Source organism: Zingiber officinale, chromosome 2A (assembly GCF_018446385.1).
Source record: "Zingiber officinale cultivar Zhangliang chromosome 2A, Zo_v1.1, whole genome shotgun sequence".
NCBI classification, from domain to species: Eukaryota; Viridiplantae; Streptophyta; class Magnoliopsida; order Zingiberales; family Zingiberaceae; genus Zingiber; species Zingiber officinale.
In genome coordinates this window covers 150,284,546-150,356,634 of record NC_055988.1, presented here as the reverse complement: position 1 = coordinate 150,356,634, position 72,089 = coordinate 150,284,546, and the positions used below count along the sequence as shown (strand labels likewise).

The following is a 72,089-nucleotide window of genomic DNA, read 5'->3' as shown; positions in this document are numbered from 1 at the left end:
AATATCTCGAGCCAGCGCCGACGAACGGCGCCCCGAGCCGTTCGCCGAGGTATAATATCTGCGCCAAGCGCTCGACGAACGAAGGCCCCGAGCCGTTCGACCGGAGGTATAATATCCAAGCCAAGCGCTCGACGATCGAAGACCCCGTGCCGTTCGGCCGGGCGTACGATACCCAATCATCGACACAAAAATCGAAGGCCACGTGCGGGAAGCAAAGTGGTGTAATATGGCGCTAATGCTGTATATTTTAAGCCGCGCCGACCGGCTATAAATAACCGCGCCGTCGAGCACCGACGTTAAACATCGAGAGACGAGCCGGCGTCTATAAATCCCCGAGCGGAAGATCGACGAGCACCGTCGTTAAACATCGAGAGCCGCGAGCGGAAGACCGTCGAGCTCTGATGTTAAAAATTGAGAGACGAGTCGGCGTCTATAAACCCCCCGAGCGAAAGACCGTCGAGCTCCGGCGCTAAAAATCGAGAGACGAGCCGGCGTCTATAAACCATCCGAGCGGAAGACCGTCGAGCACCGACGTTAAAAATCGAGAGACGAGCCGGCGTCTATAAACCCTCCGAGCGGAAGACCGACGAGCACCGTCGTTAAACATCGAGAGCCGCGCCGACCGGCTATAAATAACCGCGCCGTCGAGCACCGACGTGGAACATCACGCGCCGGGCCGGCGTCTATAAATCCCCGAGCGGAAGATCGACGAGCACCGTCGTTAAACATCGAGAGCCGCGCCGACCGGCTATAAATAACCGCGCCGTCGAGCTCCGACGTTAAACATCGAGAGACGAGCCGGCGTCTATAAATCCCCGAGCGGAAGATCGTCGAGCACCGACGTTAAACATCGAGAGACGAGCCGGCGTCTATAAATCCCCGAGCGGAAGATCGACGAGCACCGTCGTTAAACATCGAGAGCCGCGCCGACCGGCTATAAATAACCGCGCCGTCGAGCACCGACGTTAAACATCGAGAGACGAGCCGGCGTCTATAAATCCCCGAGCGGAAGATCGACGAGCACCGTCGTTAAACATCGAGAGCCGCGCCGACCTGCTATAAATATCGAGCGGCTAAATTTGGCATGAGGGTCGAACGGCTCACGGGATGTCAGCAGCATCGATAAGGCGACGACCGCCCGCTCGGACACACAGTCCAGTCAGTCGGACTCACTGCCTCCTTCGACTAGACTTGAAGGGGAGGCAAGTGATCCGGCGGTAAGAATGGGGGACCCCATTTAGCAGAGTCAACACCACGTGGAGGTCGAAAGGTAAAAGGCCAACCAGAAGCTTGGCCGAGCTGATTGTGATGGTGATAACCGGCTGAATCTTCCGAGCGGAAGCGATACACCCCGGCGGGGAGTCGGGGTTCCGACGCTTATGATCTTGGGCTTCGTGCCGCCGGCCGAAAGAATGAGATCGAGCGCGGTTTCATAGAGACCGGCGAGCGTGCCGAGCGGCCCGGCAATGAGGTGAAGCTCGTCCTGCAGAATGAGCTGCGCCGACCGGTCGGACGCTCGGCATGAAGACAAGGACAGAAACATCCTCTGACAGCAGGTGATACGCAGGATCTTAAGGCATGGACTCACTGTCCCATCAATGACGTGCTCAGACTGTAGCAGTAAGGGGTCAGGCAAACCCATCTGACAAGCCCATACTAAGGTATGGCACATAACACGTGTGCACCTCGGTATGAGTGCACATGCCTCTTCACAGCCCTATATAAGGGTCCTCACCCTTCGCCGGAGGTACGCTCTCTCGCATGTTGGAGCCTCATATCTACTGTCTGCTTGCCTGACTTGAGCGTCGGAGGGTCGTCGCCGGAGACCCCTCCCCGGCCCGACTTCTGTGCAGGTTCGCCGGAGGTCGATGCAGCTGGCCGAAGATAGGGGAGAGCGCCACGTGCCCAGCGTCCGTCGATTCAGCGACTCGGACAGGATCAACGACCGACTGGAAGGGGGGGTGAATAGCCCCCGCACAAATAAAAACAAAACATACTTTTCTCAGTCAAATAACTTAATTAAAGACTACTTTCATTAAATAATAAATAAACAGAAAAGCAGAAGCTCAGAGATTTACTTGGTTACAACCGAGGAGATTGTTAATCAAAGGAATAAAGTAGCACTAGTTTCTCCTTTAGGCGGAGAAGCCTCTTTACAACAGTGAAAGCACAGAAAATAAAAAGTTAAACAAAAACTGAGATGTGTACAAGTGTTGTTGCAAGAATGAATGTTGTATTTAGCTTCTGGGACCAAGATTGTATTTATAGCCTTGGTTGGGCGCCTGGAAGGGTTTTAGACGCCTGGAGTGGGATAAAAACTTATCCCCGATGTAACAGTCAAAGACCACATCGAAATGGCTAAAACTTGAGTTCCAGATGCTCGGACTACTCCGGGCGCTAGGAATGGTTCAAGGCACCCTGGACTGCTCTGGGCGCTTGAAATCGTTCCAGGCGCCCCAAAGGGGAAAGTCAAGATTTTGTTGACTTTCTCTTTGGGCCTTCAGCTTCGACTCCGCTTGCTTCAGTCCGGGTATTTCCACTCGCTTGGGTGATTTCGGTCATCCAGAATAGGGCTCACCCGAACCCAACTTCCGACCTTCTCGAGCAAGCTTCCGCTCCGGCTTCTCGTCCCACGGAATAGCCGCGTGTTTTCTTCTCGTCCGCTAGTGTACTCTTCCGCAGCTCTCCGTCCCACGGATGCACCGAGCCCGTCGGCTCTCTCTCGTACCGACCTTCTCGCTAGCTGCGTCTTTTGCTCCTTGAGCAATTTTTTGCTCCGGCTTCTCGTCCCTCGGAAACACCGCACGCTCCCTTCTTGTTCGATAGTGTACTCTTCCGCAACACCTCGTCCCTCAGAAGCATCGAGCCCATCGACTCTCTCCCGTGCCGTCCTTCTCGCTAGTTGCGTCTTTTGCTCGACTTCCTGTGCTCCTAAGTTCCTGCACACTTAGACACAAGGTTAAACACAACATGACCTAACTTAACTTGTTTAATCACATCAAAACTACCTTGAGGTACCAACAATCTCCCCCTTTTTAATGTGAGTAACCCAAGTTAAGTTAGAGTAAACTAACATAAATTAAAAGTAATAAATTTTACAATAAAGTGCAAAAATTGAAAAAGTTAAGCTACCTTCCCCTAGACTTAATCTTTCCTTTTCCCCTTTTGATCACATAAAAAATGGGGTACCAAAAAAAATCTAAGGGTAATTTTTCAAAAATTTTAAGTCCTTTAACAAACAAAATTATGAAGTTATAAGTGTAAGGAATCGGTGGACGGCTAGAAGAGGGGTTGAATGGACGACGCTCCCAAATCGATAGCTTCCTACAATGTTAGCTTGCGCAGCGGAATACAAACAAAACAAACAAGCTAAAGACTAAAACTAAAAAAGGAAATGCAAATCGCTAACACATTCGTTTAACGTGGTTCGGAGATTAGGGCTCCTACGCCACGGCTGTCCGTAAGGTGGACGATCCCTATCCGTCGGTGGATTAGCCCCCGGCAAACTCCGGCTATCTCAAGTCGCTCCTTGTGGGTGGAGAAACCTCACCATAACACTCACAAGCACCTGAGAACTAGTAGACTACTAATTAGGGTTTACCACCACTAATTTTGTTAACTATAACCAAGCTCCTAAGCCTTGGTTATATAGGTCGCGGATTGGAAACCCCGTCTACCAATCGACTGCCAAAACCATCAGTCGACTGTCCTCTTGTGGAAATTCGACGGTTATATCCCAACGGCTCAATACCAGTCGACTGCTAAAACTAACAGGCGACTGCTTCACACTGTTCGAACAAACAGAAGCATTCTATTCGCTCCCAGTCGACTGCCCCAGTCGACTACACCAGTTGACTGGTGAAACTAGCAGTCGACTGGTACAGTAACTGCTACAGTAATTGTTGCAGTACTGCTGCAGTAAAACCCTAAACTTAGGATTTTACCTTGAGTACAATCTCTCATGCACTCGTACCCTCATGACTCACTTGACCTTTCATTGCAGCCTTGACCTTTAGCCTTCAAGCCTACTTCCTTTGACTCTCATCCCTCGGATGCATCCAAGCCTGCAGCTCGCCCCCAATGTCATCCTTCGCGTATGCCTCAAAGTCGCTTCCCTTAGCCCTTGTCCTTGCTGTTTTGTCCACAGTCCATCGGATGCTCCATCCTTCACTGGATCTAAAGTCATCAACCTGAGTCATATGTATATCCTGCAAACCTGCACAACTCAAATACACATATCAAATATAAGGGTGAACCTAACTTAAACTCTTTGCTCAAATACCAAAACACATGATCGCACGGACCATTGGGATTGCTCAAACAATAAGGTTAAAATGACTTAAAAAATTTTGTGAATCTTAAACACAAGTCTAAGAGAATACTCAAAAAAAAAAAAAAAAGTGAAAGATTTAAAACAATTTTGGAAATCTTGAAATATTTTCTGAAAAATGTAGTAGAGCATGCATTTTGACAGAAGAAAATACATTTTCAAGATTTATAATTTCAATTTTTTTTTTTAAAAAAAATATCATGTTTAAAAAAACTTTCAGAAAAGTTTTCTTAGTTAGCAGGGATAACTCTTGTAGAATAATTAAATATTAAAGAGATCGAATGATATGAAAAAATTGAGATTCTTGTTGGGACCTTGATGTCCGCTAGAGGGGGGTGAATAGTGTTTCGTCGCGCTTGTCGGTTGCTTCGTCTTGATAATATGCAGCGGAAATAAACACAAGACACACACAACGCTAACACTAAGGATTTACTTGGTATCCACCTCAAGAAGAGGTGACTAATCCAAAGATCCACACGACACGCTCACTCCACTAATGAAAACCTCCTTCTCGGTCGCAGCCGGAGGCGGAGAAGCCTCGTACTCACACACAAACACAAACACGAACACAACAAGAAGAAACAAAAATACAATGTAATACACCCTTCTTCTTGCTTACTTGTGCTTGTCGTCGCCTCTTAAACCTTGGAGAAACTCCCCAAGCGCCTTCAAGAATTGGCGTGAGTAGATCGGAGAAGCTCGCTGTGAATCGTTGAAGACCGGCGCAAAAGATCGCAAGAGATCTACTGAGAAAAAGCTCCGCCTGGGCTTTATACAGTAGCTCCAATCGATTGAATTCATCCTCAATTGATTGCCACGTCACGTCCGGACAATCCCAGCCGTCTACCACCTGCATCCTGCGCAACGGTCGAATCTCAATCGATCGACCGATCTATTGGAAACATCGGGTTCGATCGGTGGATCGATCCAGAAGCATTCTGTGCTTCTCGCGATCGCGCGAGAACACCCCTGCCCAATCGATCAATCGATCGATTGGCAGCTCCCAATCGATTACCCGATCAATTGGGAGAGCTTCTGTGCTCACGATTTCCTGACCCCAATCGATCGGCTGATCGATTGGGTCATTCCAACAATCGCGCACACTCCAATCGATCGGCTTATCGATTGGAGCCTGTTCAATCGATCGCCCGATCGATTGAACACCCTGGACTTGACTCAAACTCAAGTCCAACTTCCTAAACCTAACTCCCGGTCAACCGTGACCTATTAGGTTTGCACGCCTAGCATTTGGCTACTCCTGACCAACCTCGAACTAGCCTTCTAGCCTACTCCATCAACCTTGCGTCCCTCAGATATCTCCCATCCTTCACGCCTTACCTTCTGGAGCTTCTATCGGTCTTCTCCTAGTTGTCGGGTTCTCCTCGCCAAGTCACACTAGAACTTACCTTGCAAAGACCACATGTTTGAACTTACAACCTTTGTCAAGATCACACTTGGACTTTCCAATTGCCTGGCTCCTCACCAGGACTTTCCTTTTGCCAAGATCACACTTGGACTTTCCAGTTGCTTGGCTCCTCACCAGGACTTTCCCTTTGCCTAGCTATACTAGGACATTCCAATTGTCTGATCTCACTTATCAGGACTTTCACCACTAAGTCTGGTCAACACTGACCTACTTGGATTTTCACCCTTGTCAACCTTCCTGTTGGACTTACTTTTGCCTAATCTCCAATTAAGACTTTCCCAGTCAAGTCTCCTGTCAACCTTGACTTACTTGACTTCTTTCTTGCCTAACCTCCAGTTAGGACTTTCCCAGATGCCTAATCTCCAGTTAAGACTTACCCGGTCAAGTCTCTGGTCAACACCGACCCACTTGACTTATCTTTTCATCAACTTGGTCAATCCCTTGACCATCTCCACAATCGGACGATTGCTCCAGCAATCTCCATACATTGTCAAGCATCAAAACAAGCTTGACCCAACTCAAGCTTAGTCAAACTAATTAAACATGACCTAGGGAAATTGCCCCAACAATCTCTCATTTTTTGATATTTGACAATTCCTCTAAGTTAGGCTAAATCTCATAGCCTTAACCTCTTCTTTATACCAAGACTAAATCCCATAGTCTTAATCTCTTCTCTATACCAAGGCTAAATCCCATAGCATTAATCTCTTCTCTATACCAAGGTTAAATCTCATAGTCTTAATTTCTTCTCTTTCCTAGAGGGCAAACTCCCTCTGCTTGAGATGAAGGACTAACTTAACCTTCCATTCTCCTCCTTTGTCACACATCAAATCAGAAAACAAACTCTTCTCCATAAGAGTTAATTCTTCATTGTTTACAACCTCATATGTTGTTAACAACCCCACAATGAAGATCTCATATTCTTCATTGCCGCCAATGCTCCCCCTTGAGCTCTACTTCACTTCACAATGCTCATCCGAGAGCATTCGTCAATTTCCCAATGAAACTCCCATTCATTGTATTCACTGCTCCTCCTTGAGCAGTAATCGTCTTCACAATGCTCAATCGAGAGCATTTTTCACTTTACCAATGAAGGTCCGATCCCCTTCATTAACCCAATGCTCCCCCTTGAGCAATAATCTTCTTCACAATGCTCATCCGAGAGCATTTATCATCCTAGCAATGAAGATAACCAATCTTCCATTGCTCCCCAATACTCGACCCTGAGTATTAATTCATTACGAAGGTTTAACCCCCTTCTAAAGTCTTTGAAAAGATTTTTATGTTTTCAAAGAGTAACTCCCCCTAAAAACATGGTCAAATTTCTATCATTGCACCAACAACGACTTGGGGTTCCTAAATAATTAGGAAAACAAAAACTTGAAGTTTTGAGGTTCAAAATTCAATAAAGAAGCTAAACCTCAACCTAAACTTCACCTAAGTCTACCTTAACCAATCTATACTTGCTTTCAACATGAACACTCCCCCTAAATGGATACAAGTGTATGCCAAAGAGTTAGGAATGGTTAATGACCCTTGAAAACCAAAACTTGAAGTTTTAAGGTTCCAAAATTCAGAATTGAAACTAAACCTTATCCTAAACTTCACTTTGGTTTATTTTCACCAATCCATACTTGTTTTTATCATGAAAACTCCCCCTAAATGTCTACAAATATATTCCAAGGGGTTTGGAATGGTTATTAGGACTCAAAGTGACTTGAAGTGATGAAATCAGGCTTTTCAGGCCAAAATCAGACTTTCCAATCGATTGAAGTTGGGACTCAATCGATTGAAATCACTTCAGTTGATCCATTAATCGATTCCGCAAGCTACTGCTCGCAGAAATACCCTCTGAATCGATCCACTGATCGATCCAGCCTGGGTTAAACGATCGACTGATCGATTCAATGCCCTTCTGTTCACGGGAAATGGCTTCCCAATCGATCGGCTAATCGATCGAACACATCCCAATCGATCGGCTGATCGATTGAGTTTCTGATTTCCTGAAATTCAATTTCAGCGAAATTCAGAAACTCTCCAAAAATTCTATAAAATTCTAAAAATCATGAAAATTCATGTAGACATTATTTAGGGTATACTTTATCAAGGAAAAATAGTCTTCTATGAAAATACTTCTTATTTTCAAAGATTGACACAAATTTAAAAACTTGTAAAAATTTTAGTGTTTTCTTCAAGTTTGTGTCTAACTATTCAATGATGATCATTATTAAAAGATAGTCTTCACCAAGGTTTTCCAAAAGTATTTTAAAATCATTTTCAAAATCAATATCCAACCATGTTCTTTGCGCTCAATGCACATGACTTGTACTTGAGCTTTCCCAATGATTGGAAGACACATAACTATGTGTTTTTGATGAACCTAAAACTCAACAAGATGCACTAAATTGACATCTTGAGTTTTGTTCACCATCCTAACATCTCACTTGTATCTAATGTGTACTAAAACACATACCAGCCACCTTATGATTTTTTGTGAGATGTATATTTGGTTTTGCCCTAAACTAAGGGATCATGCATATCTATCTATGCATTAAGAGACTTATGATCATCCACCTAGGATGTCATTTGGTATAATCCCACTAATTGGGATATTTATCATTCATGATTAATGTCTTTTGTCCTTAATTACAAGGAAATTGACATAATGCATAATGATCAATGGCATACATCAAAATAAATAATTTTCAAAAGAAAAGCATGCTATAGCTACATAATGTATGTATGACATGACATGATATTTTTGTTTTATGTTTTTCATAATAGAAATGAATGCAAAAATAAATATGATGTCATGACATATAATAAGCAATCAATCATGGAATTTTAGCATAAATGAAATATACCTAGATAATCTATCTAAGTATTCTTAAACCTTAGCTAAAACCTTAAAATTAAGCCTAGATTGCTTATCTCTTGAAGAAACGCCAAAACCCAACTTGACATTTCTTTTACCTCCTTTTTATTTGTGCCAATTGAAATTAAGAAGTCAATCCTCAAATATTTGTTTGACACATATTACTCTCTTTAAGGATCAAACATTTAGATTGAGACTTAATTTTACTCTTAATCCCTTAAGAACATACTAATATCTCAACTAGACATTTCTTATCCTTCCTCCAAGTGTGCCAACTTACCTTTTATGTGATTCCTCAAGATTTGGCACACCTTACTCTTCCAAAGAGTAATTAGTTTGATTAAGGTTTGAATTTTTTCTTAACCCCTCACTAGAATACCAAATTCCCAACTTGGTATTTCTTTTTGCATTTGTGATAATTTAAATTTAAGTCCGATTCCTCAAGACTTGGCACATTTTACTCCTCCAAAGAGTAAATGCAATCAAACATTAGAACTTAGATTTTCCTTTAATTACCCTAAGAAAATACCAAAATTCCAATTTGGTATTTCTTATATTTTCCCAATTGTGCCAAGTTAAACTAAATCCAATTTTCTTAGGTTTTGGCACATGTTACTCTTTCCAAGGGTAACAATTTGGATTAAGGTTTACATTTCCCTTAATTCTATAAGAAAATGTCGAATTCCCAATTTGACATTTCTTTTGCTTCTCACAAGTGTGTCAATTTAAATTAAATTCAACTCCTCAAATTGTGACACATTTTACTCTTTCAAAGAGTAACACTATAATCCCTTTCATTTTCAAAGGTTAACAATAACCTTGAAAATGCTCTCAAGTGTCAACTTTTAACAAGGTTGAGTTAACTACCCTTCCAATTGAAGTTGACACTTTCTAAACCCATCTAGGGTGTAGAAAATATACTCCTAGGAACCCAAAACCTATTAGTGCTCCTTGGGTACTCTAGGTACTCACTAGGGATAACTTCCCTTGATACCTTCCTAAGGACCTTTCTAGGCTTCTTAGAAACCTTGGTCACTTCTACTAAGTCACTCCTAGGGATAACTTCCCTTGTACCCTTCTTTGCGACTTTGTTTGGCCTTTTGGAGCTTTAGTCACCTTTACTAGATCAACTTTAGGGATGACCTCCCTTGTGACCTTCTTAGAGACTTTGTTAGACTTCTTAGAAGTCTTGGTCACATTGGTCTTGCCAAAAGAACCATTAGGGCTTCCTTCCCTAGTATCTTTGACTTGACCTCTAAACCTAGGGTTGGTCCCATAGCTATATGTAACTCTATGAAAGGAAGTTACATCCTTCTTGACTTTAGGTTTGTATCCCAAACCTCTATAGCCATTGGATGACTCTTGCCTAGTTCTCCCTAGAGTTTGCTCATTTTGACCCTTAAGAATATTTTTCATTCTTGCTAGGGTCCTTTCTAAGTTATCAAGTCTTGACCTCAAGACTTGATTCTCCGTCATTAAATCCATAGATTTGGATTTTTCTTGACCCCTATGAGCATTTCTATTTTTAGGCATATATTTAAAGTCCCTAGAGTTTTTCCTAAAGTTCTTTCACACTTTGGTAGTTGCCGATTCTGTCGAGTTCCTCCACCAGTATACGCTTATTAAATGATATTCAGCCTTACCATTTGACGTAAAATCATCGCGTTGCTTTTTGGTCCAGATGTATTTTTCAATTTCTTCTCCATTTGTGTTCTTTGGTGATTTATAACCATATTTCATTATTAATAAAATATTAAAATTTGTTTTAAGAAATACCTCCATTCGTCACTTCCAAAACGCAAACTCCTCCTCGAACGTTGGTGGGTAGATGTTAGCTTCGGTCATCTCGTTGCTTCAGTCGGCAGTTAGTACTCCTTCTGAGGCGTCCTTGCTCTGATACCACTTGTTAGGATCCTTGACGGTCGGCTAGAGGGGGGGGTGAATAGCCCTTGCACAAATAAAAACAAAAGATACCTTCCTCAGTCAAATAACTTAATTAACGAACACTTGCATTAAATTATAAATAAACTGAAAAACAGAGGCTCAGAGGTTTTACTTGGTTACAACCGGGGAGGTTGTTAATCCAAGGAATAGAGTAGCACTAGTTTCTTCTTTAGGCGGAGAAGCCTCTTTACAATAGTGAAAGCACAGAAACAAGAAGCTAAACAAAAACTGAGATGTGTACAAGTGTTGTTGCAAGAATGAATATTGTATTTAGCTTCTGGGACCAAGGCTATATTTATAGTCTTGGTCGGGGTGCCTGGAAGGGTTCCAGGTGCCTGGAGTGGGATAAAAACTTATCTCCGATGTAGCGATGAAAGATCATGTCGAAATGAATAAAACTTGGGTTCCAAGCGCTCGGAAGGGTTCCGGGCGCCCCGAAGGGGAAAGTCAACATTTTGTTGACTTTCTCTCTGGACCTCCAGCTTCGGCTTCGCTTACTTCGTTCTAGGTATTTCATCTCGCTTGGGTGATTTCGGCCATTCGGAATAGGACTCACCCGAATCCAACTTTCGGCCTTCTCGAGCAAGCTTCTGCTCCGGCTTCTCGTCCCTCGGAATCGCTGTGTGCTTCCTTCTCGTCCGTCAGCGTACTCTTCTGTAGCTCTCCATCCCTCGGACGCACCGAGCCCGTCGGCTCTCTTCCCTGTCGACTTTCTCGCTAGATGTGTCTTTTGCTCCTCTAGCAATCTTTCGCTCCGGCTTCTCGTCCCTCGGAAACACCACACACTCCCTTCTAGTCTGCCGATGTACTCTTCCGCAACACCTCGTCCCTCAATCGCACCAAGCCTGTCGACTCTCTCTCGTGCCGTCCTTCTCGCTAGTTGTGTCTTTTGCTCGACTTCTTGTGCTCCTAAGTTTCTGCACACTTAGACACAAGGTTAAATACAACAGGACCCAACTTAACTTGTTTAATCACATCAAAACTATCTTGGGGTACCAACATTGATTAACCTAATCAATTGGCTTTGAGTTAATCGATTGCTTAACCCTAAACTCTGAACTTTAGTTTAGGGTTCCTTTGCCCAATTCTAAAGTCATCCACAACTCGCTGGGACTTCTTGTTGCCTAGCATTGGGTCAACCTTGACCTGCCAGGACTTCTTTATCAACTATTTGATCCTCCTTGATCCACTTAGACTTTTCCTTGCTAATTTCCCATTGGACTTCCAATCACTAAGTGTTTGGTTAACCTTTGACTCACTTGGACTTTCACACTAAGTATCCAATCATCTTTAACCTACTTGGATTTTTCTCTTGTCAACCTTCCCGTTGGACTTCCCTTGCTTAACCTCCAATTAGGACTAATCACTCGGTAGACTTCTCACCTTTATCTAACCTCTAGTTAGGACTTCTTTTGCCTAACCTGTAGTTAGGACTAGTCACTCGGTCGACTTCTTACCCTTGCCTAATCTTTAGTTAGAACTTTCCATTGGTTAGCATTTAGTTAGAGTTGTCTATTACAAACATTAGTTAGGACTTTCCATAGTCTAACTTGCAATTAGGCCTTTCTCAGTAAGTATCCAGTCTTCTCTTGATCTAATTGACTTATTTCTCACATATTGTCAAACATCAAAAACTAAGTTTGAGTCAATAAAAGTTTAGTTAACTTGGTCAACTTTGACCCAAGAATATTGCACCAACATACAATTTAGTGTGTGTTACTCTCTAAACTCTATAAATAAGTAGTTCATTTCATCACTTTCACACCATCTTCTCTACTTTCATTCTTAATTCTGAAATCTTGATCACTTTTGACTTCAATTTTACAATTATAATAGAAGGAGGAGGTTCATCAAATCTTTCTTGGAGAGGTAAGGAAATAGTCAATTCCGAATGAAGATCATAATATTCAATTTATTAATGATGAGCCCGAGTAAGTTTTGACACGAGGAAGTAGCGATGATGATACTTCTAAGATTCAAGATACTTCTTTAAAATCATTTATTTTTACTAAACATTTTAAGAAGGTCACTCTTCCGTCCGGAGAATTACATGCAAAATGTAAATATTGCAAAGCCTCCTATAAATTTCAACCGAGCGATGGCTATGGGTCATTAAAATGACACGTCGAAAGAAAGCACCTAACGAAATTTGGAATTGAACATTCTCAAATGTAATTATCTAAATTTTTTTTTACTAGTGGAGGTACCTCTTTCAGTTTATTTATGTATCCTGATAATAAATTAAAGAATTAACTAAATTTATTTTTTTAAAATATCTTTCCTTTAGTTTAGGTTCTAAATGTATATTTTAAGATTTTTATCAAAATAACTTAATCCAACTGCTAAACGCTCTAACCACATTTACTCTTACTATTAAAAGATTAGTCAGTTAAGGGGAAAAAATTAATTGAAGAATCTTGTAAATTAAATAATAATTTTTTTTCATATTCTAATATTTAGAATGATCATTAATAAACTCAATTTGTACATGGTTGAGATTTACCATTTGATAACTTCTGAAAAATTCAAAAAAAAAATTGTTTGAATAATCTTAAAGTGCTCAAAATATCTCCTAAGTATTATATTTACTTTTAAAAAGATATAAATTAATTTTAAAAACATGTTTACTATCATTTAATATTAATAATTAGTATTAAATAATTTTAATTTATATGTCAAATTGAATTAAATGGCAGACGGAGATGGAAGAATAAAAAATCTCCACAAAATATCCGCAGCCACAAAAAATTGCTGAATTGGGAGGGCAAACGATAAAAAAAAATATCTGTAAAAAGAAAATATTTGGAACCACAGAAATTGGGCAGGATAGAGAGAAATTTCTGGCCACTAGATGGGAAAAGTGCTGCACTTTTCTGCCACGCAGCCACCAACATCAACAAAGTGCGTGCGTACGTCCTTTGCCGCACTACTGGATTTTTTTTAATAATAATTTTATCAAATAATAATAATAATAAAAAGATCGTGGCGTACATTTGTGGCGTAGGAGCCTTTGGCTGCTTATAAAAACAATGGAAGGTAGGCCGTGTTCTTTATTTTATTTTTCTAGAAAAAAAAAATTAAAATTCGATAAAAAGATTCATGGCCACTAGATTCGTAGAAACTGTTTTCTATTTAATATGTTTGAAGGAAAACAGATTGAAATTAATTAAATGAATAACAAAATTCTAGGAAAATATCTGGCTGGCAGGGGCTTGAAAAAGATCAGTAGTCGAGGTGTGAAGACTAGACTGGATAATCTCCACTTTATTGCTATGTTGACAAATTTATGAGAAAGAAGTGGCCAAAAGGCAACAGGCCTCCTCGCTCATCTTTTATCATAATAAAAGATGAATATATTTCTCTTCAGTATTTTTGTCAATTCGTTCCAGGATCAATACAGGGAAGATAAATCATAGACGACTACTAATTTTTGGAATAGTGACTAGCACATAAGGGAGGTATTTACCTCGGCTTTATCGAGATTCGAACCCCAGATCTCATTATGATAACACCTCATGTGCTAACCACTAGATCCATCCATGGGCACTCCTCACTCACCTTCCATGGGTATTGATACGATAGAATTTAGATGTGTCTAGTCGAGTACTCCTTGTCAAGTAGGAACGATTTCCTATCCAGAGTGAATGTGCAGCAATCTCTCAAAGACTTAAGTGAGATTTCGAGAACAACAAATTATGGAACGAAAGAGATGATTTTTTGAGAACGAGCATCTGTCCATTTATTATCGATTTTCTTTTGTAGTTTTTACTACGTAATGATGCTCATTACAGCCTTGATATTCTCTTCTTACAATGGTCACCGACTTATTACCTTTTTGTTTAACAACGCCTTAACGGCTAATGTTCGTCATTACCTTGCCCTTCATACTAGTCAATTATTATTTGGCTTTGAGAGTAATCTTTGAGTACTGGACTCTGAAGTCCAGCATTTTTTTGATATTCCGAGTCTATTTTCGAATACCGGATTTAGTCGAGCACTATGTGACTCCGAATTCATTTACCGAGCATTCTTTAGCTCTGACTCCGATCCCTAGCACTCTTTGGCTCTGACTCCTATTTCCGAATGCTTTCTTGACCCTCGACTTCTGGTTCATATTTGTGAAAAAACAAAAATCCATGTACTAAGCCAAGCCTACTCTTCCTTTTCTTCATGAACCTTTTCCTGACGGCCCATTATTAGTAATAATTGTATGTTAATATGGAGTATGATTTATCATGTCGAAGATGGACAAAAGCCATGAGTTAAAAGATAGATTTATAATGAGAGGTAAATCAAAGATGGACAAAAATTAAACATACAACCACCTCTATTAAAATGGTCGACGTTTCTATTTTACTAATCATCAAAAAGATCCTCCATTCAATTTTTGATACTTGAATAACCCTTATTTACGCTGGATCCTTGTTGTATGGAATCTTAATCTCTTGTGCATTACTATCTTCATCTCACTACGGGGCAGACGGTGAGAGATGTTGACAGGAACAAAGTTACCTTTTACCCACTATGTGAAAATTGACAATAGACTTCGGATATTATTCGAAGTAATAGGTAGATAATTATCGAAGTAGACGCACGTGAAGTAAAAGAGTCAATTTTTTACTTCACCACATGTTTACCGAAGTCTATCACCGGTCCAAAACCGGTTCAAAATTGGACCGTTTTCGAAGTAAAAAAACTCTATTACTTCATCGAGACCAGTAAAATGACCGAAGTAGTTGATGATATATTACTTCATAGGTTTCATTGTTTGACGAAGTAAAATAGGTATACAACTTCATAATTTTTGAATTCTGGTGTAGTAAATGATTAATTTTACTTCTACATAATTTGTTTTGGTTGAAGTATTTATTATTGTATTACTTCATCATAGTATAGAAGCAATAGAGTATATTTTACTACACAAAAAAATTCAATGTAGTGAAGTAATTTATACGAACTACTTCATAAATTTGATCAATAGTGAAGTAAATAGTTTCTTTAACTACACCACTATTTAAATTTAGTGAAGTCTTTTTTGTTGTATTACTTCATCATTTATTTATAGTATCAAAGTAATTGACCATATTTTACTGCAATTCAATTTTAATTGAAGAAAATTTATATTATAATATTTTACTACAACACAATATTTTTTACCACCAAAATTAAACAAATATATCATAAATATGTATCAAATACAATCTAAAAGTGTATTCATAAAAGACATGTCTAACCATAACCCAAAAACTTTTGTATCTATAAATCTCTAAATACATGTCTAAAATGTATATCATAGCCTACACTAAGGCACCCACATAGAAGTAGACGAATTCGCTCCATTCACTTCTGACTTCATCATACTGAGATTGATTGTAATACTGTCTATTTTTTGATGCTGCAAACTGAAACATTAACAGAAGTTTGAGGATCAATAAAAAATGACTCAATATTTTATAAAGAAAATATTTCATAAATAATAAATTCACCTTTCTCTATAATTGTGAATATCCAAGACATTCTCTTTCATGTACTGCATCATATAATATCCATATTCAACACCACCATTTTGTTTAAGATTATCCTAATGAAATTGAAAATGTCATGCAAGAAGTCACAATCCAAATAATAAAAATTATTAAATTTTGTCTAAATATATAGTCACAATACATATTGTCAATTGTTTAAAACATAGTCCTTTTAAAATACCCCTTGATGCATTGTATATCTTGACCCCACTACATTGTAAACAATAGAAAATTATTTTTACAACCTATGATGAATTGAATGCATTCAAAATTAGTATAATCTACTACTTACTTGGTCACAATAGTTTGCCAAGCATAATCTCAGTTTCTGTTACTCATAGAGTTCAATAAATATATCATATTCTTATCTTCATTAATTATAGTCAAGATCCAATGATACCTGTACAAATGAAAATATAAGGGTTATAAAGATCTTAAATAATTCAATTCAAAAAGAGGAAACAAAGCATATTAAGAAAAATATACAAGTAGATGCATGCAACAATTTCAACAGATGGCTAGATGGGCAATCATATGCATAGGCAACAAAGCATGATGGGCACAACCTACTAGATTACAATTTGATTTGCCTTAGTTATCCATGGGATAAGGGATAAAACAAAACAAATATGTATTGGAACTCTTCACATCTATTATATATCATAAAGAAAAAACTTACCATTTTCTCCAATTGTAAATTTTCACATTCAAGTATCTCTTTCATGCACCTTATCACACAATATACACATTCAACAGAACCATTTTATTTTAGATTACCCTATAATGTAATCGAAAAAGTAATGCAACGGTTACAATCCAAATAATAAGAACTATCCATTCATGTCTTAATACATAGGTATAATGCATACCGTTATTTGTTTAAAATCTGGTCCTTTAGTAATACCCTTCGAGACATTGTACATCTTGACCCCACTACGTTTTAAAAAGTAAAAAAGTTATTTTTATCATATTTATAAGTGAATGCATTCAAAATCAACATAATCTATTACATATTTGGTCACTATAGTTTTCCATGCATCGTCTCAGTTTCTATTAGATATAGAATCCAATAAATATATCATATTTTTATCTTCATTGATGATAGTCAAGATCCAATGGTACCTACAAAAATAAAAATATAATATTGACTAGTATGTAGTAAGACATTGTCTATCAATAGGCGATGCACAGAATTAAACTTTTGACAGACTGGGTGGAAAATAAAACTGATTCTTTTGACAGAGTGAGTGGAAAATAAAACTCCAAGTGATCATCATAAGTATTTGTACTACAACATAAAGAAAACTATGAGAAAAAAAGAGTAAGATGAGGAATATTTGACAATAATCAAGTCTGTTAGAATACAAGCATTTGACAGTTTCAATTTCAGTAAAGTATTCCAAGAGTTTTCTAGTTAACCAGAAAAAGTAGGAAAGTGTGAAACTTGATAATTATCACAAGGTTTGTTTACTTGTGTCCAAAACAAAATGTTAAACTTCTTAAAAGAAAAATGCTATATAGAAGGACCAGAGTGGAATCATCCAGGATCTCATGCAAGACTGCACTAACCAAAAATAGTGAAAATTCAACAAATTACTTAACACAACATCCCACATTCTTTGTCAAGAATTGGTCAAATCATCAATGTATAAAGCAGAAACTATTTACATCACAAGCTTGTCAAATTGATTATGGTTACATGAAACAAGAGATACTAGTACCACAAATGAACATCTCACGAGTATCTGCTAGTTTTTATGAAGAAACCAATAAACATTGAGGACTGACTTTCAGGAATGCTTCATAGCAATCTAGGAGATTAACTACCTAGAATAATACCTCATCTTTGGTAATGTACATTTTGTGAAGATGAACAATGTTGAAAGCAAAAGAATATAAGAGTATGTTTACTCACACAGTCTTGATCATTTTGACACCATTTGTGGAAAGATCAACCAACTGAGACATCCATTGCCTGAAACACAAAAACATAATTGAAAGGAATAATTCAGTTGCTACTTTATCCTTCTTAAAATGTTACTTAGTAAAATTAAAGCAGAGCCACCTATAGTTTGCATTGATAAAATATCGACACTGCTCTCAGCATAACATAGAGAGGTAGGACAACCCCAATAGCCCTCAACAACAACAGTTGAGTTTGTTTTTGATAGATGTGTAAGTTGACATTTGCTAAAATTAAGTTTTACAGCATACTATAAAGTTCAAGCAAAGACTTACTATGAAAAGCAAGACCGAGCATTCTTCAACTCCATTAGTAATAAAAGAGAGAAAATGCCATAGAATCAAAATAATCATGACCTGTAAAATAAAAAAAAACTCATTTATACTTCATAACTATCATATGAAAACTTAGGCTTCTGAAATTTCATTTACGATTGTGGCGGCTATGCGACAATAAGTAATATTTCTATCACTTGAAGTTGTGTGATCATATTTAGGTCTCAAGAAAACATGGTCAGTTTGTGTCACCATAAAATATTGTTGGTTGTGAATATTCTGACTTGAGACCTCCCAATTTCCCCTAAACCATAGAGCAGAGAATACAACCATTGCTATACTAACGAAGAATGTTTGATCAAATTAAAGAAAAATAGTTAGTCAGTACCTGAAATGCATAGGCATAGTCCTATAAAGAAATAACTTGGGAGGTGCAATATATCCTATCTTGAATTGGTGGAATGATGTTACAATCAATATCAAGAATAGAGGCAAGTTATCAGCTAGACATATCGATCACCCACCAGATAAATCAGAGAATACCTATAGGCATATCTCACAAGTAGTGTCACCTTTCTTGTTACACCACTTCTGCACATACTTTTGGTGAGCAAACTGCAAGGTGTCCACAACTTCAGGCAATTAGAGGTTATTCAAGCAAAAAAAAATATTCTAACAAAAATGACATGTGAATTTGTTGATACTTTAACTTGCTACATAAGTACGCAAATAAGAGAAAAACAAAGAATGAGAAAAATAAAAAAAAAACCAAAAATACAATCGCATCGGAATCCAGTAAGAACCAAGTCCGATCTGGTCAAACAGTGGAGAGAGAGAAGTTATGGATCGATTTTGTTACCGGGATCTTTAGCTTCTTGGCCTCGACGATCGATTGCTTGTCGAGATTAGGGACCATGTGGAAGCAGCGTCAACAATTCTTGATGAAGGCACCGATGGCCCTCTTCTACTGGGGTTGCACGTCCTCTGACGGGTTCTTGTGCACCACCTTAAAGTTCCGCTTCAGGAAGCTCTCCATCCTCTCCATCTTCCTTCACATCCTCGCCTTCCTCTGCCTCCTCAAAAGAAGCTTTCCCCCTTCTATTTATGTTCTCTAACCCTAAATCTCACAAGGCAAAGAAAGAAAAGCAAGAGATCGTCATTAGGGGAAGAGATTGGTAGTTTTTACATACCTCAAATCGCTGGAAGTCCAGAGAAAATGTATGTTGATGAATAACTCTCCTCAAAGGCTAGGGGAAGAGGGGGAAGAGATTGGCAGTTCAAAGAATTGTAGGGAAGAGGGGAAAGAGATTAGCAAAAAGAACATAGAAGAGATTGGCTTCTAGGGTTAGAGAACGGGGGTCGCGCGCTAGTAGTTTGGGCGTAAGGCATTTTGGGCGCTAATTGTATTGTGTTCCAGTAAAAATATCCGGTTCATCTTTTTACTTCAACATCTATAAATTATACTACATTTTTACTTTATCAAATTTATCATGCTGAAGTAATGGGCTACCAAAAAATAAGGATGAAGCTCGCATTTTTTTAAATGCGAAGTAAAACATTCTTTTTTACTTCTCCAATATTATTATCGAAGTTATTTATTATATACTACTTCAAAATTCGTAATTACCGAAGTAATCTGTGACGAAGTAAAAAGTGAATTTTCTACTAGTGACCATGTCAAACTCTCGTAAACATATCGAAGTAGCTATCATTAGATCTGACCACGGTTCGGAATCGACAGTTCGACGGTTCAGAACCGACAGTTCGACGGTTCGGAATCGATGGTTCGGAACCGACGGTTCGGAACCGTCGAACTGACGGTTCTAGACAGGTCGACCCTTAACTTTAACCGCCAAGATGGTTACAATTCACGGTTCAGAACCGTCGGTTACGGTTCATCACGATTGGTCACGGTTCAAGATTATTATGTTAAAAAAATTAAAAATTAAACATTACAAATTACAAATTAAAATTTATTGGAAAAAAAGATTTACACTTATTTAAGTTCCCTACGTATAATCAAAGATTATGAAGTTCTTTTACATTTTTATCCTTTTACATTGTCACTCACTTTCATTTCCCGTTCCTGTCGTATTCATTCCTCCAGTATCAAAATCTTCAACCTCGTCATCTGAAAGTTGCATTCCTTGGATTCTTTTCTCCGTTCTGGTCCAATCGTCCAGTAATGCTTGGGCTTCCAATGTGTCGGGAGACAAAGTTGATCGTCGTTCATCTAATATGTTGCCGTCGATATTGAATGTTTGCTCCACAACAACAGTTGACACTGGACAAGCTAAAATTTCTTTGGTGATCACGGAGAGGACGGGAAAGCTTTGAGCCTTCTGTGACCACCACTTTAAGATATCGAAATTTTTGCTATCTGCTTCATTAAAATCAAAAGTAGTAAAATAATTCTCAAGTTCTTATGTGGAACTTGAGAATCCTCGTGGACGTTTTTTCCATTCTTTTAATAAAAGTTATATTTTTGTAAGTTTTAAATTACTACTAGTAGTTTGTTGTATTTCAGAAATATTAATTTGTATTCCATATTTTGCATAATATTGATTATAAATATCATATAAATAAATTCTAACATTATATATAATATTAACTAGATTAAGACAAGAAGAATCTTTAATTAGAATTAAAGTGTCGTAATATAAAGTTAACATGTCTTGTAAAACTTCTAATTTAAATCTAGGATCTAAAGCAAATGCAATTAAATAAATTTTAGAAATAAAATAAAAATATTTTTCCCATTTAGTTTTCATACTATAAGAAAATTTTTCTAAAACTAATTGAGCAGTGGGATAATAAATACTGGAAAGTTGTTCGGTTGCATTATTAAATACTTTTAAAATTTCACAAATAATACTACAAATATTCCATTGTCGTGAAAATAAATAAATAGTAGTATTAGTATTTTGTACAAAAAATTAACATAATAATTCTTTATATTGAAATGAATCTTGTAATAATTGGTATGTTGAATTCCAAAGTATTGATACATCACGTGGAAATTTTTTAGGTCTCATTCCATTAGTTTTAAAAAACCTACCCCATTGTTTCATTATAGATAGATGAGACCATAAATAAGAAATTACAATTCTAATTGGTTTAATATAACTTTCTAAAATTTTTAAACCATTTTGAACACATAAATTTAAAACAAGGCATACACAACGAATATGAAAAATTAAACCTCCAATAATAGGTTGACAAACAAATTTTAGATCATCTGTACAAGCGGTATTGGAACTAGCATTATCTAATGATATTGAAAATATTTTATAAGTTAATCCATATTTTTCTAAAATTAAACATAACAATTGTGCGATGTTATGAGCATTATGTGATTTATCAAAAACTCTATAAGCTAATAATATTTTTTGGAGGTTCCAAAAGTTATCGATCCAATGGCAAGTCACACCCATATACGAATGTGTTTGCCAATGAACACTCCAAATATTGGAACATAAAGAAACTTTATTATTTAATTTACTAAATTCATCAATTAAATTCTTTTTTTTTCTTATTTTACTAATTTTTTAATTGTACGAGTAAGTGTAGTTTTAGGAACACGTTTAGCACATGAATTAAGAGGTTCTTTACAAAAAATCTTCAAATGTGCATTTAGATCCAAAACTAAAAGAAATATGTTCTACGGAAATAAATTTAGCTAATGATTCTCTTAATTTATTATCTGAATATAAAAATAAATCGGAATCGGTACTACCGCTAGTTGAAGAAAATCTTGATAATTGTGTTTGAGAACGGTTGAGTCCAAATCCCGTCGGGTGCCTCGTTTCTACATGTCGTTTCCACAACCCATAGCCGCCGCCGGCTTGGAATTTGTAGAAAGCATTGCAGTGCTTACATTTTGCACGCATTTTTCCTGACAGAAGAGTGACCTTCTCAAAATGTTTAGTAAAAATAGAAGACTTTAGAGGAGGAAATTCCCGAATCTTAGAAGTAATTGCATCATTACTTCCTTGTGTTTCGGGTGTCGGATTCGGAAGATGCTCAATCTCATCATCGGTGGATTGAATGTTGGGGTCCTCCTCTCGCGGATTCATTATTTCCTTTCCCTTCTCAGCTCGAGATGACACACCTCCGCGACCTCCTTCCATTGTAATTGAAAATTAGAAATGAAAGCGTGTAGAGAATATAAAATTGAGATTAAGAGTAGAGAAGATGTGTGTGAAAATTATGAAATGAGCTATCTATTTATAGAGTTTTGATAGTAACGGACACTAAACCATAGTCATTGATCAAAAAATGATAAAATGACACTAACCATTGAAAAAAATACTCAAAAAAATCCCCCCCCACCCTCTCCCAACGGCTATGAACCGCCAGTTATGAACCGCCGATTAACCGGCGGCTCAAGCAGTTCAAAAAAAAAACAAGGATTGAACTGGCGGGCCAAACCAGCGGTTAACCGGTCGATTTTGCACCAACGGAATCGAAACCGGGCCGACAAGGGTTCTGGTTCGACCCGGTGAACCGGGTTAATGGGCAACCGACCCGTTGACCGGATTACGAGCCGGGTCCGGGCCAGACCCGGCCCGGGGTCGGGTCTAGGTATAATTTATAATTACTATAATATATTATAGACTAACACATTATAACCATTATGAATCATAGTTGATCCGGTGGTAAGAGCCCGGGATCCCCTAACGAGGGGTCAACGCCACGTGTAGGTCAAGAGGCCAGGTGGTCCGTCGAAGAAGGGTGAGCCGACCGGACTCATGAGAAAAGGGCAGGCCGATCGGTCTGCCAGTAAACATCTGATGGTAAAAGGTACCCTGACAGGGATCGGGGTTCCGACGCTCAATGAAACAGTAAATAATGACCGAGCGGAAGGCCTAAGAGAAGGCAGGACGTAATGGGTGCGCCGCTCGGTCGGCGCAGGGAATTATGGTCATCCGGACGGCGCTCTTCGTCTAGCCGGTCGGACGGACGTCCCGACCGGCAGTGGGCAAATAGAGACAGGAACATCTGCTGACAGCCGTCAAGTCATATGGCTAGCCCATACTCCTAGACTGACAACGGGGTGTCCTGTTGTCCCATCGAAGGCGCGATGAGACTGTTGAAGTATGGCGTCAGGTAAGCTTTCTGACAAACTCATACCGAGGTATGGGCTGCGGACACGTACGCGCCTCGGTGGGCGTGTAGAAGCTCTTTCACCGCTCTATATAAAGAGCCGCAGACTTCGCCGGAGGTACGCGAGATACAAGCTTTGGAGTTACTGTTTCCACCACTTGCTTACCTGACTTGAGCGTCGGAGGGTCACCGCCGGGAACCCCTTCCCGGCCCGATTTCTGTGCAGGTTCGCCGGAGCTTCGTGAGACTAGCCGGAGATCTACATCAGCAACCCGGAGAGCGCCACGTGCCCAGCGTCCGTTGATTCAGCGTTCGGACAAGATCAAATTGGCGCCGTCTATGGGAACGCTCCTGCATCCGATCGGAAACAATGGACGAGGCTGGACGACAACACAAGGTGACGCTTTCGAACGAGGAACTCGACGCTCTGATCGAGATAAGGGCCGCCAAGCTCGTGGAGCAAAAACAGAAAGCCACAGCCGAGCGGCCGGAGCAGCAAGCAACATCAGCGTCTGGTGGTCGAGCGGAAGCACCACCGGCCACTGTTGCATTTCATCGAGCCCTATTCCGCACCCCTGAAACCGTACCAGCTCATAGAGATAGGGGATCTTCTTCGGATGAAATACCTAGACGGGATGACAGAAAGGGGAAAGCCCCCCGAGCGGACGCATCACCCGAGAGGATTAATCGCCAATTTTCAGAGGCTATTCTGCGAGATCCTCTGCCGAAGCATTATGTGCCTCCGACGATCGGCGAGTATAATGGGACAACCGACCCAGATGATCATCTGGGTAAGTTTGATAACACAGCTACGCTCCATCAATACACAGATGGAGTAAAATGCCGAGTTTTTCTTACCACTCTCTCGGGATCGGCTCAACGGTGGTTTCGGAGGTTGTCGGACGGATCCATCACTAGCTTCAAGGAGTTCCGAACGGCATTCCTCCACCATTTTGCGAGCAGTCGACGCTACCAGAAAACAAGCGTGAGCCTGTTCGCCATCAAGCAAGAAAGTGGATGGGGACATTCCAACGGCCATCCAGCGGTTCAACAAAGTGGCGATGGACATTCCAACGGCCACCTCGGAAACCATGATGAATGCCTTCACACAAGGCCTAGTGGATGGGGATTTCTTCCGATCACTCATCCGAAAGCCGCCCCGAGACTATGATCACATGCTACACCGGGCGAACGAATACATCAACGTGGAAGAAGCGCAAGCGGCCAGGAAAAAAGAAACTCCAACCGAGCGGGCTCCCCCTGCCGAGCGGAAACAGCACGCCGCTCATCAGCCGCCTAGAGGACCAAGGGCCGAAGCAATCCGATCCCCCCACGCCAGGTCCCATGTGCAAGAGGTAGCTGCCGCCCGGCCCAAGCCAAAGAAGAGATGGACCCCGATGTTCTGTTCCTTCCACCGGACGGATACGCACAACACTAGGGATTGTCGAAGTCTTCCCTTCGTGACTCATCCTGTGCCCCGGAATGCCGGACGACGGTCTCCCTCAGTCGACAGGCGACAGAGAACTCATGAAGCCGATCGGACGCGAGCTGATAGGCCACAGCAGCAACAGACTCCCGATCGGCATCGTTCTCCAAGGCAGGAGAATCGCCGAGCGTCCAGAGAACGGTCTCGACCGTCCGCTCGGGAAGAGGAAAATAGAAGCAATACTTCCCGAGGCGAGATCAATGTTATTGCTGGCGGGCCGACCGGAGGAGACTCCAACCGAGCTAGAAAGGCGAGCGTCCGGCAGCTCCAGATTCATGCGGTCGGCTGTAGCCAAGAACGAGCGGAAGGACCCGAAATTAGTTTCGGGCCCGGGGACTTGGAAGGAGTTGAAGTACCCCACGACGATACTCTGCTCATCAAAGCGGTAATAGCCAATTACACTATTCACCGCGTATTTGTTGACACAAGGAGCTCAGTCAACATCATATTCAAGAAGGCGTTCGATCAGCTGCAAATTGATCGAGCCGAGCTGTCACCCATGACAACTCCGCTCTACGGGTATACGGGCAACGGTTCACCGGACAGATCCTGGCTACCTCGGAGAAGAGCCGCCAGAGGACAAGGACAACAAACTTCGTGGTGGTCGACTCTCCTCGTCCCTATAACGTCATTTTGGGACGACCAGCGAATTCCGAGCGGTCGTCTCAACCTTCCATCAGAAGATCAAGTTCCCCGTGGAGGACAAAGTGGGAGAAGTACGGGGAGATCAGCTAGCAGCTCGGCGATGCTACATCGAGATGGTCCGAGCAAAAGTCAATTCCGCTCGGAAGGCGCCCCGGATCGAGGTAAACGCTATCACTGAAAAGCCACCTTCTTTAATTTATGAAGAAAAAGAGGAAGTGCAGATTCACCCAACCCGACCGGAGGCCACGACTTTTATTGCATCCGATCTGGAGGAGAAGCAGAAAGAGGAGCTGATCTAATGTCTCCGGAGAAATCATGATGTCTTTGTCTGGTCGACACATGAGCTGCCCGGAATTTCACCAAGTATTGCGCAGCATGAGCTCCACGTCCGACCGGACGCTCGGCCAGTCAAGCAGAGAAAAAGAGATTTCAGCGCCGAGCAGAATGCCATCATCCGGGCGGAGGTGGAGAAGCTTCTAGAAGCCGGCCATATACGCGAAGTGCAGTTCCCGAGCTGGTTGGCGAACATAGTATTAGTCTCCAAGCCGGGCAACAAGTGGAGAGTATGCATAGATTTCAGGGATCTCAACAAAGCTTGCCCGAAAGATTTTTATCCTCTGCCTCGGATAGATCAGCTGGTGGACTCTACGGCCGGCTGCGAATTAATCTGTATGCTCGACGCCTACCAGGGTTATCACCAAGTGTCGCTCGCCCGTGAAGATCAAGAAAAAGTCAGCTTCGTGACAGCCGACGGCACTTATTGCTATAATGTAATGCCGTTCGGATTGAAGAATGCGGGGGTCACATATCAACGCTTGATGAATAAAGTATTCAGAGAGCAGATCGGGCGGAATCTAGAAGTTTATGTGGACGACATTCTCATTAAGTCTGTCCGAGCGGCCGATCTCTACAAAGACATGGAAGAAACCTTCCGAACGCTACGCAAATATGGAGTCAAGCTAAATCCCCAGAAGTGCCTGTTCGGAGCAAAAGGAGGGCGTTTCTTGGGGTACATAGTGACCGAGCGGGGCATCGAAGCAAATCCCAGCAAGGTGAAAGCTCTGCAAGATATGCCGCCTCCAAGAAATACAAGAGAAGTGCAGCGTTTGACCGGTCGGATAACTGCTCTGTCCAGATTCATCTCCAAAACCGCCGACCGGAGCCTTCCTTTTTTCAAGATCTTATGCAAGGCTACAAAATTTCACTGGGATGAAGAATGCGATCAGGCGTTCGAAGATTTAAAGGCATATCTGAATTCGCTCCCGGTATTAGCCAAGCCGACTATTGGTGAACCATTTTGTATTTATCTATCCTCGACCGAGCAGGCAATCGGCTCAGCACTGGTGAGGGCGAGCGGAGAGGAGCCTGTGTATTTTCTTAGTCACATTTTAAAAGATGCTGAATCTCGCTACACTGGGTTCGAAAAATTAGCCTTCGCTCTGGTCCTTGCTGCTCGGCGCCTTCGTCCATATTTCCTGGCGCATACCATCATTGTCAAAACCAACAGCCCGCTCGGGCGTGTATTGCTGAATCCAGAAGCGTCTGGGCGGCTCATCAAGTGGACGACAGAGTTAAGTGAATTCGACAATACCATCCCCGCTCGGCGATCAAAGCGCAATCCTTGGCCGATTTTGTGACTGAGGTGCAAAAGCCGGAGCCGGAAGCTATGTGGAGAATATATGTGGATTGGTCGTCCACTCGGCTCGGAAGCGGGATTGGAATATTGCTGCTCTCCCCTCAAGAAGAAAAGATGCACCTATCCGTCCGGCTGGATTATAAAGCTACCAACAATGAGGCGGAGTATGAGGCCCTCATAGCCGGCTTGCAGGCAGCACGGCATGTAGGAGCCGGTCGGGTAACGCTTCACTCGGATTCGCAGTTGGCCGCTCAGCAGCTCTCTGGTACCTTCGAAATCAATAGTGTTCGACTCAAGCTCTACGCTGAAGCCTTCGAGAAGCTCAAAGCCGATTTTAGAGAAGTTATTGTTCAGAAGATACCCAGAGCAGAAAATCAAGCGGCTGATGAGTTAGCCAAGCTCGCGAGCTCAATAACGCCGATCGCCATTCAGCAGCCAATTGAAAAAGTATTGTTGGTGGCGCACGTCGACCGGATGGCAGGCCTCACGTTTCCGAGCGACTGGAGAACACCCCTCACGGAGTTTTTGCGCTCGGGAGCCACACCGTCCGACCGGAACGAAGCCCAGCTGTTAAGGAGGAGGGCCGGTCGGTTCACACTCATCGGCGATCAGCTTTACAAGAAGGCTTTCTCTCGCCCGCTGTTGAAATGCGTGAGCTCGGAAGACTCGGCTTACATCCTCCAAGAGGTACATCAAGGATCGTGCGGAGGACATCCGGGCGGACGATCACTAGCTAGGAAGATCCTGCTAGCCGGATACTTTTGGCCGACCTTACAAGCAGACGCCGCTCGGACAGTATCTACGTGCCTTTCGTGCCAGAAGTACCATAACTTCTCCCACCGACCGGCCGAGGAAATGAAGGCATCAACCGTTTCATGTCCGTTCGATCAATGAGGAATGGATATTGTCGGTCCATTTCCGATGGCTACCGGGCAGAGGAAATTTTTGCTAGTGGCGGTCGATTATTTTTCCAAGTGGGTGGAGGCCGAGCCGCTGGCAAAAATCACCGAACAGATGGTCAAAAAATTCATCTGGCAACACATCATCTGTCGGTTCGGCATCCCTCGCCGATTGGTTTCCGACAATGGGCAGCAATTCACAGGGAAGGTGCTAGAGGATTGGTGCAAAAGCTACGGCATCGAGCAACACTTCACGTCCGTGGCTTATCCCCAAAGCAACGGTCAAACCGAAGTAGCCAATCGGGAAATTCTTCGTATTCTGCGCGCTCGGCTCGACCATTTGGGAGGAAGTTGGTCGGATGAAGTGTCAGGCGTCTTGTGGGCCATCCGAACGACTCCGAAGGAAGGGACGGGCATCACACCGTTCCATTTGGTGTATGGCGGCGAGGCGGTTATTCCGGTTGAAGTCGGCGTCGAGTCCGTCCGGATCCAGAGCTATGATGATGGCAACGCCGAACGGAGGAACATGGAGCTGGATTTGGTCGACGAGGAGCGAGCCAAGGCGTCCGTTCGGCTGATGGCGTACCGGCAGCGGATGAAGCAAAACTACAACCGCCGCATAATCCCCAGATTATTCCAGGTCGGCGATCTTGTCTCGAAGAAAGTCAAGCCGGTCGGCGATGTCGGCAAGTTAGAAGCTCCTTGGGCGGGCCCCTTCAAGGTTATTGAAAAGCTTCGCTCGGGAGCCTATTATTTGGAGGATGAAGACAGGCGGCAGCTGGATCGACCGTGGAGTGCGAATCATCTCCAGCCTTATCGAGCGGGGTGAAAGGTGCACGAATGTAAATCATTTTTGTATATGTTAGTCGCCCATGTCCTTGTAATGCAGGAAGCGAAATTAATTCAAAGGATGGCCAAGGGTTCCGCCGATCGGCAGTATCGAAGTTAGCCGTGAAGACCGTCGAGCTTCGACGTTAAATATCGAGAGACGAGCCGGCGTCTATAAACGTCCGAGTGGAAGACCGTCGAGCTCCGACAGACGAGCCGGCGTCTATAAACGTCCGAGCGGAAGATCGTCGAGCTCCGACGTTAAATATCGAGAGACGAGTCGGCGTCTATAAACGTCCGAGCGGAAGACCGTCGAGCTCCGACGTTAAATATCGAGAGACGAGCCGGCGTCTATAAACGTCCGAGCGGAAGACCGTCGAGCTCCGACGTTAAATATCGAGACGAGCCGGCGTCCATAAACGTCCGAGCGGAAGACCATCGAGCCCGACGTTAAATATTGAGAGACGAGTCGGCGTCTATAAATGTCGAGAGACCAGCCGAGCTCGACGTTAAATATCGAGAGACGAGCCGCTATAAACGTTCAAGCGGAAGACCGCCGAGCCCGACGTTAAATATCGAGACGAGCCGCGCCTATAAACGCCCGAGCGGAAGACCGCCGAGCCTCGACGTTAAATATCGAGAGACGAGCCGCCTATAAACGCCCGAGCGGAAGACCGCCGAGCTCGGCGTTAAATATCGAGAGTGAGCCGACGTCTATAAACGTCCGAGCGGAAGACCGTCGAGCCCGACGTTAAATATCGAGACGAGCCGGGCTATAAACGTCCGAGCGGAAGACCGTCGAGCTCCGACGTTAAATATCGAGAGACGAGCCGACGTCTATAAACGTCCGAGCGGAAGACCGTCGAGCTCCGACGTTAAATATCGAGAGATGAGCCGGCGTCTATAAACGTCCGAGTGGAAGACCGTCGAGCTCCGACGTTAAATATCGAGAGACGAGCCGGCGTCTATAAACGTCCGAGCGGGAGAGCCATCCATGTAATATATTCCGGCGGTAAGAAGTCGATCGACGACAAAGCTCGTTCTTTAAGACCCCTGAGTAGTCGAGCGGCTCGCATAGCAAAATCTATGGAAAACCCCTTTGAGGTAAGGAGCAAAGCAAAAGATGGTTAATTAGAATTAAAAATGCGAGCAAGTGAACGAGTGACGTTCGCGCGCCGAGCGGCTGCTTAATTGCGCAGCGAAAGACGTTATTGAAGGCAGGCGGCTTGGGTCCACGTCAGAGCGTGAAGCCGAGCGGAGGAGTTTTAAAGAACACTTTAGTTATGACGAGAGAAAAATTTTTGCCAAAACAAAAGTTGAAGGAAAGGAAAAGATTATCTATTAAGCACAGGGCTAACCAAAAAAGTTACAGCAAAAATAAGTTTGGCAGAACGGCGGGGATACAAAATAGTTTATAAGAAACACTCCTCATGCGTCGAAATCAAAAAGAGCGTCAGGGATGGCGCCCATCACGGCCGCGAGGTCCTCGGGAGGGATGGTCAGCTCGGCGGGCAGGTGGCCTTTGGCCTTTAAGTGATCCACAGCCGCTTTGATCGTCTCTTCAAAGGTGAGGGAGATCTTGTCAGTAAATTTCTCCCCAAAGGCATCCGAGTGGACGAATGCCTTCCTCACCTCGTCGGAGCGAGCCGACTCCCCCTCTTGTTACTCTTTGAGCTCGGCGTGGGCGGCGTCGCTGGCGGCTTCGAGATCATTCAAATCTCTATCAAATCTTTGAAGATCGGCCGAGCGGCTCTCCTTCTCGGTGGCCAGAAGAGCATCCAGATCCTTGATGCGTTGCTCCAGCCCTCTGATCTCCACCTTCATGCGGTCCATGTCATCGATGGCCTGGCGCTTCCGGGTGGTCGCCGTCTTAATCTCCTTATCTCGTTGTTTGATCATCGCTTCGAGCCGAACGACCTTGCTCGCCTGATCGAAAGTTCGTTTCCGTTCGGCTTCCAGTAATTTTTTGGCCTTCTCCAGAGCGACCGTCGACTGTTGGCTGTCCCCCGTGGCCTTGAGTTTTTTCAATTCGAGCAAAAGTGAACAGGTTAAAAACTTAATTCAAATACACGAACAAAGAAAAAGAGCATACCCCGGTGGCCTGTTGAAGGTTGCTGTCACCGAGCTGCTCGGGAGTCATAGCTTTTATTCGGCGCCGAGCGTCCTCCCAAGCTTTTGCAAGAGGGCCCGTCAAGGTGATCTGCTGCTCGGGGACCACTGGCCGATCAGCAGCAGCCATGTATTCCTCTGAGGGGAGGCGCAGGACGGTTTTAATTAAATTTGAGCCGCTCGGCTCGCTCTGAGAAGCATCGGCCTTACCGGACGGCCCACCGGTGGACGAGGAAGGAAGCTCGCCCAAACGCATGATACGGCGCAGAGTTCTTGAAGGGCTGGACGGCGGCACCTCAGAGCTTGCCCTCGGAGAGCCATGTGGGGTCGGGGTACTCTCTAGGGAAACCGTCCCGGACAACACCGGAGCATCCGCGCCCCGCTCGGGCTGTGGCTCATCAAGTGGAGTTGAAGCAGAGGCAGATTCCGGTCGTCGGCGCTTCTGAGTGACTAGCGGAACATCATCGGCTGAACGACCCTCTACCCCGGCTTGGGTAGAAGGTTTTATGCCGCCCCGCGACCTCGTCAGGAGAGGTAGTAGCTGCTAAGGCTTCAGGGGCATCCTGAGTCCCCTCGCCTAATTCGCCGGTCGAATCGGCTGGATCAAGGCCCCGCTCGGCGACCTCCTTGTTCTTCACCGCCTCAATCTGAGCGGCTTTCAATTTGAGCTTCTCGGTTGCCTTAGCACGCCACATAACTTCAGCTGCAGAAGCAAAGATTAAATCAATTAGAACAAAAGAAAAAGGAGGGATGAGAATCGCTTACTCATGCTGCAGGGCAGATCGGCTGGGGTGGAAGACAGGCCGAATATATACATTACTCCTGTGAGGAGTAGCTTGTCAATGTGATAATGCTGACCCACCAACCGCTCGGCCGCATGAAGGTAGGCCGCATCACCTCTAAATTTGCCGAGCTCTGGTTGCGCTGGCATCGCCGTCTGCCACTTGGTACGAAAAGTTGGCCGCTCGGGAAAACACACATAGAAAAAGTGCTCCTTCCAATGTTTGTTGGAGCTCGGCATATTATCAACAAAAGACAAAACCTATCCTAGATTGGAAAATAAAGGTACCCCACTCGGCTTGCTTGGGATAGAAAAAGTAGTGAAAAATCTTAGGGTCGAGGGGGATGTTGTTCAGCTTAAAAAGGACTATCACTCCGCTCAACAGCCTGATGGAGTTAGGGACTACCTGGCCGAGCGAAATGCGAAAATAATTGCAGATTTGTAAGAAGAACTTGTGGGGTGGAAAACGTAGCCCGGCCAAAAATTGGTCTCGGAAGAAAAGAACGGTGCCGGGCGGTGGTTCATGAGGCCGATCGGCCGGTGTGGCTAACACTATTTGGTGGTCGGTCGGCAGATCATAGGTTCGAGTGAGGCGCAAGGCGTCCTCCTCGTCAAACCAGCTTTCCATGGTCGGATACCAAAGACCCGGAGCACCGCCGGTCGGCTGTGAGGTATTGGTCATGGTATAAGGCCAGGGATGGACGTGTGATGGAAGGAAGGAGAAATAAAACTAGGAAAGAGTGCGGGATGATAAAAGAAAGAGCTAAAAGAGAGAAGAAAGGAGAGGCAGCAAGGAAGAAGAAGTCTTACGAGCAAGGGAGATGATCGGAAGAAGCTATAGGGTTGCCGGAGAGCCGGAACGCAAGGTCGCCGGAGAAGAAAAGAGCAGCGAAACGTCGGGAAGAGATGAGGCCGAAATGCGGCGGAAAGCGGAAGTCGGCGCTTTATAAGGGCGGCCGCTATTAATTCCAGCCGTCCGATCCAGGTCGCCAATATCGAGGTCGTCATCTAGCCGTTCATTTCAAACGGCGGCTGTCCCATGGAAGTGACGCCATCGCCATACGCTGACAAACGCACGATCGCCACGTGTCAGCAGGATACTGGCCACATTTAATGAGCTCCCCTTACCGTGCGCGGCGCACGTGATGGGTAATAAGGGAGAGCATCGGACATGGATTCCAAGAGAACACAAGGCACGAACAAGATACCGCCGAACGGATGAGTATCCCTATGCCTGGCCAAGCGGCCTAATACAGTGATCATTGCTCAGTCAGATCGGCAGTCCAGTCAATCGGACTTCGCCTCCTTCGACTAGACTCGAGGGGAAGACAAGTGATCCGGTGGTAAGAGCCCGGGATCCCCTAACGAGGGGTCAACGCCACGTGTAGGTCAAGAGGCCAGGTGGTCCGTCGAAGAAGGGTGAGCCGACTGGACTCATGAGAAAAGGGCAGGCCGATCGGTCTGCCAGTAAACATCTGATGGTAAAAGGTACCCTGACAGGGATCGGGGTTCCGACGCTCAATGAAACAGTTGTTAGGACCAAAAGTAGCTAGAGGGGGGGGTGAATAGCTCGTCGCGTGCTCGTTGCTCGGTGTTGCTTGTTTCTTCTTGGATGTGCAGCGGAAAATACAGAAACAAACACAAAACGTTAACACTAGGATTTTACTTGGTATCCACCTCACAAGAGGTGACTAATCCAAGGATCCACACCAACGCACACACCCTCCACTATGAATAACACTCCTTTATGGTAACTACCAAAGGCGGAGAAGCCCTACAACACTCTCAATACAAGAAGAAGAAAGGGAAATACAAGTTAAGCAAAAGCTTACAAGATGTGCAGTAAAAACCCTAACCCTAACTTCTTCCTCTTGCAATAGCTCTTGACTTGGAAAGCCTCCAAGAACCTTCAAGAATCGGCGATCAGCTTGTAGAGAGCCGTGGAGGAGCTGGAATGAATCTGAGAAGAGCTCGAAGAGATGCCAAGACCACGCCGCTGCTTTAAACCCGACGCATCGTTGATCCCGATCGATTCAATGTTCCGATCGATCGGAGGCTTTGAATCGATCCACGGATCGATCTGAGCGCGTCCAGGCTGCTCGATCGATCCACGGATCGATCCAGCTATTCCAGGCAGCATCGTCCCGATCGATCGGCCGATCGATCGGGACCTCGGATCGATCCACGGATCGATCCGACAAGAGCAGAAGAACTGGATCGATCCACCGATCGATCCACGATCGGATCGATCCACGGATCGATCCAAGACTTGGTTTTGCCCAAAACCAAGTCCCAAACCTCCCTAACCAACATCCGGTCAACTTGACTGTTGGTACATCATGCCTCGCATCCGGTCACTCCCTTGACCTGCAGACTCCCACCAAGTGTCCGGTCAACCTTTGACCCACTTGGACTTTTACTCGTCGTGCAAGCATCCGCCACCCATTGACCTACTTGACTTCCACTGATGTCCGGTCAACCTCGACCCATCCGACTTCCTTCCTTGCCAAGTATCCAATCAACCTTTGACCTACTTGACTTCCCAACACCAGATGTCCGATCATCCTCGATCCATCCGATTTCCTTCCTTGCCAAGTATCCAATCAATCCTTTGACCTACTTGACTTCCCAACACCAGATGTCCGATCATCCTCGATCCATCTGGATTTCCTTCCTCGCCAAGTATCCGGTCAATCCTTGACCTACTTGGACTTCCCAACACCGATGTCCGATCATCCTTGATCCATCTGGATTTCCTTCCTTGCCTGGCTTCACTCACCAGGACTTTCACCTAGCTTCACTCACTAGGGTTTTCCATCTGCCTAGCTTCACTCACTAGGACTTTCCATCTGCCTAGCTTCACTCACTAGGACTTTCACCTGGCTTCACTCACCAGGATTTCCATCTGCCTAGCTTCACTCACTAGGACTTCCTTCTGCCTGGCTTCACTCACCAGGACTTTTCTTCTGCCTGGCTTCACTCACCAGGACTTTTCTTCTGCCTGGCTTCACTTACCAGGACTTTCATTTTGCCTAACATCCTAGTTAGGACTTCCCAGTCAAGTATCCAGTCAACCTTGACCTACTTGACTTTTCTTCAATCAACATCTTATTGTCAAACATCTAAACCCAAACCAAGACTCAGCTTGGTTACCCAGGTCAACCTTGACCTGAGGGATATTGCACCAACAACAGTAAATAATGACCGAGTGGAAGGCCTAAGAGAAGGCAGGACGTAATGGGTGCGCCGCTCGGTCGGCGCATGGAATTATGGTCGTCCGGACGGCGCTCTTCGTCTAGTCGGTCGGACGGACGTCCCGGCCGGCAGTGGGCAAATAGGGACAGGAACATCTGCTGACAGCCGTCAAGTCATATGGCTAGCCCATACTCCTAAACTGACAACGGGGTGTCCTGTTGTCCCATCGAAGGCGCGATGGGACTGTTGAAGTATAGCGTCAGGTAAGCTTTCTGACAAACTCATACCGTGGTATGAGCTGCGGACACGTACGCGCCTCGGTGGGTGTGTAGAAGCTCTTTCACCGCTCTATATAAAGAGCCGCAGATTTCGCCGGAGGTACGCGAGATACAAGCTTTGGAGTTACTGTTTCCACCACTTGCTTACCTGACTTGAGCGTCGGAGGGTCGCCGCCGGAAACCCCTTCCCGGCCCGACTTCTGTGCAGGTTCGCCGGAGATCTACATCAGCAAACCGGAGAGCGCCACGTGCCCAGCGTCCGTTGATTCAGCGTTCGGACAGGATCAATAGTGTTGATTAATATAATCTCATCTTTGCACATTATAAAAATCATGATGGTTAGTTGTTATATGCTATAACAACTACCATTTATAATTACTATAATATGATATTGATCATTGGATATTAGATTTCTGGATCGTCTATCATAAATAGTTCTCGATTTACTCTAGCAGTCGATAAAAATTTTCTATAAAATTAAACCGATCGTCCCAGATTCAGTGTTATCCGATTCATTATTTTTTTTAAAAAAAAATCATTAGTACATATTTTTAACAACTTAAACATAGTATTGATCATGAATTTCAACCATGCTCATGTTGTATGAATCATAGTATAACGATTATAAATCATAATCACTATGAGAGATAAGTCTTATCCTTGGGTCGACTAAAATAATAAATTGAACGTGAGAAATAAATTTAAGAATAGAATGTTGGACCCCATGTGTATTTTGATGTGATCAACCAAGTTAGTTATGTCTTGCTTTGTTATTTGATCCCTGTGTCTAAGTGTGCAGGAACTTAGGAGTACAGGAAGTCGAGCGAAAGACGCAACTAGCGAGAAAGACGGCACGGGAAGAGAGCCGACATGCTCGGTGCCTCCGAAGGACGAGAGAGTTGTGGAAGAGTACATCGGTGGGCGAGAAGAACGTGTGCAACGTTCGAGGGACGGAAGCCTGCTCAAGGAGAAGGCCGGAAATTGAGTTCGGGTGAGCCTATTTCGATTGGCCAGAATTACCCAAACGTATGGAGCTTCGGAAGTCAAAGCAAAGGAGAAAGTGAGCCGGAAGTAAAGTCCAAGGCGCCTTCATTAATCAATGGAGGCGCCCTCATCGCTCAATGGAGGCGCCTCAGACAAGTCAAAGACAATCGTTTGCGCAATGGATAAAGTTTTGTCCATCCACTTGTTGGAGGCGGCGCCTTAGACCTCTATTGGAGGCACATTGGACCTTCGAGATAAGCTTTCCAAGAGCTATAAAATGACCTCTGGAGCTATGAAATAGGTATCAATCAAGCAATGACCTCAGTATCAAATTCATAGCAATTTGTAAAAGTTTTAGTGTGTAAAAGACTTCTCCGCCTTCAGAGAAAGGAGACTTTTTCTTAGTGCGCTTTCCACCACCTTGGATTAACAACCGTCTTGGTTATAACCAAGTTAAATGTCCTGTCTCTATTTCTTTTATGTTATTTTAATATTTTTAATTGTTATTATTATTTTTTGAGTTGAAAGTCTTGAGTAGGTTATCTTTTACTTGCAGACAATTCACCCTTCCCCTCTTGCCGACCTTGTGCACCAACATAGAAAACTAATTATCATTTTTAATTTATAAAATAATAATATATTATCCTAATTTACACCTATCAAAAATAAATAGTAAAGAATAATTTTATTTATATTTTCCCTTCATATTTTTATTTTTTATATATTCAAATTTCTAATTTATCATCTTTTAAACAAAAAAAATACAAAAATAATAAATATAAAGTATTAAAAAGAAATGTATAATTAAATTTTAATTAAAAAGTAAATATTAAAATATTATTAGATACCAATTTTTTCTTTGGAGTAAAATATGATAATAATAAACGATGCATATTGAATTCAGGCTATAAAAGACGTTTCACTCGCGACGATGACAGGGCCCGCATATTTTGAAGCTTCCGTTGCAAGAATTCGTTGCGGCACAAGCCAAATGTACCGCCTACTTCATTTGCATCTACAGACTAAACTGCAGGTGTACGAGAGTCAGACCTACCCATTCTTCACCCGAGCCTCGTCCTCTTTCAGTCTCCCAAAAATGGCGCCTACTGCGGCGGGCGTCGTCCTCCTGGGCCCGCCTGAGATTCGCCACCTCCTTCCTCCTCCATCCTCCGTGGCATCCAAGCCCGATCCCTTCCTCGACCTCGCTGACACAGGTTCCAACGCTTCCACGCCGCCTCCGCCCATGGGACTCACCGAGAACCTCTCCCCTACATTCCTCACCACTGGTGATCCCTGCCTCGACCTCGCGGACACAGTTTCGAACGCCTCCACGCCGCGTCCGCCCATGGGACTCACCGAGAACCTCTCCCCTACCTTCCTCTCCACTGGTGATCCCTGCCTCGACTTCTTCTTCCAGATTGTTCCGGACACCCCTGCCGCGACCGTCGCGGAGCTCCTCTCTTCAGCCTGGGAGAAGGAGGCCCCCACAGCCCTCAAGCTTATCTGCCACCTCCGCGGCGTCCGCGGGACCGGCAAGTCCGACCGTGAGGGCTTCTATTCTTCCGCATTGTGGCTTCACCGCCACCATCCGAAGACACTTACCTCTAACCTGCAGCCCATTTCTGAATTCGGATACCTGAAGGACTTACCGGAGATTCTTCACCGGCTGGTTGCTGGCGACGATGCTCGAGCGAAGGCCAAAGCCTCGCGGATAAAGCACTATTTCCATTGCAGTGTATTCCTTCGCCGGTCCAGGAAGCTACAGGTGCCAAAGAAGGAAGGAACGAGAGAAGAAAGGATCGCGGCAGAAACGGCAAAAAGGAAGGAATTATCGGCGCAGGCGGCGGAAATCCGACACACTAAGAGAGCCGAGATGGCGGTACGAGCGATCGAACGATATGGCCGTGATCCAGACTACCGCTGCCTCCACGACCGCGTTGCCGATGTCTTCGCAGAGTACTCTCCGTCGATCTCCGCCACCTGAGTGAAGGAGAGCTGACCAAGATCTCCCTCGCCGCCAAGTGGTGCCCTACCCCTGACTCTTCGTTCGACAGATCCATCCTCCTCTGCGAAGCCGTTGCGCGCCGCCTCTTCCCCAGGGACACCCACCCAGACTACACCTCCCTCGAGGAGGAGCACTACGCCTATCGCGTCCGAGACCGCCTCCGGAGGGAGGCGCTCGTTCCTCTGCGCCGCGCACTCGAGCTACCGGAGGTATACATGAGTGCCGGCCAGTGGAGTGTTCTCCCCTACAACCACGTCGCTTCTGTTGCAATGAAGAACTACAAGAAGCTCTTTGCCAAGCATGATTCCGGGCGATTCGATGAGTACATCGACAATGTCAAGAAGGGTAAAGCCAAAATTGCCGCCGGCGCACTCCTCCCCCACGAGATCCTTAAAGACGCCGGCGACGACGTCGCGGAGCTGCAGTGGAAGAGGATGATCGAAGACCTCTCCACAAGAGGTAGCCTGCGGAATTGCATCGCTGTATGCGACGTTTCCGGTAGCATGAGGGGCACCCCGATCGAGGTCTGCGTCGCGCTCGGGCTCCTCATCTCCGAGCTCAGCGAAGATCCATGGAAAGGACGGGTAATCACTTTCAGCGAGAGCCCGGAGCTGCATCTAATCAAGGGCGATTCACTGCAGGAGAAAACCGAGTTCATCTACAACATGGATTGGGGAACGAACACGGACTTCCAGAAGGTGTTCGACAAAATGCTCGCGGTTGCCGTCGAAGGAAAACTGCCGCCTGAGGCGATGGTAAAGCGACTGTTCGTGTTCAGCGACATGGAATTCGACGAGGCGTCCGCTAATCCCTGGGAGACGGACTACGAGGCGATTTGCCGGAAATTCCGTGAGGCGGGGTACAAGGAAGCAGTGGTCTCCAAGAATCTAGTCAAGCTGTTCTTGGAAGGAGGAGACGGGGTTCTCAACCCGAGGACAGTAATGGAGACGGCGATCGCCGGAGAGGAGTACCAAAAGCTCGTGGTCTTTGATTGAAGCGGGAGTTGCAACAATCTAAATTCTACTTATCCTAAATATAGGCAACCAAAGATCAAATTTGCATAGATGGATCATATCATCAATCAACTACATCTATTTTATCAAACTAGCAATTCTTTGCACAAAGGATAAGATAACATCATGAGATGATCAGGCAAGCAAACAAACAGAAACTAACATGTTAGTCAAAAACCACACAAAATACTTGATTTTATGTGCCAAACTCGGTTCCGTTCTTCCAGTCCAAACCAGTCATGATTGCAATTTTCCATTACTCATCATCTTCAGCCTGTTTTAAAACAACATCAATTGAATAAAAGTTTCTACGATTATTAAGCAAATATCACGATAAATCACAGACCTCTTCACTTCCTTCCTCGCCGTCCTCGTCATCATGGACCTCGGATTTGGATTTGTCAGATTCATCTTCATCAACATCGGCAGCATCGCGACTTCCTCCACCAGACTATTCGTTCAGGCAATGCCAATAACACTCAGTTTATTGATCATTAAATTGATCCAAATCAAGTAAGTTGAAAGATCATCAACCAGGTTTTTATTGTAGGTAGCTAATTTCTTGGTGTACTCCATCTTCAATTTAGCTGCTTTAGCCACATGAGGAGCCTTATCCTGGAAAAGGAAAACAAATCCACATCCCACCGAGTTATTTTTTTCCCCTTACAAAAAGGAAGATTGATTTAGTGGAAGAAAAACAAATATCAAATATTACTTCTTCGGACAATGTTTTCCACTTATCACCGCCAGCTTTGCCAACCTGATTGAATCAAAAATGGTTTGGTTTTGTTTGATTTAATATCAGTTGACAAAAGAATCAACAAGTAACAGACAGATCAACTTTACCACAGCGACGGATTTGTTGTTAGGATGTTTTTCCTTGTACGTCTTCCTGAACTCTTCCCTGCCGAGTAATTAGTAATCAGCAAAGATCCAAAACCCTAAAACGACTATGGAATAGGAGAGCTTACATGAACACAAAGAAGGCGCTAGGAGGTCGCTTAGGTTTGTTCGGATCCTTCTCGGCCTTAGCATTCTTCGGCTTCTTTGCCGGCCGCTCCGAACCCTTTCTCACAGCAAGCCTATAACAAAACATATATCAGATCCTAGCATCCAACACCCTATATATCACCGATGCATCGAAAACAGGAATCCGAAGAATTAGTCTTCGATTTTTTACTTGGCGTCAGCCTTCTTCGGCGCATCAGTCTTCGATTTCCCCCGTTTCATGGCGATAACTGCAACTAAACACCATGTGATCGACCAAAAAATCAAATAATTTCTGAAAAAAGGGAAGAAGTAGGAGAATGAACGGCATACCTTGATCGAACGATTGACGACGGTGGTAGCGCAGAAGAACAGCAAAAGGCAAAAGGAGAGCGATCGATGGGAGAAGGCGGATCGAAGATTGAAAAGGGAGGGATAATAAAAGGGCGTCAGGAGGCGGTGGGTTTTGGGTTATGAGAGGAATTGCAATCCGACGGCCCAGATGAGGCGATCAGGATTCTATGGGAGATATTTTGGTGTGCACGTCAGCGATCCGCGGGATCGTTTTATGGATGGGAAATCATTGCCATCTTTCGTCGCCGAGATAGCCGTTGGAATGCGACGTACGAAAGTATCGTCGGAGAATGTTTCTCGTGCGTCTGAATTTACAACTTTGGATATTTAGAAGAGATATTTCTATAAATATCTTTCAATTTTTTTATAAATATTTCTATATTTAGAAGAGATATTTCTATAAATATCTTTCAATCTCAATTATCATTCTCTTTGTTTAAAAAAAATATTAAAAATAAATATATAATCATGTGAATATAGGGACCATTAGAAAAATATCATAATATATGCTCTAAAGCGAATTGCATCCGCATAATCATAAAGGACGACGTAGCATCACTATGCGACCAGGTCCCATAGATAAATAGAACGCCCACTTCTCAGTTCATGCTTCCTCCTCCCCCGGCGTCGCCGGACGACGAGCTATCGCTCCTCCCTCCGCTGCCATAGTTCGATCCTGATGGCGATGACGATGAAGGCGACGGCGGCTTATTCAAGTCCAATAATGGTCTTTTATTCTTCCTCCCCCTTCTTGAACTCTCCGCTGCCGCTGGTTGCCCCGCTGCCTCATCGTCGCTGCGTCCGTCTCGTCGCCGGACAGAATCCTTGGTGTGGCACTCCTGCCGCTTCTGGTGGCTGGCGCGGTGTCCCTCCAGCGCGTGCCGAGTCTCGAACTCCTCGTGGCAGCCGTGGCATAGGTACTTCCGATGCCGGGGGTCGCCGGAGCCGGAGAGCAGCAGTAGCAACTCCGCCGTCTCCTCCTCCATCGACGGCGTCACCGAACCGCGCCCCCGCCGTGCCGGGTGCGACCGCATGTGCCCGTGCAGCGCCTTCTTCGACACGAATACCCTGTCGCACACGTGGCAGGCGATCGTCTCCGATTCCTGCGCCACCTCTCCTTCCTCCTTGCTCTCATCCTCGATTGGTAGTTTGACGTAGTAGTTGCCAAGGCTGCCGCCCCTGATGCTCATGGCTGGAGGATATTTGCAGGCGGTCGGCGGCACGGAGGAGGGTGGATAAGTAGAAACAAGCGGGCGCGACGCCGTCGCTTGGTGAAGCGTTGTGTTCGATCGGTTGGTTGGTAGTTATTCTGACCGTTCAAAGGCAGTATTAAAAGAAAGGAGAAGTATGCGTTGTTTAGTGGCATTGGAACGAAGAAAGCAAAGAACAACCAGAAGACACAGGATTTAATAGATAGAATATAATAATTTCCACAAATCACAACAAATTTAATTTCACTAGCACTTAATGTAAAGAGCCATGGAATGTCACAAATGAACCACGGCTTGAACACCAAAAATCCTTGCAAATAACATGGGTAAGGCGCCCCACATGGAAGTGGTGGTCGAGGATCATTGCTACCTTCTAACCGGAGGAACAACACCTCCGCCTGGCGAGAAGCCACGGTCCACTTGTGCCTGAAACAGTATATGCCAAAGTTGATCCTTGGAAATCAATCTATGGAGCAAGTAAATGACAACCAAAACTTAAATTAATGTGATGCAAAGAGAAGCACCAAAATCATACTTAGGATGAGTGCTCAAGTGAACGCTTCAAATCCATTTCTACTTGATGAATCGTCCATTGCATTCCTTCCAGTTTCTGTAAATCAATTATTCTAACTAAATTAAGCAACTGAGATTGCTTCTACAAAAAACAAATGGCATTGAAAGAACAGAAGATGTAGGCACCTTCACAATCTCATGATATTGTCTTGCAATTGTATCAAAATGTGGGTCGACGCCTTGGTACTCCCGTAATCGTGTGACCTGTTAAATAATGATGGGATACAGATGTTGACAAAAGTTGCTTAAATATCAGTTAACAAATTAAATTGATAATATTTAATTAATCTATCAAAGGACAATTCCAATCTAGCCATTGTACTCGGCAGTCAATTTCAATTTAGAAGGCTGCCTGCGTCTATATGATTTACTTTTTTGCAAGAGATCCGCATTTGGCCGAGATAAAAATTTAAATGAATAGCAGAGATACAATACAATTTTTTAAACCTAGAAAGTTTTCTTTGGATTACGCAAATGTGCCTGAAAGATGAATGCAACAGAGACACAGTTGAACAATGACCAAGCATGATACTGTATAATATAAAAAAATGAAACTCCAGGAGGTTGATGTAATTATACCGCTTTATTGTAAGCAATGGATGCTTCTTCTGTCGCTTCCAATAAATATTTGCTGAAAGGCATGGACGCAATTAGGTAACAGCTATAGCATTACAAAGAAGGGTCTAAGAAGTCATTTTTCGCTTCCAATAAATATTTGCTGAAAGGCATGAATGCAATTAGGTAACAGCTATAGCATTACAAAGAAGGGTCAAAGAAGTCATTTTTGAATTACCGTATCTTATGCAGGGCTGGAACAGAATCCTTAGTGTAAGTGTCACGCAGAAGAAGATGTTCAAGAACACTGAGACAATGTCAGGGATATATAGCCGTCAAAATAGAGTAAAATAATCAAGAACCATCGTAACAATGTAATATTGTTTTACTATGTCTACCAGTACAAAAACAGCTGAACTATAATTTTGTCACAATTTCTATCCATCTTGCAAACATTACAATATGCTAAGGAAAGCAAGAAAGATGCTGCAGAAATCAGAACCGTGTTAGGAACAAAACCCTATGGCTAAAATCCTAACAAATAAGGAAGTAGAAATGAGCTTCTTAATAATTATCAAAATGAAATAGTTAAATGCAGTAACATATGCGCAGGTACAAGATTTGAATTGACACAACTCCACTCTATCATGCAAAATGCATAAAAACTAGCAGATGAAGCACGAGAAAACAGAATAAATTCTCATCTTCAAAAGCACACTTCAACAATAGTTATGTTATGCACAATGAGACAGATGATGACAATTAGATAATGAACAAAATAGCAAATCCTATTGGATTTCTTTGAGTTAGACAATAGTATGTACGAACATTGAACTATACTTCAAATATTTGAGTTTATGTAATAGAGTAACACATGCAGATAACTTCCAATGAGGCAAGCCTAGAACAACTATATAGACAAACCTGAGTTTGGCATTCATTGTCTGACACCTCTTACAAAGCCATGTTTTCCTCAATTCATCCTGCTTATAATAAAATATCATGAAAAAAGACAACTATTTTTGCGAAAATGAATATAACAAAACACATCTTCCATATTTGAAGCACAATTAAATAGATTACAATTTTCAAGAATTATGCGCTCCGGCAGACTTACATATTGATGCTGATGCTGCAACTTCAGGTCCTTGACAAACCTGATAAGCACTCCAAGTATTTGCTCCAGGACCTACAGATACAAAAAGGTGAAGAGATGTAAACCAACCAACATGTCAGTCAAGATGCCACTTGACAGGACATATTGTGCACAAATGAGAAAGGATGAGAAAATCATAAGGTGCTACTTGCTACATACATTGTAGTGCTCTGCAAACTTCCTGTCCATTGAATAAAGGTCCTCTAACAACACAGCCTCTTCCCTCTCAATCTCTTCAATAATTAACTTTACCCTGTGCAAAACGTGATAGCTTTACTTGTAAAAGAATTTTCTAAAAAGAATAAAGTTCACTATTAACTATAACGTCCTAGAGTTTACCCATTACCAAAACTAACAAAGTTATCACAAACCTATTAAGATTTTCATTGGATGACCCCACCTAACCAAAAATATGAATGTAACCGAAAAAGACCAATTTACATATATATATATATTGCTTATAATCCTCTCAAGCTATCAAGCTTAACTCATATACTAAACTAAAAGAGAATGAAAGCCAAAAACAGACACTACTGCTATGTTACAATTTGACTGAATGCCAACTTTCTAAACCTAACTATTATATCTTTTGGAAAGCTGCAACTCAATCAAATCTGAACAAAGTAATAGTAAACAACTTATATGTCATGAGTTTGAATTCAAACTTGATCCTGCTTACATGAGCCCATCCATGTTATGTATCCTTGTTAAATTGCCATCATGAGCCCATCCATGCAAACATATACATCTTTGGCTTTCATTCTCTTTTATTTAATCTGAGTCAAGCTTAGTGATAGGAAAAGAAGTATCACCTCTCTGGAAGCCGAGCACTTGAAATTTGACTAAGTGATGGCGAGTCTGTTGAAGGCATCAATCAGTTTGTTCATCAATGAGTTGTACTCAAATATTTGCATCTGTTTAAGAATAATGCTTACCATTATCATTCATAGTGAAAATATCAGCTAATGCTTCACACTTAGCATCTAAGCGACATTCAATTTCACGAACAAGGGTTCTCTGATGCTCTGACGTATCCTAAAAGAACATAATCATACTCAAGAAATGTTTCAGAAGGTACAAATTAAGAATTCCCATATGGGTATCATCTATATCAGTTACAAAAGGTTAAGTGCAAAAATTATATATGGTTGTTAGCCTTACCACATTCCTAGAAGGATTTTGCTGTTGGACTTGCCATAGAAAATCTGCTGTTACTCCAAGAAAACGATTTGGCACCCCACCAACTCCAGGTTCAATAGCATCAGAACTGTTAGCTGGAGTTGGAAATCCCAAGACACTGCTACTGCTATTTGAATAACTGTTATTATAGCTTGTTGAATTTGAGCTAGTGCTTGGAGTTACACTTATAGTGCTGTCAATAGAGCTCCTTGAAATCATACTAACTTTCTCTATTTCCTCCTCATTGATTTCCCCATCTTTAGACAGAAGGGGAAGTCTTAACCTCTGTGCAGCCTCAGCAACTGCCAGACGGTGCTCAAGATAATCATAAACCTGAGTCCAATGGTACAGTTTAAATTCTAAGTGTATATACATTGCAAATCGAAATACCATATAAGTAAGTTTCAAAACTAGAAAAGACCAGTCTCCAAAATCAACAGGAGGCTTCCACTACAACTCCATTCAGTTACTTAGCATTCAAAACAACTAGCATGTTAACAGATACTATCCCATTGAATCAAAAAATTTATATCATCCTTCAAAGGACATTTCACATGACAATATTAAAACTTTGTTAAACCACAATACTTTTCACAAGCAATAACTTTGACACCATAATCTCCTTCCAAAAGAAATATTTGCAAATAAAACCCCGTATTTAACCATTAGGATATCAGATAAATCATAGATTCCATTGTAATAAGATATTTACAGAAAGGTTCATAATATCTCTTTCCAGGTCTGCAAAGTATATGCAGCCAAAAGGCTGGCGCTAGTTACATGACTAGTGAAATATGGTTGAGGCTAAACACAGCCTAGAAACATCTATGTTTGCCTATCTTTTGCATCAAGAATTTCAAACGAATATCTATTAGTTATTAGAAATGTGGCGTCATAAGTTATTATGGCCATAACATTATGGTTGCTAAGTATATTCCTAATCATCTTTATTAGAATCTTTCTGCATTTAATACATGTCTATTACATCACAATTATATTTTCAGATCAACAGCACCATGCATGACATGAACCAAACTAAAAATGACTTTCAATTTAATTTCAGCATATCCCAAGCATCAGTGTCTGACCAAATAGGTTCTGATTTCTAAGATTTTTTTTATGTTTTATCTAAATCAAAGTAGAATTGATAACACAAAAGACTTCAAGAAAAACAAGAGTTTGTTAGCCCAACTCAATATCTAAAGAAGAAATTCATAGGAAAAGGATTTGAAAATTTCAAGTTAACATTGAAAAATCAATCTACATGCAAGTATGCAATGTACAAACGTCCAGTTAAGAGAACATTAAGCCAGTAGGATAACCAACCAGGTGCTAGTGGGCCTTTAGTATGGATATTGGAGCATGTATATAAGACAAAAATGTGATTAAAGCAAGTCAAGGTAGTCCTATATCTCTTGCTTTGTTGGCACCAAAAAGATAATATCAAATCTGCTACTGCATGAGAAACAATAACTGACTGAACTAAGGCAATACAACATGGATTAGCACATCATGCCACATATGCACAGTTAAAATGTCTAACACTACTTGATATCTAGAGGATTTGGCAATTCTAGGTGATCATGGTCTCTGTTTTTCCTGGACTTAAAATGTAAGATCCAAAAAGAAGTGAAAGCTCAAAATTAAACAAGACACATAAACCTCAGGGGAGCACTTCTGCCCGAGATGAGAATGGAGACCAGGAATGTCTTTAACCCCTCCAAGGTTCCCCCCCAAAACAGTCTGCTGGTACTCTTCAACCATAGTGATTGCCTCACCATAAACCGCCTATAGAACATTTCACAATTAAATCAAGCCAATAAGCCACACATCCAAAGGTCATAAAAGTATACATCACTACTCCTACAGGACAACAGATCACCCACCATGGCTTCCAAGTAGCATGTCCGCTCCCGCAGCATTTCCTCCCTCGCCTGTTACCACCATATCAAACAATAAACAAGGAAAAAAAACAAACTATGAATAATCAAATGGAATAATATATATTTCTCGCAGTTTAATTGTAATACAAACGCGATTACAAGTTGAAGTTCGGTGAAAGAAGATTTTGACACATAAGAACCATCAGGGGCGAGGCAGTGGCGCTCGAGCTGCTCGATGAGATGCATCACGTCAGCAGGCAGATTCTGGGATTGCGCAATCTTCGCCATGGATCTATTATAAGAACCAGCTATTGGCTCGCTGAATCAATTGGCCGGACTAGTGGAACAGATTGACCTGGAAAATGGCATCAATTAATAAATTTAAATCAAATTTATCGTGCAGTACAAACATTAATCACAGAACTTTGCTAACAGATTAAAATCACCCACATGCGACAAACCATACACTCTAATCACATACAAATCCCAATTTGTTTTTATCACAAATCAAAAACTTCGACTATGCTAGAATAAACACGAGTAATGCTGCATCTCTCTTACAAGAAAAAAAAGGAGACCATCCACTCTCATTCATTATAAAATTGTTGGGAGGGAGATAAATCAGGGGGGAAATAAGCGAGAAATCGAACCAGAAAGGAGATGCAGATCCGAGGCTTGAGTAGTGAGCGTTCGCTAGGGCTTCGTCGTAAGGACAGTTGAGAGACAGAGAGCTTCGGTCCATCCATTTCGTATTTTTTTTTTAAAAAAAATCTCAGAAATTTCATGAAATGGACCCGTTTAAGGCTTTAAGCATCCGTTCTCCATTACATTAACCCGCAACCGGTCAGCTGATTCGATAATCCGTTTCACTTCCCTAATACCATTTATATGGTTATAAATTATTTTTTAATACAAATATTTAATTTAGCCAATTGCTAGATTTAAAGAGAATTATTTTAGAAAATGAATATATCTTAAATTATTATAATAATATTTTAAAACACCAGTATATGGCCGCTCAACAGTTTGATTAATCATTAGTGGACGGTCTTACCATGATTCACCCTTCGATAAATTCAAAAGTGCAAACTATCTAGTAGCCTAGTAGCCAACATGCCCTATTTTTCAAACACGATGATGAATTTCTTGCTTGTCCTAGGTTTTGAACCCTGATTACATGGATGATCTATTAGTAGGGATGTAAATGAACCAAACGGTTCGCGAGCTATTCGGAGCTCGATTCGGTAAAAAGCTCGTTCGAGTTCGTTCGTTTATCTTATCGAGCCGAGCTCGAGCTCGACAGTTTTATCGAGCCGAGCTCGAGCTTAAGGATGTTCGGCTCGTGAGCTCGCGAACATGTTCGTTTATAGGCTCGCGAGCCAAAAAAACGAGCCAAAAAACGAGCTCAAAAACGAGCCAAAAACGAGCTCGAAAACGAGCCCGAGCTCGCTTAACGAGTTAGGCTCGTTAACTTTGATGGCTCACCTGATACCAAACGACTCGAGCCCTAATAGATAGGGATGTAAACGAGCCGAACAGTATCAGGCTCGAGCTCGACTCGTTTAAGTTATATTCGAGCTCGAGCTCGGCTCAAGCTCGGCTCGAGCTCGAATCGAGCTTTTATCACAAGGCTCGAGCTCGGCTCGTTTTAGAATTATCAAGCTCGCGAACAGTTCGAGCTCGGCTCGTTATTAGCTCGATTATCAAAGTTAACGAGCCTAACTCGTTAAGCGAGCTCGGACTCGTTTTCGAGCTCGTTTTTGACTCGTTTTAGAGCCCTTTTTTTGGCTCATTTTAAAGCTCGTTTTAAGGCTCGTTTTAGAGCTCGTTTTAAGGCAAGGAATTAGCAAGGAAGAACTAAGCTACAATGCAAAATTCTGCATACGAAGAGATCTAACTACACTAAAATTCTGCACTAAAATTCTGCTCATGATATCCTAATAGCAAAGGAAACTAGAAAATATCCCCGTGTATATCTAGTGGCAAGGGAAACTGATCATGTCCAACTAATAGCAAAATAAATCTGTTCATGCATTTTCAAGAACAATAACTTAATAAATCTACACATCATAAATCATTTCCAACTAAGCAAAGCAATAAGAAAGATTACTGCTGCTAACAACATCTACACGTGGTATACTAAAGCATGCATCACTAGATCTACACATGTGGAATTATCTCCAACTAAGCAAAGCAATAAAAAGATTACTGCTGCGAAGAATAAAGCAACTTAAACGTGCTGTGAAAGCAAAGCTAAGCATACTGTGAAGATCGTTTTCGGAACAGTGAGGGGAAGCAAAAACATCATTAACCAAATCCCAACCCCTCCATATCTCCCTGGAAATTCGAAAATGCCATAAACATAACCATCACCTATCATGCTCTAACCTTGTAATTGAACACTACTTGGATGGGAACTCTATATTAAGAATATAACTCTATCATTCCAAATCCATGCTTAATCCTATACCCTTTATTTTCTTGCCCTGAGGTTCACGGCAGTAAGCTTTGGAACATCTCCTCTTCCTTTAGAGCAATAGGATCCTTAATCGTGCTACATCAGAAGTAATAGGGAAGGAAAACCAAGAACGAATGCTACCCTTAAAGCCTCTAGCTATCCCAATACTGCACAGTATGATCCGAAAGCAAGGGAAACGAAATCCCTAGCAACTCAATCCAGTACAGCATTCCGAATGCAAAATACGGCAGCAAGCACAAGTAGAAAACAAAAACTCTGTACAGCATGCTTCAAATTCAAGAGATACAAGGAAGCATCCCAACAAATTCGGAGCAACTCCTATCACAGGTGAGTAGTACTTACTTAGCGTTCTTGAACTTACAACCGAGAAGAGGAAGGCTCTAGGGTTCGCGGAAAGGGGAAGATCTCGGCGGCTCCTTTGTGCTTCCGAGCTCCCTTCGTCGGGATGCCCACCCACGGGTGAAGACTGGCCGGAAAAGGGCTTCGCCGGCGCCGGAGAACAAAGCCCTAGCTTTGCTGCGTTTCCGCCCGCACAGCCGTCGCACGCGAAGAGGAGGAGAAGCGGGATTAGGGTTCGGGAATAAATCCTAAGTTCTTCTCTTATAACTCCTATATGCTGTTAACTATCTCCCCCATAAATCTATTTCGCTATCTCTTATAATCACAAAATACCCGCGGACCACTTGGTCATCCGCTCCACTTAAGTCACGGGTTGTGCGTGCCGGAGGTCGCAGAGTCGAGCCTCGGCTCAGCCATTTTCTGCAACTTATACCTGTATCTATTACCATTTTTCTTTAACAAAGTGTTTACAGAGCAGTTGGTTAGCCGAATTTTTACCTGACCCGTAGTTTTCAATTTAAACCTCGGTTTTGATATTTTTTGTTAAAACTTCTTTCGTTTTGTAAAAATATCAAACGATCTTCAAAAATTATATAAAAATACTCTAAAAATTTCAAAAAATCTCTAAAATATTTTAAAAGCATTTCCAAATATTTTTAAGGGCATTTAGAACTCGAAATAGGGAAAATTGGGTCGTTACAATCCCCCATACCTTATAAAAAGTTCGTCCTCGAACTTAGAATAGTTTTGGATATTTCTATCTCATACTATCCTCACGCTCCCAAGTGACTTGCTCGTGCTTCTGGCTCTGCCAGATAACCTTCACTAGTGGTACTTCTTTATTCCTTAGTCTCTTAACTTCTCTGTCCACTATCCGTGTAGGTCTGCTCTCGTAGCTAAGATCATCTTGGATCTGCACTAACTGAGGTTGAATCACTTGGCTAGGGTCATGGAGACACTTCTTTAGCATGGAGACATGAAATACGTTATGTATTGCTGACATGTCTTGTGGTAAGTCCAGCTTGTAAGCTACTTTCCCAATCCTCTTTATGATCAGGTAAGGTCCTACATAGCGGGGACTTAATTTGCTCTTCTTGCCAAATCTCATCACTCCCTTCATAGGAGCAACCTTGAGAAAGACTGAATCCCCTACTTGGAAATCAAGTGGCCTACGATGTGTGTCAGCATAACTCTTCTGTCTACTCTGGGCAGTCTCAATTCTCTGTCTGATCTTCTGGATGGCCTGAGTGGTTTCTTCTATCATCTCAGTCTGGATGCCCAGCTCTACTTCCATTTCTCTTCTTTCACCTGCTTCTTGCCAGCAAATGGGTGATCTGCACTTCCTGCCATACAACGCCTCATAAGGTGTCATCTCGATAGTGGCCTGATAGCTATTGTTGTAGGCAAACTCAGCTAAGCATAGATACTTGCACCAACTTCCCTTGAAATCTAGTGCACAAGCCCTGAGCATATCTTCTAAAATCTGACTTGCTCACTTGGTTACCAGGATTCAGAAACTTTAGTACTTAAGCCTGGAGGTCTAGAGTTCGAATCCTGGGGAAGACAAAAATCCACTGGCGGCGCTCACTTGGTTACTAGGATTCACAAACTCTAGTACTTAAGCTTGGAGGTCTAGAGTTCGAATCCTGGGGAAGGCAAAAATCCACTGGCCAGGGGTGGAAAGTCCTAGTGAGTAACGGCACAGCCAAAGGGTCGTCGGTCGACGACATTAGAGGTCGCCAAATGGGCCGACGACATAAGGGCCGCCAATGGGCCGCCACAAGGGCCGCCCAAGACCCGGCCCTTTGGCCTCTTGGGCGACCCTTGTGGCGGCCCCTTATGTCGTCGGCCCATTTGGCGACCTCTATATCGTCGACCGATGACCCTTTGGTCGTGCCGTTACTCACTAAGTCTTTCCACCCCTGGTCAGTGGATTTTTACCTTCCCCAGGATTCGAACTCTAGACCTCTAGGCTTAAGTACTAGAGTTTATGAATCCTGGTAGCCAGGCTTATTATTATTATTATTATTGAGCGGCCATATAATGGTATTTTAAAATATTATTATAATAATTTAAGATATATTCATTTTCTAAAATAATTCTCTTTAAATCTAGCAATTGACTAAATTAAATATTTGTATTAAAAATTAATTGATAACCATATAAATGGTATTAGGGAAGTGAAACGGATTATCGAATCAGCTGACCGGTTGCGGGTTAATGTAATGGAGAACGGATGCTTAAAGCCTTAAACGGGTCCATTTCATGAAATTTCTGAGATTTTTTTTAAAAAAAAAATACGAAATGGATGGACCGAAGCTCTCTGTCTCTCAACTGTCCCTACGACGAAGCCCTAGCGAACGCTCACTACTCAAGCCTCGGATCTGCATCTCCTTTCTGGTTCGATTTCTCGCTTATTTCCCCCCTGATTTATCTCCCTCCCAACAATTTTATAATGAATGAGAGTGGATGGTCTCATTTTTTTTTCTTGTAAGAGAGATGCAGCATTACTCGTGTTTATTCTAGCATAGTCGAAGTTTTTGATTTGTGATAAAAACAAATTGGGATTTGTATGTGATTAGAGTGTATGGTTTGTCATCTCCTTCTAGATCCAAACAAACTATACAATCTATTAATCAATCCAAAACTCACTAATCAACACTTCTTAAATCCAACAATCAATCCAAGATTCAACCAAATCAATATATCACAGCCGATTTCCAATTCCTTAACCATGAATCAATCCCACACAATTCATCCATTTCAACTAATCAATCCATAATCAATTCAACCTGCAACACCCTAATCACACCCAAATAAATCTAACTAGATTTAACTCCATCCACAAATGAATCTCAAATCCATAAGCGATCATAAACTCCATTATATCATCTCTACTAAACATCCAAAATCAATCTTACGTAATTTATCTACCACACTTAATCCAACCCAAAATTAAATAACAACTCACCTAAATTTATGAACACTAAATCAGATGCATACACCCCAGCAAGAACACCTAATAAACCACTGATCCACAAATTCCAACCCATAATCAATCAATCCTCCATCCACAATTAACACCTTAAATTCCAGAATGAAATTCATCCAATGCAGCCAAACAATCAATGCATTTAATCCAATATTAATCCAAATTAATATACATCTTACCCCAAACTAAATTCTGCCGCAACTTCCCCTCCAAATGCAACTGTAAGGAACACGAGCTGCTAACCTTTGCCGAAATTGGTGACCTTTCCAGTAGTGAACCCGAGCAGGAACCCTCCACAGCTTCAAGAAGTGGAATTGGCAGTGGCCGGCAACAGGGAACGTCCACAGCACGCAGATCCTCTGTTTCCTCTAATCCAGATCAGGACGATCATCACAAACAAACCCAATTAAGCAAGGTCTTTGAATTCACAGAATCATCCGACGAAGCCTTACCTCAATCGATCCGCGCGATCCACCTCAACTGGACGACGATCCGCAACCCCCTCCAATGAATAGATCTAATAGAAAAGCTGAGAGGGGCTCGATCCACCAAGAAAGATGTGAATCAACTCCCCCCTGTCGTGCCCTAGCTCCGCCGGATCATCGTCGATCGCCCGCAAGAAAGAAAAAGGACGAAGACCTCACGCCTCGGGAAGGAGAGGGAGGAGGGGGGCTCGGCCTAGGCACGCTGGAGGAGGGATCAAGCGAGAAGAAGTCGCGAGAGAGGGCTCGGGAGAAAGGAACTCGCGCGAGGGGGAGAAGAAATCGGGGAGGAAGAGAATCGGGGGAGGGGGTTTTCGGCGATAAAGAGGGAAAAATAAAAGAAAATGATTTTATAATTAAAATATTTCCTCACTTAAATAGGGTAGTCCAAAGAGGCTTTATCGGCACCCGCCGATTGGTCCCCTCAAACCCCTCCGTACGAGCTCCGAAAAATTCCCAGAAAATTTCTAAAAATTCTGGAAAAATCCAATAAGATTTTTCGTCCAATAATATTTATTATTTAATTTTTCGGTATCTTACATTCTCCCCCACTAATAAAAATTTGGTCCCCAAATTTACTGGTCAACTCAGGGACCCTCCTCCAAGGTAACTACCAATCAACATACTCATATGTCACTCATCCAAGTATCATAAACAAATCTCCAACCCTAGTATCATAAAGATATCTCCAAACATGATAATCCTCCTCCAAGTGACTAGCGACAACTCTGTGAGCTATGAACTCACCCTACTCCCGCTACTCTCACTCTGCAATCTAGCCAACTGTGGATAAATCAAACTCCTCTAAAATCCAAAATCCACTATCAATAAATCCTCCAACACATGTATAGAGCGCTCAAACTATCCATCAGTCTGAGATGAAAATCTATACTAAAGTGAAACTCATAATCCCAAGTCTGCTGTAACCATAATCAAAACCATGATATGAAATCACTGATCTCCATCCAAAACAATACTCAAAGATACATCATCCAGTCCGATAATCTCCCTAGAGTATAATCCTGCTACTCCATCTAAAAGAATCCGTCCTACAAATCGATAGCTAGGGAGCAAAGTCGTCACCCAACAATGATTACCCAAACCAAAATATCCTCTCATGTCCTGGATAATCCCACAACAAAATCCGTCAAACATGCTCCCAACTCCACTCCAAAATACGAGTCTACTGAAACAATCCTACTGATATCCGATGTTCAGCCTCCACTTGCTGACACACTAGACATCAAACTACAAAATCTGCGATATGTCTTTCTTCATGTCGTTCCACCAAAGAGAATGCTCCAAGTCTCCATACATCAGGTATCAATCGAATGTATCACAAATCTCGATCAATGTGTTTCCTGCAGTAACTCCTCCCGGATAAGAAGTGACTCGGAAACACACATAATCTCCGCTAATATCTAGACAGATCAAGGAAACTACGAGTCTCCTGTATAGACTACGACGACTTCCAACTAATAACAGCCTCTATCTCTTGTGGATCCACCGATATCTCTCTACTAAAGACAATGCGTCCCAGAAACTCGTAAAAGACAATCACAATACGTACTACTAACTTCACATATAGATGTTCCCGTCGAAACATCTCTAGAACTATGCGAAGCTAGTGTACATGATCCACCTCGGATCGAAAATAGATCACAACATCGTCAATGGAGACAATGAAAACTGATCTACACACCCTAGGAATACCAAGTACATCGAGTCCATAACAAGATCTAAGGCACGACATGCCTAAATGGTAACACCAAGGACTCATAATGTACGTACAACAGGCTCACTCAACCGTAAGATCCCCAACAACGAGTCTGTGATCGAATCACCCACTACAAATCACCAAATCCATATATATCACAGACATATTACACTCCATGTCACTATCAACATAAAACACCAAATAATAGATCATCAAATCAAATATCCACTAATAGATCCTCAAAAGACAACCTATCCCCATACCTGATCTCCTAATATCCACCAATCTCCAATCATCCTCAACATCAATCAGTCATACCAGATAGTCTCATAAACAAAGATAGAGTCAAAGAAACGTATCCAACCTTCAACCCCCACTACTAACAAACTAAACGTATCCAAAAAGGTCTGTCAAATCTCATCATCTCATTCTTTCCGATAATCAAATATCCACAGTAAAAGAATGTCAATCCAAAGTCATAGGGTCACACAACCCGCTGACTAAGTGTCTACCTAACAAAGAGATATCTCCACCACCCTCATCATCATCCTATATATGTCCCTCAACAAATACCGATAAAAGGTCAAACCCTCTAATATAAGATATAGACTACAAGATCTGGTACAATAATCACGTGGTCAAGGTCTTGAGCCACCTGATAGAGACAATGTTAGCTGAGTCGTCTAACCATTGTCTTGTACCCCATCAAACTGCGATTGCTCCATCCTGAGGCTCAGCAACCTCCAGTATCGAGCAATGAACACAAAGATAGAGGAACGCTACAACTAAACAACTGATCAAAATATCTGTCAATCAATGCTCTACCCCTCGAAGATCATCATATCCGAATGTACTCTCAAAGTTATACCCTTGTAACGGTTGTATCTCAAAGTGTTAAGCACGTAGCTTTACACTTTTCCACACCGTGCGATATCCTATCTGAATGTACCTTCTAAGCCCCCCAACCAGGTACAGACAATCCATAGTCAAAGTCCCCATAGAATAGGATACATCGATCCTCTATAGACTGACTAAGCCAATAATGGTATACGACAAATTCAGTCCTTTCCACACCGGTACAAGTCAAAATATCTAACCAAGTATGAAACATCCCAAAGATAGGAATCTCTAAAAGTAGAGTAAGTCAGTCCCCTACTGGTCGGACCAACAAAATAAATCGATCATCTCCTAACTGATCCAATAAGAGTAAATCAATCATCCACTGATGAAACTAACTAAGGTAAATCGATACACCACTACCCAAGTCAACAAGGGTAAATCGATCCTCTACTGACCGAACTAATAGGATCACAAAACCAACTAAGATAAGTCAAACCCCAACTGTCCAAGTCAACAAGGGTAATAAGTCAAACCATAACTACACAAGTCAACCAAGTAAATCAATCCTCAACAGGAGTAAACCGATACTCTACTAACTAAGTCAACATGGGTATACAAATATCATTCACTACACAACTAATGATAACCGAGACTGGTATACGACTTTACCTCTCAACCAACTAGTAGTAATAGACACTAAACTACTGGTAGTATGATATGATGAATCCCCTGAGACTGTAATCCTTGATCTCCATTAGGTCAACCGTGATCAGTGATTGACCCAAACCATGCAATGCATGCTACAAACAAATAGGCAAGTACTAACAAGAGAACACTAACACACATCATAACTATATGGGCAACAATACATACACCAACAGAAATGTATGATAACAATATGCAAACATACCTCCTATAGCCTGGAGATGTCTTGTTGCTGCCTGGTTCCAAAACTCGAAAAGTCACATCAAGAAAATCGAAACAGAAATCCAAAAACATGAATAACAGGCATCGAACCTGCTCTGATACCACTAAACTGGTATCAGATAAATCTCGAAAATCCAAAACAAAAACAAAACAGGCATCGTACCCGCTCTGATACCAAAAATTGTCACGCCCCCAAAAGAGTCTCTGCCAGACAAAAATCCGACAGCATCTCCCCTGTACCGGTGACAATCTGAAGCATCACTACAAGCAAAATACATCAGCCACATGCGGCTGGAATATTTTTATACACAACCACGCAGTTATAATAATAGCCCACACGGCTGGAATGAAACAATCACAACCACGCAGTTATATATAAAACAGCCCACACGGCTGTACCAAAACACAGCGGAAAAACGAAGGAAAGCCCACACAACACAAATAAATACAATGCATGCCGGCACGGCTTAAACACAAATACAACACCAAAATCATAGGATAGCCACATGGCTATACACAAATACAATGCCAAAAATAAGAAAAGAATATACAAAAGAAAATAAGCACGGTCTTCGGATGTGACGTAGGACCCGGCAGACAGGATACTCCGAGCGACACCAACCATCTACAAGCTACCTGAAAACATAAATGTATACATGCTGTGGTGAGTATAGGTAACTCAGCGGGTAATAGACAAGATAGTGCATGGTCCATAAACAACATGGAGATCACAAGTACACAGTCTCAATAGGGAATCAAAGAACATGATCCTACTATCATAATCAATGCATCTGAACATATCAGACCTACTAACCTGACATACATACTGTATAAACCACAACCGACATAATGATAGATACATACCCAATCTGGAATCGACACCTAGTACAATGGTCAGTAAACTCACCATATCTGCAACAGACCTACTCGTGACACCTGTGCAATATAAATACGACTGCAAATACATGTAAAATAAATGACATGTATGCAGCATGACAACAATATGCAACAATCATATCGCAAACAAATGCAACATACCACAAACACGTGCAACTAGTCTCTACTAGGCATGTATGCCAATATATCTCCAAAGATGCACCGTGCATCAAATGCAAATGTGCATGCATGCTCCATGGTCACCCCCGCCACCTCTCTAGACACCACGACCCCTGTATGGCCGAGAGGCTTGGGTCCGTGACAAACCGTACTAGCCTCCAGTACATGCAGCGCTATAGGCGCCCGAAGCGGACGGTCAGCTAAGGGTCCCTGACCACTCACAACTCAAGCCCTCTGACTACTGTACCCTCAAGACCCACTGCTCCAGAGTGGTCGAGGTTGACAGAACACTGAGCGGCTGAATGAGCACAACAGGACTAGCTCCACTCCTAGCTACCACTCTCCAACAGTGGCCGAATGGGCAGCTATAAACAACCGACAACTCTCTCACCACGAGGGAGACAATAGTCGTCAGTATGCAATGAATGATGACATGATATATATACATATATAATCATGATACCGACACTGTCATCATCAATGCAACCCCCAAACCACATGAGTACCCCACAATATGAGTATAATCGTCATGATACCTCTGTTGGTTGTTACTCGAAAAACCTAGAGGTTCCACTGTACAAAAATTTTGTACAAAGGTCTGAACCTTTTCCTAGCTACCATGTGTTCTTTTAAATTAAATTTTGGATCGCCTGCGGAACTTAACACGTTTGATCCAAAACTTAATCTATTTGTTCTTTTAGGTTTTGACTTGGATCTCCTGCGGAACTTAACACGTTCGACCCAAATCACCTTAAGTTATTAATTCCATTAAATATTAATTTCCATAATTGGTTCCCAGTACTGACGTGGCGAGGCACACGACCTTCTTGGATATGGGAGCAACCACCACCGACTAGACAAAACCTTTTATAGAAAGCTAATATTTAATTTCCTAAAATAACTTTAGGTTAACCGAAAAGAACAATCAAATCACAAGGAAAAGAAAAAACAAAAGAACACAACATCGAAAAACATATTCGAAATTCTAGAATCGTAAGCCTCTTGTATTTGGTATTATTTCCATAAATAACTAGTATGATGCGGAAAGAAAAATTACTAGTTATACCTTGTAGAAAAACCTCTTGATCTTCTACCGTATTCCTCTTCTAACCTCGGACGTTGTGTGGGCAACGATCTTCCGAGATGAGAAACCACCAAGCACCTTCTTCTTCTCCTAGCTAGGTTCGGCCAACACAAAGAAGCTTCACCAAGGACGAAGAACAAAACACCAACCAAGCTCCAAGGGATACAAGCTTTCTCTCCTTCTTCTTCTTCTTCTCCAAGTAGTATCCGGCCACCACAAGAACTCCAAGCAAGAGATAAGTTTCAGCCACCACAAGAGAGGAAGAAAGGAAGAGGATGGCCGGCCACAATAATTTTCTTCAAGAATGAATAATTTCGGCCACCACCAATGCTCCAAGGGATGCTAGAGATGAGACTTTCTTTCTCTCCTTCTTCTCCTTCCTTGATCCGGCCACAAACAAAAGCTCCACCAAGAAGATAGGTTTTGGCCAACAAGAGGAGAAGAGAGAAAGGGAAGGGCCGACCACCACACCAAGGAAAAAAGAGGGAGAAAAATAATAGAGGTTGTTCACCATGAAGGCACCCCTACCCCTTCTTTTATATTCCTTGGCTTTGGCAAATAAGGAAATTTATTTATAATAAAATTTCCTTAACTTTCCTTGACAACAATTAATTAAGAAAAAATTAAATAAATTTTCCTAATTAATTGTATGTGGCCGGCCACCTCATGTAGAGCAAATAGGATAATTTTAATCAACAATTAAAACTTTCTTTTTTTGTCTTTGGAAATTTTTAAAAAAATAAAATTTCCTTTTAAAATCCCTTCATGGTTGATAAAAAGAAATTTCTATAATTTTAATTTTCAACATGTGAATAATTTTTCAGAGAGAAAAAATAAAATATCTTTCCAATCTACAAATAAGGAAAGAGATCTAATCTCTTTCTTTTAATCTTTTTGTAGATCTTTTTAAAGAGAGATATTTTAATTTTAATTCTCTGTAATAAATTATATCTTCCACATAATAAAAATTAAAATTAAAATTCTTTTTAATTTAATGGGGGCCGACCACCTAAGCTTGGGTTCAAGCTAGGGTCGGCCACCCATGAACCAAGGCTTGGCCGGCCCTAGCTTGAACCACAAGCTAGCTTGGCCGGCCCCTTTCTCATGGGTATGAAGGTGGGTATAGGTGGGTATAGTACTCTATAAATAAGAGGCTACGATAGGGACCGAGAGGAGGAATTGGTTTTGGTCTCCCGATAAAATTAAGCATCCCGTGTTCGCCCCGAACACACAACTTAATTTTATCAATAATAATTCATTCCACTAGAGAACTATTATTAAACTACCGCACCAATCCCAAATTACATTTTTGGGCTCCTTCTTATTATGAGTGTGTTAGTCTCCCCGTGTTTAAGATATCGAATGTCCACTAATTAAGTGAGTTACTGACAACTCATTTAATTAATATCTTAGTCTAAGAGTAGTACCACTCAACCTTATCATCATGTCGGACTAGGTCCACCTGCAGGATTTAACATGACAATCCTTATGAGCTCCTCTTGAGGACATTATCAACCTAGTATCTCTAGGACACAGTTTCCTTCTATAATCAACAACACACACTATAAGTGATGTCATTTCCCAACTTATCGGGCTTATTGATTCATCGAACTAAATCTCACCCATTGATAAATTAAAGAAATAAATATCAAATATATGTGCTTGTTATTATATTAGGATTAAGAGCACACACTTCCATAATAACCGAGGTCTTTATTTCTTTATAAAGTCAGTATAAAAGAAACGACCTCAAATGGTCTTACTCAATACACTCTGAGTGTACTAGTGTAATTATACAGTCAAGATAAACTGATACCTAATTACACTACGACCTTCCAATGGTTTGTTCCTTTCCATTATGGTCGTGAACTATTGTTTATAATTTATAAGATACTGATAACATGATCCTCTGTGTGTGACACCACACACCATGTTATCTACAATATAAATTAATTAAACAACTACATTTATCATAAATGTAGACATTTGACCAATGTGATTCTTATTTCTAGATAAATGTTTATACCAAAAGCTAGGCTTTTAGTATACACTCTAACAACCTCCATATATACCACCAAGCACCTGCGCACAACTACGCATGTATAATCGACCAAAGATCTCCAATAACCCCACAAGACACATGTACACAGAACATAAGTACAATCAACATGTATCCTCTAATAAAAACACAACAGACATGTGTATATACCCTAAACATACAATCAACACAACTCCTCCAAAAGTACATGACAAATACGTGTGTACATACAACATGCAAATGCACGGTCAACAAGATGACTCCTATAACACATCCCCACCTATGTACAGTCAACATCATATACCCAATCAGCATGGTAATACCAACAACCCCAACAATCCCTACAAGGCATACTCTACACGTGTAATCACAATAGAGTAGATATCAAGAGTGGAGACTGTATATGAATTAAATAGATCATCATAAGGGTCAAGCATAAGTATCATGCAGGAAAAACAGCAACCGATCATGATATAAGATAAAGCAGCCTAATCCATCCAATAATAATCATGCACTAAGTTTCAAAGAAACTATAAAGAGGCCAAGGAAGAAATACCCGCCTTAAAGTGTAGATCGTGCCAAGTAATCCCGTGTCGAGACGCTCGTCCTGAATCCAAATCCTGTAGAAATCAATATATTTATATTTTATTTAGCTAAATTCATATGAATTAAAATAGCTAAATAAAATCTCTATCCCAATTGGATAACTCCACTCAAATTTGATCTCTGATTGATCCTCCAAACAATCCTTAATCCAACTCCTTCTAGATCCAAACAAACTATACAATCTATTAATCAATCCAAAACTCACTAATCAACACTTCTTAAATCCAACAATCAATCCAAGATTCAACCAAATCAATATATCACAGCCGATTTCCAATTCCTTAACCATGAATCAATCTCACACAATTCATCCATTTCAACTAATCAATCCATAATTAATTCAACCTGCAACACCCTAATCACACCCAAATAAATCTAACTAGATTTAACTCCATCCACAAATGAATCTCAAATCCATAAGCGATCATAAACTCCATTATATCATCTCTACTAAACATCCAAAATCAATCTTACATAATTTATCTACCACACTTAATCCAACCCAAAATTAAATAACAACTCACCTAAATTTATGAACACTAAATCAGATGCATACACCCCAGCAAGAACACCTAATAAACCACTGATCCACAAATTCCAACCCATAATCAATCAATCCTCCATCCACAATTAACACCTTAAATTCCAGAATGAAATTCATCCAATGCAGCCAAACAATCAATGCATTTAATCCAATATTAATCCAAATTAATATACATCTTACCCCAAACTAAATTCTGCCGCAACTTCCCCTCCAAATGCAACTGTAAGGAACACGAGCTGCTAACCTTTGCCGAAATTGGTGACCTTTCCAGTAGTGAACCCGAGCAGGAACCCTCCACAGCTTCAAGAAGTGGAATTGGCAGTGGCCGGCAATAGGGAACGTCCACAGCACGCGGATCCTCTGTTTCCTCTAATCCAGATCAGGACGATCATCACAAACAAACCCAATTAAGCAAGGTCTTTGAATTCACAGAATCATCCGACGAAGCCTTACCTCAATTGATCCGCGCGATCCACCTCAACTGGACGACGATCCGCAACCCCCTCCAATGAATAGATCAAATAGAAAAGCTGAGAGGGGCTCGATCCACCAAGAAAGATGTGAATCAACTCCCCCCTGTCGTGCCCTAGCTCCGCCGGATCATCGTCGATCGCCCGCAAGAAAGAAAAAGGACGAAGACCTCACGCCTCGGGAAGGAGAGGGAGGAGGGGGGCTCGGCCTAGGCACGCTGGAGGAGGGATTATTGCCGGCGATGAGCTCGTGGCGACCGGCGATCAAGCGAGAAGAAGTCGCGAGAGAGGGCTCGGGAGAAAGGAACTCGCGCGAGGGGGAGAAGAAATCGGGGAGGAAGAGAATCGGGGGAGGGGGTTTTCGGCGATAAAGAGGGAAAAATAAAAGAAAATGATTTTATAATTAAAACATTTCCTCACTTAAATAGGGTAGCCCAAAGAGGCTTTATCGGCACCCGCCGATTGGTCCCCTCAAACCCCTCCGTACGAGCTCCAAAAAATTCCCAGAAAATTTCTAAAAATTCTGAAAAAATCCAATAAGATTTTTCGTCCAATAATATTTATTATTTAATTTTTTGATATCTTACAACATAAGTTTGGACGATAAATATAATAGTAAATTGATCAAGTTAAGTAGTCCTTTTTCAGTAATTTCTAATTGGACGTTAGTACTTAACTTGACTAACCAAGTAAATACTATTATCTTCTGGTAGATAGTTAGTAACTAATGGTTAGACATGTGCTAACAATATTAGTAGTTGAATGACTATTTTTAAATAAAAATATCAGGTTCAGGGGGAGGAACTCCAAATTGGTTAAAATCTGATAGGAAGTCCTGGTGGGTCAAGGGACTTGAAGTCTGTAGTTGGTAAGTGGAAGTAAGCAATTGGAGGAGAGATCTAGTGAAGGTGCATTCCCAGTTGAGGGAATTATAAGCGTCGGTCCAGCTTAGGTCCATTTCAGAAACCTAAGCTGAGACTATGACTAGATCCTGGTCTCAAAAAGACAGGATCTAATTACTACTACTATCCTGCTATATCGTGCTAACTTTGTTTTACAAGATAAACATATTTTTATTGTTTGTACTAACCCTTTTTTATACAGGGAAGAAGATGCTGAAAAAAAGGGAGTCCAGGCGCCCAGAACGGATTCGAGTGCTCGGAGCTGGTCTGGGTGCCCGGACCAGCCTCACCCGGGCTGGGGCCCAAAGCTAGTCCAAGCGCACGGATCAGAAAAAATATTCACATCAATAGTCCAGACGTCCGGAGGGGGTTCGGGCGCTCGGAGGTGAATAAACTTTACGGATAAAGTTTCAACGAAAGATCACCATGTCAGCAATGATCCAGGTACTCGGAGGGGTTCCAGGTGCCCGAAATGGGCCTATATTAAGGCCTTTGATCAACATCTTCATGACAATAATTGCTACAAGTTTCATTCTTGCACGTTGCTCCAAAAAGGTTCCGATAACAACAAAAGGCTGCTCCAAAGTTCAAATTTCATTTATGTTTGTTGGTAACATTTGTATTTCAATTCTTATACTAAATCTGTTGTAACCCTTTTTTGAACTGAAAGTGATTGCCTAATGAAAGCACTCGACGAGTGTGAGCTTTGGAGTATGAGTCGTCGAAAGCTCTGAACTAAGTAAAAATTACTTGTGTTAGCGTTTGAATTTTCGTATTTCCTTTCTACTGTGTATTTTTTATTTTCAAAAAAGCAACGATCGCTATTCACCCCACTCTAGTGACCTTACGATCCAATATAAGTAACTATTAGAAGATAGTAGTGTTCACTTGGTTAGTCAAATTAAGTACTAATGTTCAGTTAGAAATTTTCTGAAAAAGAACTATTTAACTTGATCAATGTACTGTTTGTATTTTTTGCCCAGACTTGTGTTGATGTACTGATATAAGCATCTGAAGTCCAAACAAAAGGCCTATGCATCTCACGTCATTCTAAGTTTTTTAATACACAATTAAGGTAGACCTAATGTGCTTGAGAGATGCTCATTATCTAAATCTATAGGATCATGCTTTCTAGAAATTCATCCTAGACTACCATTAAAACAAATTTTGAAACATTAGAGAAATGGGAATTTTTTAAAAAATATAAGTAATGAATTTTCCTAGAATTTAAAAGTTTGTTTAATGAAAAACACATTCTACCCCTTAATAAGATTTTCAAAAAGGAATTTACTAGATTATCCAAAGTAGTCAATAAGTAATTGCCTAGATAGATTAAGTAAGGCAAACAAACAATATACACAACTACACTAATCAAAATCATGTCTCGTCATCATCAGAAGATGGAGGTGGAGGTGGAGGCTGATCAGTTACTCGTAAAGCCTAAAGGATGACCTGCATCTATAGGTCTAGCCATCCAATTAAAGCCAGTGATCATCTCACCACGAAGAGAGGTGAATCTCTCCGAGACTGACTGTCGGATATATATGGAAGACTCCCCAAGTCTAGCGAGGTGATCCTCTATGAAAAGCGAGGTCAAGGGCTAGATTGGGGTCAAAAGAGATCCAAAGAGCTCCTCAACCGTAAATATTGGCATCTCCTCCCCCTCGGTCGGAATGATTGGTGGGATATCCTTATCAAACTTGTTTGGAATGTCTGGCTAAGGACCCACTCTCCAAGCCAGTCCCCCCCTGAGTGGTAACATCTGTATACACTAATGTAAGCTAACATTGACTAATTTCATCATATGTGTTAAGGAAAGTAGATGTACCTTGGGTTATATCTACCCCTATAGTCAAAAATATGAAAGTTAAAATGTGATAGTAGGGCATATGTGTTGGAACCCCAAGGTGTTTTGATGTGATCAAACAAGCTAAGTTAGGTCTTGCGTTTGTTTAACCCTTGTGTCTAAATGTGCAGGAGCTTAGGAACACAGGAAGTCGAGCGGAAGACGCGGCTAGCGAGAAGGACGGCACGGGGAGAGAGCCGACGGGCTCGGTGCGTCCGAGGGACGAGGTGACCGCGGAAGAGTACACCGGAGGACGAGAAGAACGTGCACGGCGTTCGAGGGACGAGAAACCGGGAAGGAAGGCTGCTCGAGGAGAAGGCCGGGACTTGGGTTCGGGTGAGCCCTATTCCGGATGGTCGAGATCACCCAAGCTGGCGGAGCCGGACCGGAGAAGAGAGCACGGACCAAAAGTCAACTGGGTTGACTTTTGGTTCCGGGGCGCCCGGAAGTGACTTTTTCACAGGATCGAGCTTTGACTCGATCCAACCGTTGAGGAATAAATTTTATCCCCCCCAGGGCGCCCGGAACCCTTCCAGGCGCCCCGACCAAGGCTATAAATATAGTCTTGGTCCAGAAGCTTTTCAACAATCACGATCATTCTATTTCCAAACACTTGTATGCTTTAGTTGTAGTTAAGCTTCTGTTTTCTGTGCTTCTCCGCCTGAAGGAGTTTTTGAGCTTAATCTTTCTTGGATTAACAACCACATCGGTTGTAACCAAGTAAACATCTGGTGTCTCGTCTTTTCTTTTATGCTTTTATTTATCTGCTTAATTTATTTTACAAGTGTTAGCTTAATCGTTCGAGGAAGGGTTGTTAGTTTTTTTTTTGTAGGACAATTCACCCCTCCCCTCTTGCCGGCCTCCAAAGGGACCTACAAGTGGTATCAGAGCAAGGCGTGCTTCAGGAGGACTAACCGCCGATCGAAGCAACAAGATGGCCGGACCAAGCATCGTCCCACCAAAATTCGAGGGGAACTTCGCAGACTGGAAGCGTCGTATGGAGGTATTCCTAAAAACAGATTTTGAAATTCGGTTTATTATGAAATATGGTTTTTTAGCTCCAATAGATAAAGATGGAAAAGAAAAAGAAGAGAGCGATTGGACAAAGAAGGAGCAGAATGAGTCGGTAGCAAACAGCCGTGCGGAACATCACCTGTTGAGCGTATTACCGCCTCAAGAGGTCAACCGCATCGGAAACTATTTATCTGCTAAAGAACTTTGGGAGAAGTTCTTGGAACTCCACGAAGGCACGTCCGAAGCAAAGCTCGCTAGAAGGGACATCCTCCACAACAAACTGATGAACATCCGTCTGGAGAAAGGTGAGAAAGTAGACGGTCTTCATGCAAAGGTAAAAGAACTAGTTACTGGTCTCGAAAACCTTGGTGAAACGGTAACAAATCGGGACACTATACGCTATGCGCTCAACGCGTTTCCAAGGACTCCGGAGTGGACATCAATCGTCGATGCTTACTACATCTCAAAAGACCTGGAGGTAAGTACTTTAGAAGAGTTGTTTTCTACCCTTGAATTACACGAAACTAGATATGCAGAGATATCAAAGGACACAACCCAGACTATGGCGCTGAACGCAACCAACAAGGATGAACCCGAGTCAGACTCCGAAGACGATCAAGAAGCTACATGGTAAGAAACTTTAAAAAGTTTTTTAGATCTAATAAATTTAAAATGTAGAATAAAAAGAATCAAAAAGGTAGAAGAAAGGTATGGTGCTACCAGTGTCAGAAGGAGGGACACCTAAGGGAAGACTGCCCAGAACTCAAGAAGGTCAAAATGAAGACACCCAAGAAACACAACCTAAAAGTAACTTGGGATGACACTTCTTCATCTGAATCAGAAGCTCAAGAATATGCGGGGATTGCACTGATGGCAAGCCACGAAGGACAAAGTACATCAGATCCCAGCATCGATGAAGGGGGAGCGACCTCAGATGGAAGTAGCGAAGCAGGGGGAGATTCAGGCTTTAAGTCTGATATGGTAAGTGAGGTATGCCTCTTACCCCCTGATGAACTTTACTTTGGTATCAAAGCTATGACTAAATCCATGTATAAATTAGAAAATAAAAATGCCAAATTAGAAAATGAAATTTTAGAAACAAAGAGAATTTTAGCAAAATCATGTCTTATAGAGGATTTTGAAAAATTGAAAATTGAAAATGAAAAACTAAAAGAAGAAATAGAAAGATTGAAAAAATCTACTTGTTCAAATATTTCTACTTTTAGAAATTATAAATGTTTAAATTGGTATTATAGATTTCATCAAAGTCAAATTAGAAATATATCAAAAATCTATATACCTAGGAAATACTTGGTTAATCCTGTAGGTAGGAACCTCTATTGGGTTCCAAAAACCTATTTAATTTAAAATTAAAATTAGACTTAGAATTTTCAGCAAGGAAATTAAACAACTAATTTCTTTATGAGGCTTTGTCTAAGGAAGTGGTTGTTGCTCCAATAACCAAGAAGGCCTAGTGCCTCGCCACGACCTAGAAGCCAAGTATCGAAATGAAAAGTTTAATTGATTAACTGAAAAAGTATTAATTTAAATTACTTAATGTTTAAAAGAGTTATTCAATTTGTGTTAGAAAATATTTAAAATTTTTAACTTGACTTAGAATTTTTTTTTGAAAGTTATCTTAGAATTGTTTCTTATGAATATTAACTTAGAATTTTTTTTGGGAATGTTAAGTTTCAAACTTAAAATTTTTTTTAACACTTATGACTGTTTTTATCTAAAAAATGTTTTACTTAATTTTTTTCAAACAAAGTTTTGTTTGAATTTACCTTAGACTTGTTTAAAACCCCAATTTTTATGTGATCAAAGGGGGAGAAGTATGTTAAGTCTAGGGGGAGGTAATATAATTTTTCATTTGAAAAATACTTGGACTTATTTGAATATAAATTGTTTTTATTGCATATGGTTACCCTAACTTAACTTGGGTTGCTCACATTAAAAAGGGGGAGATTGTTGGAACCCCAAGGTGTTTTGATGTGATCAAACAAGCTAAGTTAGGTCCTGTGTTTGTTTAACCCTTGTGTCTAAGTGTGCAGGAGCTTAGGAACACAGGAAGTCGAGCGGAAGACGGGGCTAGCGAGAAGGACGGCACGGGGAGAGAGCCGACGGGCTCGGTGCGTCCGAGGGACGAGGTGACCGCGGAAGAGTACACCGGTGGATGAGAAGAACGTGCACGGCGTTCGAGGGACGAGAAACCAGGAAGGAAGGCTGCTCGAGGAGAAGGCCGGGACTTGGGTTCGGGTGAGCCCTATTCCGGATGGCCGAGATCACCCAAGCTGGCGGAGCCGGAGCGAACAAGACCCGGACCGAGGCGAGCTGAACGGGAGAAGAGAGCACGGACCAAAAGTCAACTGGGTTGACTTTTGGTTCCGGGGCGCCCGGAGCTGTCCGAAGTGACTTTTTCACAGGATCGAGCTTTGACTCGATCCAACCGTTGGGGGATAAATTTTATCCCCCCCAGGGCGCCCGGAACCCTTCCAGGCGCCCCGACCAAGGCTATAAATATAGCCTTGGTCCAGAAGCTTTTCAACAATTATGATCATTCTATTTCCAAACACTTGTATGCTTTAGTTGTAGTTAAGCTTCTATTTTCTGTGCCTAAACGCTGTAAGAGGCTTCTCCGCCTGAAGGAGTTTTTGAGCTTAATCTTCCTTGGATTAACAACCACATCGGTTGTAACCAAGTAAACATCTGGTGCCTCGTCTTTTCTTTTATGCTTTTATTTATCTGCTTAATTCATTTTACAAGTGTTAGCTTAATCGTTCGAGGAAGGGTTGTTAGTTTTTTTTTTTGTAGGGCAATTCACCCCTCCCCTCTTGTCGGCCTCCAAAGGGACCTACAATATGAACATGTCTCCTATAGCATTACCTTTTGTATAATGCAATGTTGATGTCTAGGCGTTGGCATAGTGCATAAAGGAAGAAAGAGTGGGAGGGTAGCATCATCACGAGATGTAATCAGCAAAATACAGGTGGTCAGAACTCTATACAGGACATAGTCCTGAATCCTAAGAGAGAGAGACCTAAAGTCAATCATAGTAGGTACTCTTTCCTTCCTACAAAATACATGTGGATAGTATCCAATATAATATCGGAGTAAGGTTCGCCAAATGGCAAATCCCTACTAGGGTAACACAGAAAAAGACATGCAGACCCCCTAAATCCTAAACTATAATATAATAGAGTGGGTGAGAAACAAAGTCCTTACCACCTACTCTGGTGGAGTATGTCAAGTCATCAACTTTAACTAAGTTGTTATAAAATTGGGCACATAAGTCTAAGTTTACTGAATGACTATAATAAACTAATCTATCTAACTTATAATAGTCTATATAACTTCTATAATAGAGGCACAATAACGGGTAAAGAATGTTCCACTTAAAAATCTAGATTTTAATGCAATATATGAATGATCTAAGAAATCTAGCCTAAGATGCTCAATAGAAAATCTGGCATCGGCAGAGGGGACACTACTGGAACTGGCCTGAGATGGAATAACATTCTATCACTTCCTAAATTAGTATATACATGAAACATTCAAGAAAAATACACAAATATATAAAAATAACTAGATAGATTGAGTTAGAAGGTACCTAGGAGGCATAGTTGGGGTTTTGAAGGTGAAACATGAAGAGAAAACTGAAAGAAGGTGGCCGGAGGGTGCCTTCCGATGTTGGTTTTCACGAATAGAAATCTTTCCGTTCGCTGTTAACTTTCAGATTAAAGGAACCTTTAAGCTTATGGAAGGCGACTTCCATACCATATTGAGGGCACCTTCAAATGCGTTGAAGGCGCCTTCAGTTAGTTGGGCGAGAGTTCTCCCACTATTCCAAAGGTGCCTCCGATTGTATTAGAGGCGTCTTTGACCATTCTTTTAAAAAATTTAAGTTTTAAATTAAAGTTTGAATTTTAATTTAATTTAAGTTTTAATTTTAAATTTTAAATTTTAATTTGATTTTAAGTTTAATTCAAGTTTAAATTTTAATTTGATTTTAAGTTTTAATTAAAGTTTAATTTAACTTTAAATTTTAAGTTTATTTTAAGTTTAAATTTTAATTTAATTTAATTTTAAATTAAAATTTTATTTTTTAAATTTAAGTTTTAATTTTTAATTTAATTTTATTTTAATCTTTATTCATCTCACCTGATATATATTTTTAATCAGAGAATCCTATAATTTTATGAGATGAGTTAAGTTTGAATTTCTGGATTTAGTTTAACTTGTGTTAGATTCAAGTTTAGTTTTGAGTACAATAAGCAAGCATTCTTTAGATAAATGTCAATGTTGTGATGAGTCACTTGGACATCATTGAGTAACCATGTGCTTCAAAATTTTTTAAATAGTCCTGCCCACGAAACTTAATATAAAACTTTGGTCTAAGCAGCTAGGATTAGTAAGGGGTAATTTCAGTTAATTCCACTAAGCCAAATGCACCAGATCGAAATCATATCTTCCTAGACATGCATAGATAGAACTTCCCTAACCTACTATTATCTAAAACTTCTCCAGTACTGTTTGTTAAGTTAAATTTTGTTCCTAATTTAATTAGTCATAATTACCCAACTAGGTAGACTATTATTTTAGAGGTGCCAACTAATTTGAAGCTTCTCTCTGAATTATTAAACTTGGGTTTAAGTTTTAGGTTTGTGTCGATTTATTTTATTATTATAATAAACTTGATTATAATTTGAGTTTAGATTAATTTCATATTTATTTCATTTAAGTTTAGTTTTTGATTTATTTAATTTCATTTTATTTTTTAGGTTTAATTTAGCTTAGAAGGTTTAATTTTTGAGATTCAGGTTGAGTTATTTGGTTTATTTTGATTTAGTTTTAGATAGTGTATTTTATTTTTAGGTATATAATATTGATTGAGTCATACTTGGTTAATTAGACAAGTTATCAGAATCCAAGCTTTAGTTAGTTTTTTTATTTTCAGTTAGGGTTAGAAAAGATTTAAGGGTAGAGTTAGACTTGTATTCGAGTCCAAATTTATTATACACAGCTCTTTAGGATCCAAGTATCATGTTTAGATACTTGGTTCCCGAGGTAAACTTTTCCAACTGTTCTTTTAATTCTTTAACTTGATTTTTCAAAGTAGAATTTTCTTTCTCAAGGTTATAATTTGAGTTAAATTTCTATCTTGAACTTGGTCAGTTAATGAGGTCAAGCTTAATTGTTTCTTGAGGATGTTATTTTTCTTAAAGAGGAGTTTAGCGTGTTTCTAAGTTTTTGTTAATTTTTTATTTAAGTAGGAAATTATTTTGAAAAACTTTACAGTAGTATAATTAAAGTTTACCCCATTTGGTTCATCTGAACCGGATGTGGATCCATTCCTCGACTCTTATTCGGACTCGTCTTCTTGATTTGATTTACCTCTGGTTGCCATCAGCGCATGGTAACTTGCTTGCTTTGGTTCGTTTGCTTCTGATCCGTCCAAGGAAGACTCGTCCCAAGTTTCCTTGAGTGTCTTCTTCTGCTTTGTCTTCCTTATCTTATTTTCATTAGGGCATTCATTTTTGAAGTGTCCTTTC

The 72,089-nt window shown here is 41.8% G+C and overlaps 3 protein-coding genes and 1 pseudogene across 9 annotated transcripts; 1 reads left to right on the top strand and 3 right to left on the bottom strand.

The window, feature by feature from the left end:
* The first annotated feature begins 37,489 nt into the window (after nt 1-37,489).
* On the top strand, nt 37,490-39,353 carry LOC122042666 (annotated as a pseudogene).
* Nucleotides 39,354-39,362: 9 nt separating this feature from the next.
* On the bottom strand, nt 39,363-40,820 carry LOC122042667 (HMG1/2-like protein). Of its 3 annotated transcripts, none has more exons than XM_042602907.1 (8): nt 40,624-40,819; nt 40,484-40,541; nt 40,275-40,385; nt 40,150-40,207; nt 40,019-40,063; nt 39,838-39,918; nt 39,650-39,754; nt 39,363-39,577 (listed from the first exon to the last, which is right to left on the bottom strand). In XM_042602907.1, the coding sequence occupies exons 2-8, from the start codon at nt 40,531-40,533 to the stop codon at nt 39,560-39,562; spliced, it is 468 nt and encodes a 155-aa protein (XP_042458841.1). In that variant the 5' UTR covers nt 40,534-40,541; nt 40,624-40,819; the 3' UTR covers nt 39,363-39,559. The 3 variants fall into 3 exon arrangements, with proteins under 3 accessions (XP_042458841.1, XP_042458842.1, XP_042458843.1); XM_042602908.1 differs by having other exon boundaries at nt 40,484-40,547; nt 40,624-40,758; XM_042602909.1 differs by lacking the exon at nt 40,019-40,063 and having other exon boundaries at nt 40,624-40,820.
* Nucleotides 40,821-41,243: 423 nt separating this feature from the next.
* Nucleotides 41,244-41,834, bottom strand: LOC122044127 (zinc finger protein ZAT2-like). The gene has a single exon (XM_042604665.1). It carries the CDS (start codon nt 41,832-41,834, stop codon nt 41,244-41,246), a length of 591 nt encoding a protein of 196 aa, XP_042460599.1.
* A 194-nt stretch (nt 41,835-42,028) lies between these two features.
* Nucleotides 42,029-53,363, bottom strand: LOC122042665 (AUGMIN subunit 4-like). Of its 5 annotated transcripts, none has more exons than XM_042602904.1 (15): nt 53,255-53,363; nt 47,361-47,556; nt 47,205-47,252; nt 46,981-47,106; nt 45,301-45,651; nt 45,075-45,174; nt 44,952-44,997; nt 44,299-44,392; nt 44,101-44,172; nt 43,908-43,966; nt 43,222-43,290; nt 43,008-43,059; nt 42,555-42,632; nt 42,391-42,465; nt 42,029-42,281 (listed from the first exon to the last, which is right to left on the bottom strand). In XM_042602904.1, the coding sequence occupies exons 2-14, from the start codon at nt 47,487-47,489 to the stop codon at nt 42,391-42,393; spliced, it is 1,299 nt and encodes a 432-aa protein (XP_042458838.1). In that variant the 5' UTR covers nt 47,490-47,556; nt 53,255-53,363; the 3' UTR covers nt 42,029-42,281. The 5 variants fall into 5 exon arrangements, with proteins under 5 accessions (XP_042458838.1, XP_042458837.1, XP_042458836.1 ...); XM_042602903.1 differs by having other exon boundaries at nt 53,191-53,358; XM_042602902.1 differs by lacking the exon at nt 53,255-53,363 and adding an exon at nt 50,023-50,265.
* Between the last annotated feature and the right edge of the window lie 18,726 nt (nt 53,364-72,089).

What these genes read in the sequence shown, in the direction of transcription:
- LOC122042667 (XM_042602907.1), bottom strand. Translation starts at nt 40,533, where the DNA reads ATGAAACGGGGGAAATCGAAGACTGATGCGCCGAAGAAGGCTGACGCC. An exon ending in ACAACAAATCCGTCGCTGTG is followed by an intron (nt 40,064 to 40,149) that starts GTAAAGTTGATC and finishes TGATTCAATCAG; the next exon opens with GTTGGCAAAGCTGGCGGTGA. An exon ending in CTACCTACAATAAAAACCTG is followed by an intron (nt 39,755 to 39,837) that starts GTTGATGATCTT and finishes CTGAACGAATAG; the next exon opens with TCTGGTGGAGGAAGTCGCGA.
- LOC122044127 (XM_042604665.1), bottom strand. Translation starts at nt 41,834, where the DNA reads ATGAGCATCAGGGGCGGCAGCCTTGGCAACTACTACGTCAAACTACCA.
- LOC122042665 (XM_042602904.1), bottom strand. Translation starts at nt 47,489, where the DNA reads ATGGCGAAGATTGCGCAATCCCAGAATCTGCCTGCTGACGTGATGCAT. An exon ending in TGCAGCATCAGCATCAATAT is followed by an intron (nt 43,967 to 44,100) that starts GTAAGTCTGCCG and finishes TATTATAAGCAG; the next exon opens with GATGAATTGAGGAAAACATG. An exon ending in ACAATGAATGCCAAACTCAG is followed by an intron (nt 43,291 to 43,907) that starts GTTTGTCTATAT and finishes ACATTGTCTCAG; the next exon opens with TGTTCTTGAACATCTTCTTC.